The following is a 71,441-nucleotide window of genomic DNA, read 5'->3' as shown; positions in this document are numbered from 1 at the left end:
CGTGTGGTGACTTACTGGTCACCGGGGGAAAGATTGCCCACATGTGTGGGCAATCTTTCCCTGGGATTAGGAGGAGCTTGGTTTTGTTGAGGTTATCCCAGGGAAAGATTGCCCACATGTGTGGGCAATCTTTCACTGGGATTAGGAGGAGCTTGGTTTTGTTGAGGTTAAGCCTCAGGTGATGGGCAGTTGTCCAGGTGCTGACGTCCGCCAGACATTCCGATATGCGTGTTGCAATCAGGGCTTTATCAGATGAGGGGAAAGAGAGAAATAGCTGAGTGTCGTCAGCATAGCAGTGATAGGAAAAGCCGTGTGATGCAATTACCAAGCCCAGAGATCTGGTATAGAGGGAGAACAGAAGAGGCCCCAGTACAGAGCCTTGAGGGACACCAGTTTCAAGCGTGCAAGGTTTGGACAAGGAGCCATTCCATGTAACATGATAGGTGCGGTTCATCAGGTAGGATGTGAACCAGGAAAGAGCAGATTCAGTAATGCCAAGTTCGGCAAGAGTGGCAAGGAGGATCTGGTGGTTCACTGTGTCAAATGCTGTGGACAGGTCGAGGAGAATGAGAACCGTTGAGAGGGACGAGGCTCTGGCAGCACGGAGGGACTCAGTCACTGCGAGGAGAGCCGTCTCACTGGTGTTGATATAATATAATCAAATGATTAAATTGCTCTCGTGTGAGAGGTGGTTTTCGAGCTGCACTTACTGTCTCCCTCTGAATTCAACCATCATGGTTAAAATGTCCTCATATTGATCAATGACAGAAGACGTAGGCTACTAGACATAAATCATGCTGAGACCAGCGGGTGTCGGAGAATTTCTGCAGGCGTTTATTGTTGCGATTGTTTGCATTAAGCACTGTAGGCGCTTCGGTGAGGCTGTGAGGAAGTTCACTATTTATTGTACCCTGTCTAGACAGTAACGAACATCCCTGACCATAGTTATTTGCGTTTGTAGTCTACACTCAGACGTGAACTCTTTATTGCATGCGGGTGTCTTCATAAAAAATTAAAACATTCGGGAGTATGCGATAATACAAATTATTCTAAAGAGTTCTAGACTCCTCTAGACCGCCTTTCCCAGTGAACCAAGAAACCCCGCGCCGTGACGAACGGGGGATTTGACCCCCTCGGTTTTACACAGTTTTACGCCGGGCGTGCCAAGCTGCGACCGAAGTGTAAAAAGGCAGTGGAAAAAGACCTATAGCCAGGGTTCGAGTAAGTTGGGAGCCAGTGGGAGCTGAGCTCCCATAGAGAGAGGTCTGGCTTCCATGAAAACAGCAAACTCAAATATCTGTGGGGGTCTCAGCAGCATAATATTGTAATTACAAATACAAAATATTGACGGAAAATAAGCCCAGACAGGGCAAACCGGACACTGACGTGAAACGGAGGTGCTTCGACCTGAAGGGGCTTATTTTCGATAATGAGCGGCTAATTGCCAAACGAAAAAATAACTTCACAAGGTGTCTTTTTACAATTTATTTGTTACCATTCGTAGTGTTGATCAGCAGTGAAATAGTTAGCCAAAGACGTTGAGGTCGCTTAGGAACCGAAGACGCTGGCGTGGTTGTGAAGGGCCCATGCAAGTGAACGGAGCATTCCACGGCATTGAGAAGAGCCGTGTCATAATAGCCCATATTTCCGTCCTATACCCCCCCCCCCCCCCCCCCCCCCCCCCACCCTGTCAAAATTCTGCGCAAGGCCGGAACGGTCTCCCCCCCCCCCCATTTTTAATGTCTACAAATATTCTATACTAGAGAGCCAATCAATGAAACCATGCGGATCAGATAAAGTCGGCTCTTTGCTGCGAAAAATATGTTTCAGAAATCAGCAAATGCCATTTTGGATTTTTGTAATATCGAATTATTTCAGGGGGGGAAACGCCATGAAAAAATGTATGCACAGTGCGTTCAGGATTAGGACTGATATATATGTCGGCCTAGGCCTAATCAATTGTGTTTTAATATCTTTACCATTCATATTATTGTAGTCTATTCTTTTCGTAGGCTACTCTGCTGTTGGCCTTGATGGGGAGATATTTTAACCCTTTTTAACCCCATTTTCCTCCAACATTCCTGCGTCTCCCCCTGCGTCATAGCCCGTTTCAGCACCGTGTCAGTGGACAGGTACAAGAACGTCGTGAGTGGAGCGAATGTGCGCTCATGTTTCGGAAGATCCATCGTGAGAATGATCGTACGAGCGAAGATCCATCGTTATCGGGAAACGAGGCCCTGGTCTCCTTCTATGATGTGGAAGCCAGGGTTCATATCTACTCTGCTACTGGCTGCCTGCACCTTAATGAGCCTCTCTATCCATTCCTCAGCCCGGGTCCCCACAAATATGAAAGTGGAAACTCTGCCCCCCTGATCATCTCACCTTTCAATCAAATAGACTAGGACCTTTGTTTGATAATAAAATAATCAAACAATCAAAACAACTAATGTTGCATCATGAATTAGAATCTCTACTATGTGAGATCTGAGAGAACTCCATTAATGTTGTACTGCTGTCATTTAACAAGGAGAAATTCAGTAGTGAAGCCTGACTATTGTCCAGACTGTCTAGTGCTCTCAGCTTTGCTGCTCGTGTGTGTAATGTGCGCGTGCACGTCGGGGAGAATTCCTAGCGCCAATAAACAGCTCTTTGCTCTCTGTCTGTTTCTGTCGAAAATCGGATCGGGGTTGGAGAAAAAGTATTGGGGGAAGCCCCGGAAACCCGAATAGCTCTACACAGATTATCCCAGTTACAGTTTTACTTGCAAATAACCACTAAATCACCACAATGTCTGTCGTTCGGCACAGGCTCTCTTTTAACTCCAGAAAGAAGACAACACACATCAACGCAGTTGAAGAGGCTGACGCGGAGAATGAATGCAGTGCACTCACGTACCGTGGGGGGGAGCCAGGAGGGGAGAGGACGTCATGTTGAGGAAACGAAACCTAAAGCACCCCGACGTGGAAGCAGTTCTCTCTTTCAGGAGAATAATAACACGCATTAAATAGTCTGACAGACAGAAACAACAACAAGGTGAGTAAAGCAGCACAACTATGAAACAAGTTAAAACCGCTTTTGCCGTTATGGAATAACAAAAATAATGGGATTGTTCAATACATAAACCTTGTCGTCTTTGTTTAGGAATGGCCTCTGCTATCGCTTCCTGGTCTGGAGAGAACTTTTCATGTCCCATCTGTCTGGAGGTGTTCAGCAGTCCAGTCACCACACCATGTGGACACAACTTCTGCAGAACCTGTCTAACAAAGTTCTGGGATGAACAAGTCCAGTTCAAATGTCCTGTTTGCAATGAGCTTTTCGACGCAAGACCTGATCCACGGGTCAATACCCTCTTATAAGAGTTGGCCGCTCAGTTTAGAACTAATGTAAAAGTAAAAGAGCAGCCTTGTGTTGAACAAGCAGAAGTTCCCTGTGACGTCTGTACCGGGACCCAGCTGAAGGCGCTGAAGTCCTGCCTAGTGTGTCTTATCTCTTATTGCCAAACCCACCTGGAGCAACATCAGAGAGTCGCAGGCCTGAAGAAACATCGGCTGGTCGAGCCAATGGACCGTCTGGAAGACAGGATGTGTAAGAAACACGACCGACTTCTGGAGCTCTTCTGCAAGACTGAACAGGTGTGTGTGTGTCAGTTCTGCACAGAGACAGACCACAAGTTCCACCCTGTTGTACCTCTAAAGGAAGAATATGAAGTGAAGATGGCCCAGCTGGGGAAGATAGAGGCTGAAGTTCCGCAGATGATCCAGAAGAGACAACAAAAGATAACGGAGATCAAAGACACAGTAGAATTGAGCAAGAAAGATGCAAACAGAGACATTGCAGATGGTTTGCAGATCATCACTGCTCTGATGCGCTGCATTGAAAAGTGGCAGGATGATTTCAACGAAACGGTTAAAGAAAAACTGAAATCCAAAGAGAAACAAGCTGAAGATCTCATCAAAGAGCTGGAGCAGGAAATAGAAGATCTGACCAATAGAACCTTAAAGGTGAAGCCACTCTCACACACTAAAGACCACCTCCACTTCCTCCAGGCCTTCAGATCTCTGAAGAATCCTCCACCCACCAGGGACTGGACAACGGTGGAGGCCCGTCCTCCGTCACACCTAGGGACCTTGAGGAGATCCCTGGATCAGCTGGTGGAGACACTGAACATGGAGTTGAAGAAGCCGTGTGATGCTGCTGAACTGAAGAGGGTCCAGCAGTATGAAGTAGATGTGACTCTGGATCCTGATACAGCTCATTACAATCTCATCCTGTCTGAGGATGGGAAACAAGTACATGAGGGAGGTGTAGGGAAGATACTCTCAGAGAACCCCAAGAGATTTACAATGTATATGTATGTTCTCACAAGGCAGAGCTTCTCCTCAGGGAGATTTTACTTTGAGGTCCAGGTTAAAGACAAGACATCATGGTGGTTAGGAGTGGCCAGAGAGTCCATCAACAGAAAAGGTCAGAAAATATCGACCCCTGAGAATGCTTTATGGACTCTTCACTCATATAAGGATGGGTTTATATTCCAGGATGACCCTGTTGTCCGTCTCCCTCTGAGAGCTAAGCTCCAGAAGGTGGGGGTGTTTGTTGATTATGATGAGGGTCTGGTCTCCTTCTATGATGTGGAAGCCAGGGTTCATATCTACTCTGTTACTGGCTGCACCTTTACTGACCCTCTGTATCCAATCCTCTGCCCAGGTCTTAAGGATTATAACGGTAACAACTCTGCCCCCCTGATCATTTCACCTGTCAATCAAACAGACTAGGACCTTTGTTTGAGAATAAAATAATCAAAATTCCAAAACAGCCAAGGTTGTTTCTTGAATTAGATTCTCTACTATGTGAGATCTGAGAGAACTGTATTCATATCATACTTTTCACCGTTTTAACAAGGATCAATACATTAAGCCACTAACACTGTGTAGCCTACTATAACAAATATATAACCCATTATATCATAAGACTACACTATATGTGTCATGTCACGCAAAGTTTGTTAATTCTGTTGAGCCAAGTTAATATCACTCATGTATTGTCGTTCACTTTCTGTTTTATTTTGTAGTTCCCTTTTCCCTCTCGTTTCAGGCACTTGACTTTCTCAACTGTGCTTGCCTCCCCGGTCTCTGATTCGTCTCACCTGTGTTCCCCTCCCTCATGTATAAATAGCCCTTGTTTTCCATTGTCTAATGTCAGTTCGTCTTGCGTCCCCAGCGTATTGTCAAGCCTCAGGATTTGTTAGTTTTTGACACTTGTAGATACTACTGTATTTAACTGTGTTTTGTATACTCCTAAGCGAGCACCTTTTGGTTATAGTTTTGTATCCTCCATGAGAGCGTTTTTTGTTACCTTTTTCTAGTAAAGCGTTTTTGGTTTAAACATACTGCCGTCCTGAGTCCTTGTCCCTGAGTCAAGTCGTGACAATAATGTTCCATGTTTTTCTATCAGAATGCTTTTTATATTTTTAATGAGAAAAAAAATGTCTAGGTAGATGATGTGAACATTTTTATAACATTATCAATAGGTTTTTTTTAACCAAATAGTTACATTCCTTTGTTATTTTCAATCATCAACTTTTGAGATTTTAATAAAAATTTAGAACGGGGACATCTTCTGTTGAATAGGTACATTCTCAGTGCAATATGTATTCAGTAAAATAGGTAAATTTTCAGTACAATATGTATTCAGTAGAATAGGTACATTCTCAGTACAATATGTATTCAGTAAAATAGGTACATTCTCAGTACAATATGTATTCAGTAGAATAGGTACATTCTCAGTAAGAAATGAAAATGCAGACTTCACATTTAAGAAAGACTACTGGGGGCAGTTCATTTCCACACCAACATAACTTTTTTTTCACATGTGAATTGGGATTCAAGTGGCCTAAAATATTCCCGTTGGCCAAGTCTGACCTAAGTGATTCTCACTGTTGGCGACAACCTGATTGAAATCAATACGACAAGAACGCATGGATCGAAAGAGTGTGTTGCAAGTGAAGGTGCATAGAATAATATACGGAGTCGGGCTGTGTCTCATAGTAACATGTATTAACGTGCTGGCACATAACTGACTCGTGTTGACTACCCGAGTCCATACACCCACGAGCCCACCAGAGGGAGCTGTCGGCTTGCATAACACTACCCTACAACAGAGCGTTTGTTGTAGTCCAACTTCGGAAAACTGTAGTTCCACGCTAGAGACGCTAGCGGTCGAATTCATTTTAAACAGTGCTGTCTTTTCCTATGTTCGAAAGGAAGCACCTTTTCATCTCTCCTTGACCCGATGACGTTTTCCACAAAGGTTAATGAAAGGAGGCATAAAGGTTAGGAGATTTGACTATTCGTTGAGGCCCTGGGGCTTTGTGAGGCTGCACACCTGTTGTGCATTGAGTAATTAATGGCTCAATGGAATCGTGTGTGTGTGTGTGTGTGTGTGTGTGTGTGTGTGTGTGTGTGTGTGTGTGTGTGTGTGTGTGTGTGTGTGTGTGTGTGTGTGTGTGTGTGTGTGTGTGTGTGTGTGAAAAAGCCGGAAGCGGGAGAGGTACTCCCATTCACTCCCTCGACTGGTTAATTTACTTTTAATTTGATTAGTCTTTACAACATAAATAGAGATATATAACTTTCGATTTTTCGACATGAATGTTTTGAATTGTCGTAAATATATATAAATGTCAAGCTTAAGGGGCGATGATAATGGCGTTCTGAACCTCCTGGGAGGTAGAGCAGCCTCTACTGATCCATAGTAATGGGGCTGTTAACCTCATTAGGTGTCCATTCAGTCGAGTGATTACGTTTTACCCGCACACCACTATCTTTCAATTCTCTCTCTCTCTCTCTCTCTCTCTCTCTCTCTCTCTCTCTCTCTCTCTCTCTCTCTCTCTCTCTCTCTCTCTCTCTCTCTCTCTCTCTCTCTCTCTCTCTCTCTCTCTCTCTCTAATAACATGAAGGTGTTAAATGAGTTCAATGTGTATATGGCGTTGGTTTGGTGTGTCGAGGATAACCGCAGCAGACAGAGTGGAAGACGTATTCCGCTGCCGCTCTCCAAGGTGCTGATCTCTGGCTGGGTGATGACGTCACACGCTTTGGCCAAGCCACCAACCACGTGGTTTAGGGAATCACCCCCTGCGATTTGGGAATCACTCCATTTTAAAAAGAAGTTCAAATGTGAAACACTTTGCACGAAGAAATACTTGCACCGATGAGATGGGATCAGAAACAAAATTAAAAAAAACAGAATTGTTGACAGATTTTTGTGTCAGAAAAAATCTAAATCGCATTAAAAACAAGACTCGTTGTATGTGGCAATTTTGTCTGGTTCCTGAACCTTCTCTCACCTACAACAAAAGAAGATCATGTTAGCCAAACTATAACTCACAACATGACCATTAGCAGGTGTTTGTATCCAGAGCGTCCAGTGAGATGAAGGCCCAGGTCTGGGCTGCTCAGGGAGGACATTGGGGATCCTTTGGACGAGTCTAAATAAACCAACCAACCGGGTCCCCTGAGCCCCTCAACAGTCCTGGTTCATTGTGGGGCTGCAGGGCTGCCGGCTCCCCTGTGAACGCCCCTTCAGTTCAGCTTCAATAAGCCCAGGACAGGTGTGTCTCATCAGAGCCTAATCAGCAAATCAGAGGTGATGCCTGCAACAGCGGGCGTTTGACCTGGAGAGGGAGTCAAATATAAATGATGCCAACTGATCTTGAATTTATGAATTCAGTTCCTTCCTGAACTACGGGCCGTTCCACTGTGTGGATGGAAGACACAGGCCCAAAGCTGTTGATATAGAAACCCACATTGATGAATGTCTGCTTCACTGTAGTGGAGAGAGGGGGGGGAGGGGGATAGAGAGAGGGGAGGAGAGAGTGAAGATGGGAGAGAGGGGAGGAAGAGAAAAAGGGAGATAGAGAGAGGAGAGGGAAGGAGGCATAGGGAAGGAGCCGGAGGGAGAGGGAGGGGAGAAGAGAGAGAGAATTTGGTTTCATGCCCAGTTGTAGGTGTGGGGACCCCTGTTTGTGTGTGAATGTGTGTTTCCTGTATTTCTGTGTGAATAATAGGAAAACAAAATACTGTATATACTGATATCATACAGCCATCGTCAGTGTTTGTAATAAAGCTGTTTTTTTTCTGTAACGGGGTAATCTAACTAATTACTGTTTTGGTCGTTACAATGCCGTTACCGTTACTGTACGTTAAATGCGGTGCGTTACTATGGCTGTGTCTCAATTCAGGGGCCGCATCCTTTGAAGGATGCGTCCCCTGAATTGAGACCAGCGTTGGGGGTAACGCGTTACAAAGTAACACGTTACAGTAGCCATATAGCTTTTTTGGGTAACGGAGTAAAGTAACGCATTACATTTAAAATATCAGTAGCTAGCTACACTACTTTACTAGACTATAGCAACGCGCTTTCGTGCGTTACCCAAGCCGTGTTTGCCTGCGTGTAAAGTTCTGATCTGTTGTGGTGCGTGTATGCGCGCTGCCTGTGTGTCTGCAGCGCCTGCTTGCTAGTGCTAGGTCGGTCGCGAACGAGCCACGGCTCTTTGAAGTGAACGATGGGAGTCGTCTTTTTTTTATCTATAAAGTTTGCTGGGCAGAATGATATGAAGATCTCCGCTCTACGTGTGCTCCGTGCATGCTATGCGTGTGTGCAGTGACTGACGGTCAGGTTCATGCTTGCAACCAATAAAGTGTGGATAGACAAGGATCATACCATTAACAATCTCCTATTATACTACTTTTCTGGTCTTAATTTCTTATTAATGACTCCTATAGAGCTACCTGACACGAATCACAGCACAAGAAAATATGTAGATTTTCGTGAAACTCTTCCTCTCATCTGGCACTTTCAGCATTCTCTGTCAACACGACCTTCTCCACCCCCTCGCCCCCCTCCTGCCAACCCCACTCCGTTGTGATTGGTTACCTTCCGGAAGAGCATGTTGCAGCATTACCATACATGGAAAATCCGGATTGTTCTACGTAGGTAAATCCCGGAAATTTGAACAAGTGAATCGCGACCGGCGTCCCTAGTGTTTAGCGCTCTGCACAGCCAACCCAGACGGTCAGCAGGGAACACGTCTTAATGCATGTACGTCATTATTTGACACTTTAGTATGGTTAAACATGACTATAAATCATTATAACAACGTTTATAGGTCATAAAAGTCGAAAAAGCATAATAGGTGCTCTTTAAGCAAGCAGCGAGGGGTGGGGATGCGCGCTGCGCTCATATTCAATGAAAACAGTCGGCTACAGCCATTAATTTATATTAGAAAATGTAATTTTTACTTTTGAATACCAATAGAATTTATTGATTGATAATTTAAGAGATATATAGGACTACATAGGTAACACTTAATAATAAGGTGCCATCGAAAATAGCAAACTAGTCATTCCCTAATTCTTTGTTAATATTTGTTAATTGTTACTAAAATATATATTTGGCAAGTTAATAGTTATTTTTCACTGACCACAGAGTGTCGCTGGTTGGGGTTAGGATTGTGTGTTAGGGTTAGGGCCGTGTGTTATGGTTAGGGTTAGGGCCGTGTGTTAGGGTTAGGGCTGTGTGTTAGGGTTAGGGTCGTGTGTTAGGGTTGGGTTAGGGTTATGCAAACTAATATTTATTTAATGATGAAAAAACTATTAAATTGTGCCAAATAGATATTTTAGTAACAATTAACAAATATTAACAAAGGGCTAGGTAATGACAAGTTTAAAATTTATTATGGCACCTAATTATAAATTGTTACCAATAACTTCACACGGTGTGTCTTTTTACAATTTATTTGTTACCAGCAGTGGCGTCTGGTGATCAAAAATGTTGATGGGGCACAGTAATAGACAAGGGGCCTGGGGTTTCCCCCCCCATAATCTCTTTTTAATTTAATAGATTTGATTTCCTGTATTCTGGTGCATTTTGGGGATGGCCACTTTCTATTTACCTAGTATTCATGTTGTTGTTGTTATTGTTGTTATTCTGATATTGAAACAAATCATGATCACTGTCCTATAGCGTCCATTTTTTGTGAGTCTCAATGTCTACCTCAAATGCAGTTAGAAATCTGGGACAGTTGCTTCATTTTGTTTATATGCAACAGGCCGAAGACAAAATACATATGTTACTTACTTTCTCCTTTTAAATATAACATTGCTTGGGGAGTCCAATTCCTCCACTGAAAAGGGTGGAAAGTGCTTACAAGTTACAACTCTCTGCTAGTTAGCGATCTATCTCTTCTCATGTAGTTGTGTTGCGCGAATGCTGCTGAGGGAGGTAGGCTATTTGATTGATTCGCTGAATTGTCCAATCATGTGGTGATAACAAAAAAGAAAAGCGATACCATTGGCCTGGGGCGCACTGGTGCGACCCGAGGGCAAAATTTTTTGCGCCAATGAAAAGCTGTCTCTGCTTGATAGACAGCAAAAAGTTAGCGAGCTTACATTGACTTCAACGTGGCCGGCGCCCCTGACTAGGAGGAGGGCTTTATTTCGAATGACCAATAACTAGCCAAGCCCAAATCATTGACGTACAGACGCATTTAAATGGTTGCTGGTAGTGACAAGTATGTCACAGTCACACAAATGCTATGTATTTTTTGTTGATTTATTTCATATTGATAATAGTTGATTAATAGTTGGCAGATATATTCAAGTGAATATTTCACGGCCCACCGCCACTGGTTAGCAGCATTCGCAGTGTTGATCAGCAGAGAAATAGTCCACCAAAGACGTTGACGTCGCTTTGCAACTGAGGACCAATAAAACAACAAATAAGTTTTGAAAAGCATTGGAAGTTTATTTACAACACTGCCTACATGGTTTTTAGTCAACATATAAGATAGATTGGGCGGCAAATTGCATTGCGTATCCGACATCCCAACGGAGAGCTGCTGAGGGGTCTCCCTAAGTAGGGAGCGCCGGGTCGATTGAAATACTTTTCAGTTAATCGTCTTTTCAAAGATGACGTTACGCATACAAATAATTTCAACATGTGATCAACAACTCACATGTGCGTTATCTTAGTTACAAGTGTAATTTAATACATATGTTGGATGATCAAGCTATTTTTTTAACTTTGAACGTAAGTTGACATCTGTTTCAAACGCCCCGCCTAGTCGGGACGTTTGAAACACACATGCGGGACGAATGAAACAGCATATTTTAAAAATATACTATTGACCTTACTCTTGTTTTTATGCAACATACCGGACAACATAGTAGTGTACTCGTCATTGCTAAAATTTCACATAATTCTGCATAATATAAATAGTGAAAATATATTTTTGGCCCGTGCGTAATTGTGCGTAATTGTCAAGATGCACATTTAGATTAAAACTCACCTTTCTTCTTTTGGACGACTACATTTGCATTAAATTTACTTATTTCCCAGTCCTAATTCATGTTTAGGGATACACAGTTGAACATCCTTTTATGTATTTTAAACAAAAACGACCACGTCAACCGGATAACATGACTCCTGTTGCGTTTGAAACAAGTGGTTCAATCGTCCCGACAGCGACTACTGACACTTAAACCTTTTTTACCTCTAAAATTCAAAACTCTGACATTGCACACTTCAGCACAGGTTTAAGTACTAATTTATCTGTTGTATAGTCATATTATTATGGCATGAAACAAAAAACACAACTATTTATTGCAAAACAACTACCGCAGGAAGGATTTTACTTAGCACTCTCGAAAACCGGTTCGGGGGATAACATTTGAACGGTGGGACGTCATTACACGCGGGGTTGGTCAGTCTTGCTTGCTGAACGTAGTGACGAAATTTGACGTGAAAGCCTTGCATGGTTTTTGAGGAAATCGCTGTGTTTCAATCGTCCCGTGTTTCAATCGCCCCGGCTCTCCCTACGGAGTCAGATTACAGAGTCGGAGTAGTAGACTTTGGCTAAACGGTCCGGGTGGAACTCCGACTTCAAGTTTACTTTAACATGTTATAACTGTGTTAACACCCGAAATTAAATCAAATTTTGACAACCAAGCCTTACTTCAATAAACTACCATCATATGTGTATCGTAATGCAATGATTAAAATCGGATTAAGATTATTAAGATATGAATATTAAGTGTGCGCGTGTTTGTGTGTGCCTATGTGTGTGTGTGTGTGTGTGTGTGTGTGTGTGTGTGTGTGTGTGTGTGTGTGTGTGTGTGTGTGTGTGTGTGTGTGTGTGTGTGTGTGTGTGTGTGTGTGTGTGTGTGTGTGTGTGTGTGTGTGTGTGTGTGTGTGCCTGTGTGAGACCAAACTTTTACCAACAGGGTGTGCAATAGTGCCTGAAACAGTGCAAGCTCTACTATAGCAAAGCCAGAGGTCTATATTTCCAATTCACTCCGTTTTGACTGGTTTATATCACAGACTGTGAAACTGTATGAAATTGTATATTTTCGTATGTTTGAAAGTTCTTAATTGCCGTTGTCACTGAATCTGAAGTCGGCCTGCGTTTTTGGAACAACTTGTAAACTATAATACATGGGGCCCTGACCAATTTGGCGCCCTAGACAAGATCTTTGCTGGCGCCCCCTACCCCTTTGGATCGCACGATAAATTCGACTACCAATGTTCATAAACTCAGAGAAGCTACAAAGCTTTGTCTTTGAGACTCTTTGATTTTAGATAGAAAGTTAAACACAAGAAACGTATTACAAACCAAGTAACAAGCAATGAATCATAAATACAATATGGTCTGCACAAAATACTGCAGACGTTAGAACTTTTAATAATTAAACACTTTGCCGTAAAAAAAAAGTCTTACAAAACAAGTGACAATGAATCACTCATACAATAAGGTATGCACAAAATACTGCAAAGAAATGCATGATGTTTACTAAAGGCATTCATAAGCAAAATAATAGAAAGAGTTCAGATTCAAATTATTGTAAATACAATTAAATGTAGTATGGTTTATCTAGTTTGGTTCTAACCAGAGATTAAACAAGCACTCAACTGAAGCTGTGCAGAGGTAGACGGGACAGCAGAACCTGATGCTGTGTCACTGGGGGTGGTACTGAAATATTTTAAAAGTGCATCTGAAGAGAGAAGAGAAGTATATGTGACGACTGCATGTTACATTTTAATTAAAAAACAGATGCTTGGTGTGCTATACATGGGACTAATATAGACTAATAATGAAAATGTGATGAGATTCATTCAACTTTATTGTCATTGCAATGCAATTCAGTCTAACCACAGTGCGAAAACCAGTAAAGTGCAGTGAAATGAATATATATGTATAGATAGCCTATGAATGATATGTGAAAGCTAAGGTATGCAATATTAACAGTAATACACTTTAACTGCACTTTAATACTGATGTAAACTTTAACAAACATAAACTGTGACACTTAAAACCAAATGCTTACAACCACCCTATTACAAAGGGGATGGACAACTAAAAGCATTTTAACTGACACACAAGCAGGAAAGACACCTTTAAATAACACCTGAACAGGCCTAACGTTAAGTTTCCAAACGTCCCTGATGAATTTAAGGTGGAGTAACATTAACACACGTCGACTCGGCTATTTATTGATCATTAAACAATGTTGCTATCGTCCGAAGTAAGCTAGCAAGCTAACACTCTGCTCCAACAACGGTAACTACGATACATTAAACTATTAATTTCATGCACTTCATCGCATTGACATTACTGTACCTCTATCTTTTTCACGTTTTTCCTCCTCTTCTTTCCTTCTTTTCCTTCCTTGGGCGCCGGATGGCTTCAGTCTTTTGGACATAATTCCGATGCAGTGTCATTAATCTTTTTCTTCGTCTCGGGGTCAAGGTCCGGTCAGATTCAGGCGGCTGGCCTCTTGACCCCGCCCCCCTCCCAGAGGGCAGGTACAGAGCAACGAGCCAGGCAGGCACCCAGAAAAAAGGCTTCTCCATTATTTAATAGTCTTTGCTATGACTTTATGTTGCTCTGGGCTTAGATAATATTTCGAAATAATAGTAGTAATGGCACTGGTAAAAAAAAAAAGTAATATATATTGTGGCGACTCCTACCCCCGGGGAGTCGGGGTAATAGGGTAATCATAATGTTTTGGGAAAAGGGGTTTTATTGTCTTTAGATAACTTGTTCTATTATTAGGTTAAGTGGGGTTAACAGGTTTGGGTTCTTTATTGTTTGTGTGTTTATTGTGTGTAGTGTTGTCGGCAACCGTTACCCGGAGTCGTATGTCCGTCGGTCAGGTGTGCCGTGTTCTCTGTTATGTGTGTGTGTTAATATATATATATATATATATATATATATATATATATATATATATATATATATATATATATATATATATATATATATATATATATATATATATATATATATATATATGTTTTACCTGTGTGTGAAGGGAGAATAGTCAGTAACAAACTAACTAAATTAAACTAAACTATAACTGTAACTGGGATCATCGGCGTTGATCTACCCGGGTTGTTTGGAAATGGCAGGTTGATACGCTGCATATAAACAACCATATCGCCATCGAGCCGGTATATATATATATATATATATATACCCGGTATATATATATATATATATATATATATATATACCCGGTATATATATATATATATATATATATATATATATATATATATATATATATATATATATATATATATACCCGGTATATATATATATACCCGGTATATATATATATATATATATATATATATATATATATATATATATATATATATACCCGGTATATATATATATATATATATATATATATATATATATACCCGGTATATATATATATATATATATATATATATATATATATATATATATATATATATATATATATATATATATATATATATATATATATACCGGCTCGATGGCGATATGGTTGTTTATATGCAGCGTATCAACCTGCCATTTCCAAACAACCCGGGTAGATCAACGCCGATGATCCCAGTTACAGTTATAGTTTAGTTTAATTTAGTTAGTTTGTTACTGACTATTCTCCCTTCACACACAGGTAAAACAGCTTTTCCAATATGTGCTCCCTTTGTGTGGAACAAACTTCACATTGTTCTGAACTTGCACTCATTACTCTCTTTCTTTATTATCTGAAAACATCTCCAACAGAACAATGTCTTTAACATGCACATAAATTACTTTTAACGCTGATGTTTTATTTGTTCTGTGTTTAAGTTAGCCGTTGTGTGTTAGCTTTTTGTTTTATGTTCGGCCTCTTTTCTGAAAAATTCTATAACAATCATCTTGACCAGGACTCATTGGAAGAAGAGATTTTGTATCTCAATTGGACCTTCCTGGTAAAATGAAGGATACAAATAAATAAAACAGTCGCAAATCCCCAGTAAATCACCACGATGTCTTTCGTTTTGCACCGGTTCTCTTTGAACCCCAGAAAGATGAGAACACACATCAACGCATTTGAAGAGGCCACACAGTGCGCATTAATCCAGTGCACTCGTGTGCCGTGGTGTTAGGGGAGGAGCCAGGTGTTAGGGGAGGAGAGGAGAGGACGTCGTGTATTGCGGAAACAAAACTTAAGGTTCCGACAAACAAAAGCCACCAGACGTGGAAGCAGTTCTCTCTTTCAGAAGAAAATAAATCGAATTTTGGAAAAAAAAATAGTCTGAAAGACAGAAACAACGACAAGGTGGGTAATGCAGCACAACTTTGCGGGAATAATTCGGTTATGGAATTATAATTATAATGGAATTGCTTTACCTTGTCTTCTGTGTTTAGGATGGCCTCTGTTAAACCTTCCTGGTCTGAAGAGAACTTTTCATGTCCCATCTGTCTGGATGAGTTCAGTAGCCCAGTCACCACACCATGTGGACACAACTTCTGCAGAACCTGCATTACTAAGTTCTGGGATGAAAACGTCCAGTGCAAATGTCCTGTTTGCAACGAGCTTTTCCATGCAAGACCTGATCTACGTGTCAATATACTCTTATTAGAGCTGGCAGCTCAGATTAAAAAGTCTGTACGAGTAAAGGAGCAGCCTTTTGTTGAATCAGCAGAAGTTCCCTGTGACGTCTGTACTGGGACCAAGCTGAAGGCCGTGAAGTTCTGCCTAGTGTGTTTAACCTCTTACTGCCAAACCCACCTGGAGCCACATCAGAGAGTCGCAGTCCTGAAGAGACATCAGCTGGTCGAGCCTATGGACCGCCTGGAAGAAAGGATGTGTAATAAACATCACCGACTTCTGAAACTCTTCTGCAAGACTGAACAGGAGTGTGTGTGTCAGTCCTGCACAGAGACAGACCACAAGTTCCATGCTGTTGTACCTCTAAAGGAGGCGTATGACGTGAAGACGGCCCAGCTGGGGAAGATAGAGGCTGAAGTTCAGCAGATGGTCCTGAGCAGAATACGAATGATTCAGGGGATTAAAGACACAGTAGAATTTAGCAAAAAAGACGCAGATAGAGAGATAGCCGATGGTGTGCAGGTCTTCACCGCTCTGAAGCGCCACATTGGAAAGTGCCAGGATGATTTCCATCGAGCGGTTAAAGAGAAACTCAATTCCACAGAGAAACAAGCTGAAGACTTCATCAAAGAGCTGGAACAGGAAATAAAAGACTTGACTAATAGAAGCTCAGAGGTGAAGCAGCTCTCACACACTAAAGACCACCTCCACTTCCTCCAGGCCTTCAGATCCCTGAAGAATACTCCACCCACCAGGGACTGGAAGACGGTGGAGGTCCGTCCTCCTTCATACGTAGGGACCTTGAAGAGATGCCTGGATCAGCTGGAGGAGACACTTAACATGGAGATGAAGAAGGTGCCTGACCTGAAACCAGGCATAAAGAAGTGTAAGTGTTTTTTTTTGGTTTGCCAACACACAACTATGGAAAGTCCGTACACAGCAGTAGGTGATTTCATTTAAATCCTACTGTGAGTCGACTTCCTTCATCTTAGGTATATTGATATTGTTATCGATCGCAATCACAATTAATCCTACTTATTTTATTTATATTAAACATTTCATTATTTTAATATTTAAATTCTTATAATATGAAACAAGGAAACAAAAAACATGGTGCTATTATTATTATTAATAGCTGTGATGTGTTTTTTTAATTGAAAAATAACCCACATATTTTAATTGTTATTACTAGGCCTATTATAAATGTTTGTAAATAATTATTCGATTTGTCATTGTTTTAGTTTATAAATGATATAATTATGATTATTCATTGCTAACATTATTGTATAATGTTCCTATCATAGTAATTATGTGTATTTTATACTCAAAACATGACATAAAATGTATCTGGTTTATCGTCAAGTTTGCAGTAAATACATGACACATGGCCTGGTGATGTTGTTCAAGGATAACTCCTGAGTGAGTGTGGAGATGGTTGGTTTAACCTGTGTCCACTGATAACCCAAAGGGAAAAGGTTCACGTGCAGCCTCACCAAGCCCCAGAGTCCAATCTGACTCTGCCAGGTGAGGCTGCTTAAACCAGCCATCATCCACACACTCCCACAATGTATTATTAGGAGTCCTACGAAAAACGTAGGAGCCCTATTGTATTCTTTAGAATTATTATTTATTTTTCTCGCCCGAAAAATTCGGCCATATCTCAAAAACGACATGGTTAAATAATAAATAAATCAAAATAAACTTGTACTGGTAAAATGGGTTACGGATGGCTGCTATTTCCACAAGGAAAGTGCAATATTCATGAAACTTTTTATACATGCAGGCATTTCTGTGTGGCTCAGCAGCCTAATTATGTCCTTTTCTCCCGTCAGATGCTTGTGAACTCACGCTGGACCCGAACACAGCCCACAGACATCTCTCTCTGTCTGAGGATGACAGAGAGGCGACACAGCTTGGACGCAATCAAGGGTATCCTTTTCACCCAGGAAGATTTGACTACCGTAGACAGGTGTTGTGTAGAGAGGGTCTGAGTGGCCGCTGTTACTGGGAGGTAGACTGGGAAGAAAGGGTGGATATAGGAGTGACATACAGGGGAATCACAAGGAGAGGAAGGGGGGATGACAGCTTGCTTGGAGAGAACAACATGTCTTGGTGTCTTCAATGTAATGATAATAATGGTGATGATTTTTACTCTGCCTACTTCAATGGTAGTGAAACCAAAATACCTTTCGCCTCTCACTATAACAGAGTAGGAGTGTATCTGGACCGGCCTGCTGGCATTCTGTCCTTCTACGAAGTGTCCCCAGATGTAGGAGGGACCTCAGACACACTGACACACATCCACACCTTCATGCCTACATTCACTCAGGACCTCTACCCTGGGTTTATGTTATATGATTATGGTTCCACAGTGTCTCTGTGTCAGCTATAGTCTCTTCCCTCCTTGCTGCATGGTGGGATTTTGGTCTCTATAGAGTGAGTGACTTTCAAACGGTAGTATCCTTTGTGTCTGTGTCCTTGTCAGTGTGTAAATACAGCGGGTCTAGGGAGTGTTTTGTGATCTTTGCAGCAAGCCAGCAATTGCTGGGCAACATTTTTGTTTGGTCACAATGACAGAGATAACCAAACTCAGAGGTAGTGGGCCATGGTAGAGAACAGTCTGTCAAAAACATGGAATTGAAAATTAAAGACTATTTTTAAAACAAACAATTGTTTGTTAAGTCAGTAAAGGCCTAATGGGGGTTAAAGAGAAGGGGTCTTCTCTGACCAAGAGATCTACAGGTTGAAGAAAATCAGAGAACTGAATGATGATGGCGGTGAAAAGATAATCTGCATCCTAGTGAATTTTTATGGACGGGAATAACAAAATAAGAAGCAGACAGAAAATCTGTTTGAAAACTAATTTGTGTTCCTAAAACATGTGTATCTAAACATAGATATATCCATTGACATACAATAGCTTTATATTTCTATGCGTGATGAACCAATACCTTATAAAATATTGGCCATCATACATTATTAGATTCCACTATATTCTAAAATGTGTGTTTTCTCAGTTGCTATACAATTGCAAATGGTTGCAGTTAGAGCATGTTTGGAGTAGACCGTGTGGTAGAAATTAATGATTATATTCTATGGTAAACTATGATTATTATTAGGCCTGTATATCTTAATGGTAGAAATCACACGGTGCCTGGGAGTCTGGGGTCAGAGCGTATGTTGGAAGGACCCATGATAGGGGCAGGAAGCTGCGGGGTTAATGTGTGCTGACCTCAGACTGGTGTCCTAAATTATTATTTTTGAAACCTTGAACAAAGAAACTGTTGTGTGTGTGTGGATAAAGAAGAAGCTGATCCGTTGACCACGAGTGACTCTGCAGACCCACACGGCTGTTATCGTCGTTGTTCTTCTTCACGATAAAGTCTTCTGTCAATACTTGCTCTGGACCCCTCGATTACTTTTACTCTCTCTCTTAAACTAGTCGAAGTGTTTTATATCTCGGTTAAAATCTACCACAACAGTTGTTTATCATAATAATCTTGACATTACTATAAATTAATATTTCACAATCATATACACTTTTCTGATTTCAATAAAATTTAATAAAAATTAATCTGTGTACCTATTTCTGCTATTGTACTATTTCGGTTTGTTTTGCACATATTTGAAGACCTTTAACTCTTATATATATATATATATATATATATATATATATATATATATATATATATATATAAGAGTTATAATATATATATATAATATTTATTTATATTTTTTGCTTTTTTGTTTGGGTGTGTGTGTGTGTGTGTGTGTGTGTGTGTGTGTGTGTGTGTGTGTGTGTGTGTGTGTGTGTGTGTGTGTGTGTGTGTGTGTGTGTGTGTGTGTGTGTGTGTGTGTGTGTGTGGGATGGAAATTAACACCCGCCACACGCCATTTGCGGGTGGATTTGTATGGTGGCGGGTGAATTGTGTCACTTCATCCGCCACTGTGGCGGGTAATACTTTCCAGTCAGGTCCGATCAAATTTGCATATCTAATACATTCGTTATACGGCGCTGCACAGTTCCACAACCATTACTGTCAACATCCGGGCCCCTTCTTCCTCTACGCCTCTTTTGCTGAACTGCGACCGTCAATATCCGGGATAATATCGGTAACAGGGCTCTCAAGTCTCACGCATTCGGCGTGAGACACACGCAATTCAACCCATGCACACGCTCACACGCCACACGGTAGGGTAACCAGACGTCCTCTTTTGCCCGGACATGCCCTCTTTTTGACACACTTTTAAAAAATGTGTGTCGGAATTTCAAAATCGTCCGGGATTTTATTAAAGCCTCATATATGTTCACATTGAATTTGAGTTGCGTTTCTCTGGGTCGTTCACAAACTAGTTAGGCTACGCCCTCCCCTACTCAGTTCTGTTCGCTTCGCATTGGTGGAAGTGAGTAGGGGGAGTGGTTAAGTAGAGCCTTCAGATTGGACGGTTTGACCTACTCAGTTACCGTCGTGTTTTGTATTTATTATTTTACCATTATTGTTTTATAGGGACAAACATTAACACATTTCTCCTACAGGGGATTGATAAAGTTCTATCTATTGAACAGAAAGAAACACTTGGTCATACTTTACACACTTTACCACAGCATTGGCCTACTGAATGCCACAGATATATTTTCAGCATTGGACTGAATGCCACACATATTTTCTTCTGAATATTAGTGTTAAGGGCATATAATGCTTACTATCATACGTTAGTTACCATGTCTGTGTGGACACATTTGTATGCAGTCACATGTAAATACAAAAAAACAAATGTTCCTATTGACTTATGATGGTGTAGCCATGCATGTTGTTTTATTAATATGTAAATTCGTTTTTTAATGAAAATACTTTGTATAGATGAATTATCCCCAAACTTGTCATCGTAACACCAACTGATGTGTATGATAAACACTTTTCTTATCTATTGTTACTATTATATTGTTTAAAATGTACGCATATATTAAAAAAATATATAGCGTATAAAAAGTGGCTGGTAAAAAAGATGAGTGGCTGGTAGATTTTTAAATCTACCTGCCACAGTGGCTGGTGGGCAAAAAAGTTAATTTCCATCTCTGAGTGTGTGTGTGTGTGTGTGTGTGTGTGTGTGTGTGTGTGTGTGTGTGTGTGTGTGTGTGTGTGTGTGTGTGTGTGTGTGTGTGTGTGTGTGTGTGTGTGTGTGTGTGTGTCCGCATACAGCTGTGTCTGTGTGTGTCTGTGTATATCTATGTTTGCCTGTGTGTCTTTGTGTCCCCTAAGGGGGAGATAGGGTGATAATGTGTGTTCTTTAAAGGGGACATATTATGAAAACAACACTTTTCCTGGGATTTTGGGGGTTGTTTTGGGTCTCTGGTGCTTCCACACTCACACAAAGTGGAGTGGGATATGCATTTCTGAGAGTACCCCGCCTACAGTTACCAAACGAGCGAGTCAGTTTCAACGCCCCCTCCTACGTAGGAAGGGGGCACATTTGAATATCACCTCCCACTTCCCCACCCCCCTCCAATCAGAGCATAGCTAACATTTTGTGGACCAGCGGACGAGCAGCCCCGGCGGGGGGAGCTCGGCAGCTCTGCTCCGGGAGTACAATCCCTTTCTCCGCCGGAACTGCAGGACTGCCGGAGGAGGAGAAAGGGATTGCACTCCCGTGGCTGAGCTGCCGGACTGCCGCCGAGCTCCCCCCGCCAGACTGCCGGCAGCTCCGGCGGGGGGAGCTCAGCGGCAGTCCGGCAGCTCAGTCCCCCAATTCTTCTCAACCATGGCCGAGATAACCCCCACTACGAGTCTTTACTTGTTGTGGTAGTACCAGAGAACGTCAGACGCAGTACCAGAGACGTCAGACGCAGTCTTTATGATTCATAATATCATCCGAGGCGCTGATAGCTTTTGGCCGTGATTAGATATATCTATATATTATATAAAATTATGATTATATAATTTAGAAATAGAGCTTCAGGAGTCCGCACACTCGTTGGTCGATGGGCAGCAGTTCATTTGCATTAAAGCTACAGACACCAGAAACAGCGCATTCTGAAGGGACTGAAACAGAGGGGAATAGCGGTAGGAGAGAATCTTTTTTCCCAAAAGCTATTTCTAGCAAACAACTTGAAAAACATGTTTTCTGGAACTCATATACTATGTTTACTTGTTGGGAAAACACCATTATCTGTCTCCTTTAACCAAAGCTAGCTCCCTGAATGTGGAACTGAACAGTTTCTTTACTTAGTTCATGTTTCAGCTTTGTTTCTGTATGTTTTGTTTCTCTCACGGGGAACACTGAACGGTGGTCATCGTTCCTCCGCATACAGTGATTCTATTGGTAATCTTATCCTCCACCTTTCTGTTAGGCATTATCCTGACTTTACCAGTTTTATTAAGTTGAATAAAGGCAAAAACCTGTTGACCAACAAGGAATGTTGACTGTGTATCCCGACGAATGTCCTCTCATGCTTGTGTGGAAGGGAAGGTAACAGTCCATCACTAGGACCCAGGCAAGAGGCGGAGTCTATAAAAAGGGGCGGGAGGCTCACCTGGGCCTCTCTGCCCTGAGACTCACCTGAGGGAGCAGCTGAGGCCCTGGTTGGCTGTTTGATTTGACTCTTCGTGTTAGGTGAGGGACTCACACTCGGAGTGATTACAGCCAAGAAGCAAGTCTAGCAAGATTTTAAACAACGTCAATATAAGAACCATCCACTGTTTTCCCCTTATTAGATGTTTGTGTGTCTTTAACTGATAACGAGTATGGGCCACTTTCAGTTATCTTTCTTGTGGGGCTGTCTGCTGTGTTAAAGGGGAGACAGATGGGCAGAATATCCCTCTTGCTGGTGTGATTGATTGTGTGGTTTGTTAGCTTACTGTGAGTAGGTACATTTCAGTGCTGAAGAACAGCGTTGATTTGCTTTGAATTGGTTCCTGTGTAATGGTGGTTTCATTTTGTCTACATATTTTAATGCATAACTACACTAACCTCCCCTGGTAATGCAGTCTAGACCTGTGCTGTTTATTTTCTTTGTCCATTCATCATTGATTTGATTTATGTCCTTACTGTACAATTGACTTCATCCCTCCTTTATTGCGGCCTCCATTCAGGCCTTCTACTGAAACTCCCTTGCTGCCGCCTAGTTGAATAGAGTCTTTTATGTCATGCATTGTCAATAGAGCCTCTATACGTCATAGTAGCCTCTGGCTCCAGTCTAATCTGGGTCTTGTCTATTGAACATCACTGGGTGGGTCACACTTGAGACGATGTTCATTATAGTGCTGCTGGTGTTTTTCACAAGTCTAGATAGATAGATAGGCAAGGCAAGGCAAGGCAACTTTATTTATATAGCACTTTTCATACACAAGGCAGACTCAAAGTGCTTCACATATAAACATTGTTATACAATAAAATAAAATAATAGATAAGTAAAAGAAAACATATGCAAAGAAATGAGTAAAATAGAAAGTGCAATGTATTTAAGATCAGAACAACAGTCTCTCTGGTATCCGCGTCGGGACTTCAACCCGACCTAAAGGAACTTGGTACTTTCTCTGGGACTCCAACCCGGATTCTAGTAACCCTTATCCTTTCTCTCTGGTATCAGATCATGTATCTTTCTGGTAAAAATAGAAAATTTAATTGAAAGTTAAAAAGGCTTTTTAGTAAGTAAAATTGAAAGTGCAATGTATTTAAGAAAGTGAGAAAATTAAATTGAAAGTTATTTAAGATCAGATCAACAGTCTCTCTGGAACCCAAGTCGGGACTACAACCCGACCTAAAGGACAATATTCTAGGACTCTAACCCAGCTTCTAGGACTCTAGCCCAGCAACCTTTCTCTCTGGTATCAGATCATGTATTTTTCTGGTAAAAATAGAAAATAAAAGGGAAAGTTAAAAAGGCATTTTAGTAAAATAAAGGTAAAGTATTTAAGATTTAGCAGAAAGCTAAAGCAAACATAAAAGTCTTCAATCTTGTTTTGAAGGTGCTCAGAGGTGGGGCAAGTCTTAAATCCTCAGGGAGTTTATTCCAGCTATTTGTTGCATAGTAACTAATAGACAGACAGACAGACAGACAGACAGACAGACAGACAGACAGACAGACAGACAGACAGACAGACAGACAGACAGACAGACAGACAGACAGACAGACAGACAGACAGATAGGACTTTATTGTCCACGAAGAGTTCTGAACCAGAGACAAAGTTCACGGGAGGTGGAGGATGGGGAGAGGGGTGGCAGGGCATCTGTCTGCATAACAACCAGGGGAGTGGAGAGATATCAGCCTTCCAAGGCCGAAGTGTGGGAGCCGAATAAAGATAACGATTGCTTTGGGTCAGGCCGACTCTGCAATTTTTAGCCAACCTTAAAGTCTCTCTGATACTCTCTGCAGTAATCCAAACTCCAGAATCCAGAATCCAAAAAGCCGAATTTCGGTGGCCTGTTTAAGCCCGATCCAACTTCACCAGAACGGTATCCAACTTGCGATTATGTTCGCACATCGCATAAGTCTGACATGCTTTGACTGTGTGTGTGTGTGTGTATGTGTATGTGTATGTGTATGTGTATGTGTGTGTGTGTGTGTGTGTGTGTGTGTGTGTGTGTGTGTGTGTGTGTGTGTGTGTGTGTGTGTGTGTGTGCGCCCAGTGGTGTAGTCTATTTTATTGTAGTGGGTACTATGATGATTCCCTCCAAGCCTCGTACAAACCCGTCCCACCGGTACGTGTACGTGTGTGGCGCTTATGGGGTGTCGCACCACACTCACCAACGCAGGGGTCTACAACCCGCTGATTTAAGAGTATAACGATTATCAACAATCATGGAAGGCTGAATAGGTTTATCAGTTTTAATAACAGTATGAACAAATAGAGCACAAAAATGACAAGTTGTCCTTTGTATATCTAGCAGCAATAGCACACACACACACACACACACACACACACACACACACACACACACACACACACACACACACACACACACACACACACACACACACACACACAAACACACACCAAACCCAGGGGGTCATCCAGACTGTTTCGCTGTCTGCTGCTCTCAGCTCTGCTGCACGTGTGTGCTCTATGCGCGTGCAAATCGGGGAGAGTTCCTATAGCAGCGTAGCGCCAATGAGCAGCTCGGGGTTGGATAAAAAGTATTCGGGGAAGCCCCGGAAACCAGGTGTTGTGCCGAAAAGTGATCAGCTGCCAGAAAGTGATTTCAGCCGCGGGAGCGCGCACAGCCTGTTAAAGCCAGGCTATTATATCGCCTCGAAACGTGTGTGCGGCAGCAAAGTCAGATCAGTCATACTAGTCAATAGCACTACAGGACTATTGTCCGCTGTATTAACACAGATATGTATTTTAAGGTGACAAGACATTGACGTTGTACGGGGATCGACGTCTGATCAGTCATAGGCTACTAGTCAATAGCACTACAGGACTATTGTCCGTGAGACAATTATCCTTCTTTATGTTTTTAAAACACTGTAATCGAAATTATTTCTGTGTGTCTATTTTATACAATAAAACATGCATTTTCTTACTATGCATTGTTTTCCCAGATTATAGATTTTTGAAGAAGAATTTTTTTGTGTAAGAAACACGACCGACTTCTGGAGCTCTTCTGCAAGACTGAATAGGTGTGTGTGTGTCAGTTCTGCACAGAGACAGACCACAGGTTCCATCCTGTTGTACCTCTAAAGGAAGAATATGAAGTGAAGATGGCCCAGCTGGGGAAGATAGAGGCTGAAGTTCCGTTGATGATCCAGGAGAGACAACAAAAGATAACGGAGATCAAAGACAAAGTAGAATTGAGCAAGAAAGATGCAAACAGAGACATTGCAGATGGTTTGCAGATCCTCACTGCTCTGAAGCGCCAAATTGAAAAGTGGCAGGATGACTTCAACCAAACGGTTAAAGAAAAACTGAAATCCAAAGAGAAACAAGCTGAAGACCTCATCAAAGAGCTGGAGCAGGAAATAGAAGATCTGACCAATAGAAGCATAGAGGTGAAGCCACTCTCACACACTAAAGACCACCTCCACTTCCTCCAGGCCTTCAGATCCCTGAAGAATCCTCCACACATCAGGGACTGGACGACGGTGGAGGTCCGTCCTCCGTCATACGTAGGGACCTTGAGGAGATCTGTGGATCAGCTGGAGGAGACACTGAACATGGAGATGAAGAAGCTGCGTGATGATGCTGAACTGAAGAGGGTCCAGCAGTATGAAGTAGATGTGACTCTGGATCCTGATACAGCTCATCCCAATCTCATCCTGTCTGAGGATTGGAAACAAGTACATGATGGAGGTGTAGGGAAGATAGGCCTACTCCCAGACAACCCTAAGAGATTTACAAAGTATATGTATGTTCTCACAAGGCAGAGCTTTTCCTCAGGGAGATTTTACTTTGAGGTCCAGGTTAAAGACAAAACTTCATGGTGGTTAGGAGTGGCCAGAGAGTCCATCAACAGAAAAGGTCAGAAAAAATTGACCCCTGAGAATGCTTTATGGACTCTTCACTCATATAAGGATGGGTTTATATTCCAGGATGACCCTAATGTCTGTCACCCTCTGAGAGCTGAGCTCCAGAAGGTGGGGGTGTTTGTTGATTATGATGAGGGTCTGGTCTCCTTCTATGATGTGGAAGCAAGGGTTCATATCTACTCTGTTACTGGCTGCACCTTTACTGACTGTCTGTATCCAATCTTCTGCCCAGGTCTTTAGGATTATAATGGTAACAACTCTGCCCCCCTGATCATCTGACCTGTCAATCTAACAGACTAGGACTTTTGTTTGATAATAAAATAATCAAACAACCAAAACAACTAATGGTGTTTCCTGAATTAGAATCTCTACTATGTGAGATCTGAGAGATCTGCATTAATTTTGTACTGCTGTCATTTAACAAGGAGAAATTGAGTAGGAAGTGAACCCTGATTATTCAAATTATAACCCATTGTCAATTAGATAACATTATAGCCTTCATTTTCTGTTTTCTCCAGTTTTTTAAAGATTTACTGCTATACAATTATTAATGGGCACAGTTATGTAAAGAATTTTTTGAGGATTAAGGGTATATCATCATCTAACATTACTAGTAGTTCATACTTCGGAATCATGAATGACAACATAATCAAATCTAAAAATACTTTTCTGATGTTAATAAAAATTGAAATGATCTGATGAGTAAATGACTTTTAATGTCCACCATACAACAACCCAACATGTGTTCCACCTTACACAAAGCTCCTAGTGACTACATGTAAAGATTCCCCCCATATTTGTGAGTACCGTGACTTTGTCTTGTCATCTCTCCTCTCCATCCTCTCATCTTAGTTTCTCCTCTCTCCTTCCTCTCTTCCACATCGTCTCTCCTTTCTCTGCTCTCTTTGCTAACTCATCCAGGGTTGTGTTAATTATTGTCTTGCATACACATTGCATGTTTGGAAATACCCGTTAGATTTTTCGCTGCCATAGTCTACGACCTGTGCCCTGGCACATACCAGCAGCAGTCCCATAATCAGTGTTATGAGTGACACCCAGTGGCGGGAGCAGGTATCACCACAGAGGGGCGGGACGTTCTTTGTGTCTCCTAATCCTTGCTCCCTGTATTAATATTAAATAGTGTAGTTGAACAAATAAGCTGTATTCCTCACGTTCATTACACTGGGCAGTGGCGGACTCAGGGGGGGGGGGCAGGGGCGACCGCCCCCCCTCGTGGCTCAATGGTTGAAAAAGCGCGCTAAAGTGCCCTTCAAGAGTGTCGAAAATGAGACGAAATGCCTTATTGGTTGCCCTTTTCACGTGCAAAACATGATTAGGTGCCCTCTAGGGTGCTGCTTCATACAATAAATTATGATGATGTGCCCTCTAGAACAAGAAAATTCAATGACGTGCCTTAATGAGTGCCCTTATAGTCCCCTTCTGCCCGTCTGGTGCCCTTTTAGTGCCCCCTTTAGTACCCTGATAGTGCCCTTCTGCCCGTCTGGTGCCCTTCTAGTGCCCTGATAGTCCCCTTCTGCCCGTCTGGTCCTTCTAGTGCCCTGATAGTCCCCTTCTGCCCGTCTGGTCCTTCTAGTGCCCTTCTAGTGCCCTTCTAGTGCCCTTCTAGTACCCTGATAGTGCCCTTCTGCCCGTCTGGTCCTTCTAGTGCCCTTCCAGTGCCCTTCCAGTGCCCTTCTAGTGCCCTGATAGTGCCCTGATAGTGCCCTTCTGCTCGTCTGGTCCTTATAGTACCCTTCTAGTGCTCTTCTGCCCATCTGGTGCCCTTCTGCCCGTCTGGTGCCCCCATGGTTGAAAAAGTGTGCTAAAGTGCCCTCTATGGTGGTGAAAATGGGAGAAAGTGCCTTATTAGCTGCCCTTTACACGTGAACAAAAATTAATGAGTGCCCTAGGTTGCCCCTGATGATGATGATCTGCCCTCTGGGGCAAGAATATGGCAAACCGAAAAAAACATGTTGTGGTTAGCTATTGAGGTGCAGACATTCCTCTCTTTGGTAGCTGATGAACGGGGAATGCGAGGCGTTGCTTTCATGTGGCGTCGCCATGACAAACAGCTACATCGAGTGGTACTTAAATCTCCACTGGATAACGAAGCAAAAAGCGGATTAAGAGTATGTCAGTACCCATAGTGGAAAAGCGCAATTAGATGCCAAGTTAGAAAAACCTAATATTTTCAGTTTGCATAATCCGTTTAAAATGTATATACATTTTTTGAGCGTTCAAGATCATTCAAGTGTAGGTCATTTCATGCAAGAGAGACGATAATGGTCAGCTATCACCTCAACATGAAAGAAAACTTCCTTCAATGTTTCCGTAGCTGGCTGTCAGCGGTCAAAGACTGTATGGTAGCGCCACATTGAATTGTATCCAGTCTAATTTTTACTTAAATGTTAGTAAAGATGAAAGCAATAAGGCATCCTCCTTTCTTTGGCTAAAATGTGAAAGTGCACAATGATGTGAACAACTCATTTTGGTGTTTATAAAGTCGCTAGAATAAGGGGAAACAGTGTCTTTGAAGCAAAAAAAATTCTGCGGGAGGACCCTCAGATCCCCCGTTTAAATTATGATCCCAACTATTCTGTTAAGTGCTACATGGAGATGTAACACGTCAGGGTTTTTTCTGGAAAAAAAAGTAGCAGGGAGCAGACTCCTGCGCAAAGCCGAGGGAGCACCGCGACCGAGGCGGGGGATGGTGTGGAAGGGGGGTCTCCCCCTTCCACGGTGCGAAGCCTTTGAAAAAATAATGATTAAATGGTACATTCTGAGGCTATCTTAGAGAGAAATTCTAGCTCTTGTGGTCATCCTGAAAAACTAAAATACTATCAACTTTTGGTAGACTTGTACAACTTTACCCTGTAAATAAACACGACAAATTTCAAAAATATTGGCTAAACTTTTATTAAGTAGGACAAATCACAACAGCAGCCGTCTGTTCCTGAGACTGCCCAAATGGCTCACTGCCTTGTCAAAATCAAATTGATCAATTGCAGGCCCCTCAATACTGATCCTGAGGAGGTGGTTCAGGGTAGCGTTAGTCATGGTAGACCTCCTGTGCCATGCCTCTATGGAACAAGTTTTGGGGCTCTAGAGTCAATAATGGCGACGCTATAGAAATGTTACTATTGTTGTCGTTTTCAGTTTTGCACTTTGCAGACGGTCCCTAAGCTCGCGGCTGAAAGCCGACTGCTCGTAGAAGCCAATGCAATTCAGTTTTGCACTTTGCAGACGGTCCCTAAGCTCGCGTCCGAAAGCCGACTGCTCGTAGAAGCCAATGCAATTCACCGTTCGCTAAAGACGGCTCGTTTGGATGAAAACTATGTTGTAGCTGGTTCTCTGGGTTACTACACTTTTATTGGGCTAATTCGGCCATGCAGCTGCCATTTAGTTCCCTGCTACGGGTTCCCTGGTAACAGGGAACCCTGTTCGACTGTTCGACTGTTCTCGCAAAACTCTTGATCAACACTCAGCATTTGTTTATTTCTGTCGTTCATTGAAACCGCTTTGTGCAGAGAGAACTGGAATGGTCTTGTATACTTGCTTAGCATCTTAGCGCCTAGACCAAAAACCCATTCAAATACATAGTAGCTAGCTAGCTAGCTGCTAATAACTTTAACGTTAGCATGTCGACTCGGTCTGGGAAACTCCAATTCGGATCGGAATATTTTTGGAGTAATTATAAGTTATTTGAGGATCAGACACATTGTCAGGTGGTGGTGTTGGGATATTTTCGCGGAGAAAAGATCGTTTTGAGAAATGGTGTATGTTGTACAGCAGCATGTAAGTACAGATCCAAGTCTGACAGGTTCAGTCGGCATTTCGGTAGGATGGCGCACGCCGGGAGTATCGGGGCGCAGCGCCCCTGTTCCCTTGTTTAGAAAAAACCCTGCAAGTGCCCCGAATGGGACCTTCAAGGCAGCACTTGCTAAGGTTAGGGGATAGGACCTTCCAGGCAGCGCTGCCTTTAAGGCTCCGTTGGGGGAACAAAACACCATCAAGTTAGAAAAGCCACTGTGTCCGCTGGTGGGGCCCCATGTTGTCCAGAATGTGCCCTTTTTATTTTTCGGCCCTGCCCTTCAAACAGTCTGAGTCCGCCACTGACACTGGAAACGATTCTACTTCTTGAAATGGCGGATTTAGTCCCCATCATCATTTAATAAATATATCCAAAACAGTTCTAAAATGTATTACTTCAGTTGTTTCTATTTTAACATATTTTAGACCAGCAATATTTGATATTGTTATCACTGGGCTGATGTGTAATGTCTACTTCTACCTTCAGGGGGACCACTAGTCCTTCACATGTTGGACATTCACTCCGTTGACTGATTCCTAACACAAACTGTAGCCTATAACCTATTTACAAATTATATTTTAAACCATATGTTGCAGTACATCTAATTAGACTGTTTATTTAATATTGTGAGTGTCATTTCAGCGCATGATTAAAGGACCATGGCATGCTACTTCATGGATGCTTTTATATAGGTGTTAGTGGGCCCCTAATACAGTACTTGAAGATGTTCAAGAAATTCAGCCTTGGTGCAGAATTACAGCCACTACGAGTGGGCTCCGGCGGGAGACATTCTATGGATAGAGATAGATGGTGCCTCGTGGTGGTGGTGCCTCGGCAGTGGGCAGCGGGGCTCAGGCGGGAGACAATCGCGGGCAACAATCCCTTTCTCCTCCATGTTATGGTTCATGTACTTCAGGGAGTCAAAGCCAAAGTTCCATTCCCCCAATTCCGTCTCAACAATGGCTGAGATAACCCCCACTACGAGTCTTGTTCTGGAAATCTTATGTGTCATGTTATTTTAAAGTTTGGTGACGCTGGTCGACCATTGGAACTTTAAAGGGACACAACTATTTGCATTAAGCTTTGTATCTTAAGAAACCGAGTCATATATTTCAGCTTAAATGACGCAAAACTACGATATTAAAGCAGCAAGCTCTAAAAACCTACAAGCACGAGTTCCTCGCCAAGGGGGTGGGACGACCACTGACGATAAAGACCTATTACAGACAGACAGACAGAAAGATCAGTGCCAGTGGGTGGGACTTAGGGGTGCATGGATAAATGGTATAGAGAGTTCACCGGTGTGAATTTGCGCTATCGGATGGATTTTGACGTTACCTTGTGACCGGTGTGACCGGTAGATCAAACGAGCGCAAAAGAAGCAATGATGTAGTACCAGAGACGCAGTCGTTTATTCATTATATCATCCGGTGCAAGCAGCTTTGGCCGTGTTCTATAAGATATTCTAGAATACTCCGGGAGCTCCGGCGGGAGACCTGGAGCTCTACATCTGGATGATAAAATTGAATATGTATATAGTATCACGGCCTAAAGCTGTGTGCGCCTCTGGATGATATTAAGAATAAAGTACTGCATCAGGTTCTCCGACGTCTCTAGTCCTTCCAAATCAATCTGAAGTTGCGGTTCAATCTGGACTTCACAGAGTCAAAGCCAAAATTTCTCCCCCCAATTCCTTCTCCACAATGGCCGAGAATCAATACACAGGTCTTATTATGCAAACCCGCACCCGGCCGTGTCCTTAAATTACATTCTGCACCCGACCAGACCCGCTATTAATTGATACTGATGACCGGCCTGCAGCCGAAGGAAAATTAGACACATTCGATGTAACGCCGGTGATTTACACTATCTGGTGTTTGGCATGGTTCTTTAGATTGCTGTGCAAGAAAAGCACATCATCACATCAACATCTGCTCGAATCTGCTCCTGCAAGTCTGAGCTGTGGGTTTTTTTGCAAAACGTCTAGGTGGTACATGTGTAGCAAAAGTGATTTGTATCCGTATGAGGCAGAGCAGCCGTGGGCGGGACATGATTGCAGCAGTAACCAATGGATGTCGCAGGCAGGGGGTGCCTTTTTGAAACTACACCTGTACCATCCAAGCAGACCCTTTAAATACATTGAAGGACACTAGCGGCATGTTAATGCAATAATTTGGGGGGAATTCAGTTGAACTAAGTAATTTAATTTGACATAATGTAAGATACCCAGGATGCCCTCTTGTCTACTTTCAAGAATCCAGAAAGTAAGAGTTTGCTTGGATGGTCCCAGTGTAGTTTCAGTGTAGTAATGCACCCCCTGCCGGTGCATTACTCCGTCCGTCCGTCCGTCCGTCCGTCCGTCCGTCCGTCCGTCGGTTCTCGTCCGTCCGTCCGTCCGTCCGTCCGTCCGTCCGTCCGTCCGTCCGTCCGTCCGTCCGTCCGTCCGTCCGTCCGTCCGTCCGTCCGTCCGTCCGTCCGTCCGTCCGTCCGTCCGTGTGTGTGTGTGTGTGTGTGTGTGTTTGTGTGTGTGTCTATCTCTCTCTCTCACCCCTTGACACTATATACTCTTCAGTTAAGCATGACACATGAGGTTTCACTCATATTTGAGAGAGAGAGAGAGAGAGAGAGAGGAGAGAGAGGGAGAGAGAGAGAGAGAGAGAGAGAGAGAGAGAGAGAGAGAGAGAGAGAGAGAGACTGTCTGACTTTAGCTTTATGCTGAGTTGTTGTTATGGTGATACCTGTTTGTGTTTGTGCGTTTTGTGTGAGCCAAATTAATGGCTGCAGTGAAAGAGTTACAAAGAGCAGGTCCAGTTATTGTTGTTATGAATTCCATATGGCTGTCCAGACAACACAGGTAGAAGGGTCTTTAATTGTCTAGTTCAGTAATAACTCTGTAGCTTGATTCAGCTGAAATGACCCCATAAGGTGAGTGTACTGGGTCACCTGCTTGGCTACGGAGCCTGGAGGGAAAGCAGACAGTACCCATCCAGTTGGCTTGAAAGAATAGAAGGAAATCCATGGAGTGAAATTATGTAAGACTGCAATGGATTAATGGAACATCATTTGGCTCAATCACATCTTGATAACCCAAAATAACAACTAAACTATGATACCAATTGTCCATCACTTCAGATTTTCACATTCTTTGTCCCTGGCACGTAAAAGCTACCCATAATGCACCACCAGTGATGATGTGACATTGCTAACTCTAATTGTATTGCGGTCTCTTCGCTGGCATTGACTGTGTTGTCTCTGAATAGTGAAGTCTCATATGGGCTTATACACGATGACTGTCAAGCATTGATTTAAAAGTACAACTTATTACCACTGTATCAGTTGTTCTTTCGCAAATAATTGAACCAACGTTAGCCTATCATTTACCCTAAAACAAGATTTTGTTTTACTTTGCACAAGTTTATTATTGTTCTTATTATTATTTTACTGCATGGCATAGCCTACTACAGTGTTGATTCATGAAAAAAAATGTTTCCAGAAACAACATCATCATCATCTTAAAATCTAAATTAGGCAAATCATTTGCATGTTTGTGCTGTGTATAGCCTACTCGTGTGTAAGCTTATGTTGCAGTTCCGACATGCCATGGTACGTCAAAATAGCAACACCAACTGCGCTATCTGCTAGTGCACTTAGACCAGGTATTTTTCGGGCCGGTTGCGGGTTTTCGAGTGCGAGCGAGACTTCTCCGGTGCTGGATATGTTATTCAGTAGCGGAGGAGTCAACTGAAACCGTCCACAGTGGATATTGTGCTTTTTTCCATCTTTTCCAGCTTTTTATCCAAATAACAAAGAAGTGTACAACACTTGCGTGTTTATTCACACACACACACACACACACACACACACACACACACACACACACACACACACACACACACACACACACACACACACACACACACACACACACACACACACGGTCGCAGGCAGCTCATTGTCTCTATCGCAATGACGAGGCGCACACAGCTTTTGGCCCTGTTTTGTAAATATTCTAGAACACTCCGGGTGCTCCGGCGGGAGTCCTGGAGCTCTATATCCAAATAATATACTATGCATAGATATCTATATCATATAATAAACATTATCATGGCCAAAAGCTGTGTCCGCCTCCAGACGATATTATGCATCTCAAACGACTGCGTCGGGTTCGTCGACGTCTCTGGTTCTTCCACTTCCACATCAATCTGAAGTAGACAGAACCGCGACATGGAGGACAAAGGGATTGTTGCCTGTGATTGTCTCCCGCCGGAGCCCCGCTTCCCACTGCCTGCTGCCGAGGCACCACGGCCCCCCCCCCAGGAAGTCAAAGCCAGAGTTCCTTTCCCCCAATTCCTTCTCAACCATGGCTGAGATAACCCCCACTACAGTCTCATTGTGTAAATACCAGAGACGTCAGAGAACCAACGTGTTATGTGCCATAACACCAATAGCAGAACGGTTATCCAAATAACAAAGAAGTGTACAACACTTGCATTACAGTGTGTGTAATCACACACACACACACACATGAGGCGCTCGCACGGTCTTAGCTCAGTGTCTCATTGCCGGGCCAAATTCTCTGGGCGGACAAGGCAGAGAAAGGGGATGTAGCTTGGCCCCTTATGATGACACATGGGGCCACATTCCAAATCAGCACGCCTGAGCTTGGCTTACCCATTCCCCGTGTAGAGCAATGATAGCAGCTACTGCAAATGCTACACAATTCAGTACTATGAATAAGTGCAATGTAGATTAAGTGCATACAATAAGTGAGTACATTAAGTGCCAGGACGTACAACATACAATGGTGGCCGGAAGGGGCTGGGTAGCTATGCAGAGTCGAGGTAAACTCTGAACAGGTGAGTTTTTAGTCTTTTGCGGACAGCAGGTGAGCGATTCTGCGATCCTGACATCGACAGGGAGCTCGTTCCACCACTGAGGTCCCAAAACAGAGAAAAGTTGTGACTTTGTTGATCGACCTTTGTTTTAGCCATTTGGGGACCATAGGCAGGCTAGGGGAACTCATATTAAGGTTAGAAAACAACATGAAGTGAGATTTTCATGCCATTGGACCTTTAATGCAAATAGGTGAAGAATCCCTTTAAGTGCATAACATTTAAAAAACAAATGTAAAGATGCACTCACGTCACCCTCAATTAAACACAAGCTATTGCACGCGTTAATAGTTACTGGCTGCTCTGGGTTATCAGGTTACGTCAATCAAAAGTTCTGACTCCACCCCAGAGACGGTGAAAACCTGATGTGCAATCAAGAATGCATGTTTTGCATTATGTTAGTGGGTTAGGGTTAGGGTTAGGTCCAGCGCCAACAGCGTGTTTGGTTGTCATTTACAACTTGACCGCTGTAGTAACCCTACTGTCCAAAATGTCATTCTTATTATCTCCTTTTTCTCCCCATTAATTGGTTTGAAAAGGAATAAAAATGTTTCTGCTTGATTAAGTCGTTGGTGGAAGGGTTTTAGACGGGTTTCTTTAGACTCTGGAACATTTTGCATAATTTTGAACCAAACTAATGGCTGCAGAGTTGCTCCAGTTATTGTAGTCATGAGTTTCATCAGGCTGTCCAGACAACACAGGTAAGGTCTTTGATTGTCTAGTTCTGCTGAGCTGAGCCGTCACCATAAGGTGAGTGTTCGTTGATTGGTCACCTGCTTGGCTACGGAGCCTGGAGGGAAAGCAGACAGTACCCATCCAGTTGGCTTGAAAGAATAGAAGGAAATCCATGGACTGAAATGATGTAAGAGTGCAATGGATTAATGTAACATCAATTGGCTCAATCACACCTTGATAACCCAAAATAACAACTAGAACTAAACTACGATACCAGTTGTACATCATTTCAGATTTTCACACTGTTTGTCCCTGTCACGTAAGAGCTACCCATAATGCACCACCAGTGATGATGTCTCCCCTCATCTCATCATCTAATTTTCGTCCGCTTATCCGGGGTCGGGTCGCGGGGGGAGCAGCTCAAGCAGGGGTCCCAAGACTTCCCTTTCCCGGGCCACATTGACCAGATCTGACGGGGGGATCCCGAGGCGTTCCCAGGCCAGTGTTGAGATATAATCTCTCCACCTAGTCCTGGGTCTTCCCCGAGGTCTCCTCCCCACTGGACGTGCCTGAAACACCTCCCAAGGAAGGCGCCCAGTGGGCATCCTTACCAGATGCCCGAACCACCTCAGCTGACTCCTTTCTAAGTAAAGGAGCAGCGGCTCTAATCCGAGTTCCTCACGGATGGCTGAGCTTCTCACCCTATCCCTAAGGGAGACGCCAGGGACAGTGATGATGTGACATTGCTAAGTGCCACTGCACATTTTAGGTTTGTTTTGCGGTCTCTTCGCTGGCATTGACTGTGTTGTCTCTGAATAGTGAACTTGTTGGTCTGGTTCGTCTGCCCTACCCTAAGTCACACGATGCAGCTGTTTTATGAGGTTGAAGTCTGGGAGGTGAGCCTTATGTAACTACTAGTGTTAAATCAATATTAAATCACAAACTATACTTTGTCTGCACATATAACCTGGGCATATAGGGAGAGGGTTGTTTTTATAAACACTGGAGAAAAATTCCAGCCTCTGGGAAAGCTAAATCAAGACAACCGTTTTTGTATAACTATTAATCAAAGTTAAAGTAGCTAATCACCATTAAATCAGCACAATGTCTCTGGTTTTGCACCGGCTCTTGGTCTGTGTTTTTTCTTTAAAAAATGTAGCATATTTGAACACACTTCAATGCATTTGAAGAAGCCTGCACAGTAAATTATTGTGCACAAACGTTGATACATCAGTACACTCTGTGTCCGTGGGGACGGAGCCAGGTGTTAGGGGTGGAGTCAGGTGTTAGGGGAGGAGAGGACAGGACGTCTTGTTCGGAAACAAAACTTAAGGATCATAGAAACCAAAGTCACCCGACGTGGAAACAGTTTCTCTTTCAGGAGAAAATAAAACTCATTTTGGTACCAATAGACTGACAGACAGAAACCACAACCAGGTAAGTAAAACAGCACAACTTTCAGAGAAAATTTCCGATATGGAATTAGAAATATAATGGAATTGCTATACTTAAACATTGTCTTCTGTTTCTAGGAATGGCCTCTGTTAAACCTTCCTGGTCTGAAGAGAACTTTTCATGTTCCATCTGTCTGGATGAGTTCAGTAGCCCAGTTACCATACCATGTGGACACAACTTCTGCAGAAACTGTATTATTATGTTCTGGGATAAACAAATCCAGTACAAATGTCCTGTTTGCAATGAGCTTTTCCAAGCAAGACCTGATCTACGTGTCAATAACCTTTTATCAGAGATGGCTGCTCAGATTAAAACGTCTGTTCGAATAAAAGTGCAGCCTTGTGTTGAACCAGGAGAAGTTCCCTGTGACGTCTGTACTGAGACCCAGCTGAAGGCCGTGAAATCCTGCCTCGCGTGTTTTATGTCTTACTGCCAAAACCACCTGGAGCCACATCATAGAGTCGCAGTCCTGAAGAGACATCAGCTGGTCGAGCCTATGGACCGTCTGGAAGACAGGATGTGTAAGAAACACGACCGGCTTCTGGAGCTCTTCTGCCAGAGTGAACAGGTGTCTGTGTGTCAGTTCTGCACAGAGACAGACCACGGGTCCCATCCTGTTGTACCTCTAAAGGAGGAATATGAAGTGAAGATGGCCCAGCTGGGGAAGATAGAGTCTGATGTTCAGCAGATGATCCAGGAGAGAAATATAAAGATTAAGGAGATCAAAGACACAGTAGAAATGGGCAAGAAAGATGCACACAGAGAGATAGCCGATGGTGTGCAGGTCCTCACTGCTTTGATGCGCCGCATTGAAAAGTTACGGGATGATTTCAACCAAACGGTTAAAGAGAAACTAAAATCCACAGAGAAACAAGCTGAAGACCTCATCAAAGAGCTGGAGCAGGAAATAGAAGATCTGACCAATAGGAGCTTAGAGGTGAAGCAGCTCTCACACACTAAAGACCATCTCAACTTCCTCCAGGCCTTCAGATCCCTGAAGGATCCTCCACCCACCAGAGACTGGACGACGGTGGAGGTTCGTCCTCCGTCATACGTAGGGACCTTGAGGAGATGCCTGGATCAGCTGGAGGAGACACTTAACATGGAGATGAAGAAGGTGCCTGACCTGAAACCAGGCATAAAGAAGTGTAAGTGTGGAGATCCCTGCATCAGCTGGATGAGACACTGAACATGGAGATGAGGAAGCTGCGTGGTGCTGAACTGAAGAGGGTCCAGCAGTATGAAGTAGATGTGACTCTGGATCCTGATACAGCTCATCGCCAGCTCATCCTGTCTGAAGATGGGAAACAAGTACATGTTGGAGGTGTAGTGAAGGATCTCCCAGACAACCCTAAGAGATTTACAGTGAAAATATTTGTTCTCACGAGGCAGAGCTTCTCCTCAGGGGGATTTTACTTTGAGGTCCAGGTTAAAGACAAGACTGCATGGCATTTAGGGGTGGCCAGAGAGTCCATCAACAGAAAAGGTCTCATCATATCAACCCCTGAGAGAGGTTACTGGACTATTTTATTCAACAAGAATAAGTTGGTATTTAATGATAACCCAAATGTTCGTCTCCCTCTGAGAGCTGAGCTCCAGAAGGTGGGGGTGTTTGTTGATTATGATGAGGGTCTGGTCTCCTTCTATGATGTGGAAGCCAGGGTTCATATCTACTCTGCTACCGGCAGCTCCTTTACTGAGCCTCTCTATCCAATCCTGTCTCCATGTTTACATGAAGGCGGTATAAACACTACCCCTCTGATCATATCACCTGTCAATCAAGCTGACTAGGAATTTTGTTTGATAATAAAATAATCAAACAACCAAAACCACTAATACAATACAATACAATACAATACAATACAACTTTATTTATCCCACTAGGGGCAATTTGTTTGAGCAGCTTGCATACAGACACAGTAACATACAAACAACAAATACACATACACAACTACGGAGCATTCAGTAGTCGAATTGCAGAGGGGATGAACGACTTGGAATGGCGGTTTGTTCTGCAAGCAGGTAAAGCTCATTCATTCTGAATTAGAATCTCTACCATGTTAGGTAGAGAGCGTTTGAAGGTACAGCCTAGGTGTGTTCCTCTTTATGTTGCAGGGCTGTGTGATCCTATTGTTGCAAGGCAAATTTGGTCTCGTCTGGTGGGGCAGACAATCAAGGGGATTCTTGAGCTGGATGAGGGGAAAACAGTAGATCGGCTACTTGGAAAGCTGGTGGTCGTCTAGTTGGGACTTATAATAGTTATATTCTTGTGGTACATTTGGAGATGTTGAGATGTAATTGGGAAATATCTTGTGTTAACGAGTAGGGGGCACTACCAAGAACTACAAATATGGCTGCGGTGCAACCTACATGCGTATCAGCCGACTACAGAAACTTCTTTGAGTTCTATCTGTCCGGCTGAAAACTGTGGTACCTTATAACATAAGGCTACCACTTAACCGCAATTTGTGTTCTCAATACACTCTGTTTCTGCGCTGTGTGTACATTTATATGTACACAGATAGCCCTCTGAGATCCTTGGGTGATAAGGGGAACTATAAATAGAAGTTATCGTTGTTAAAAATAGCAACAGAGAGAGAGAGATGTGTCGTGGGAGAGGCTGGGTTTGGATTTACGAGGAGGGTTTAGGCGGGAGGAAGAGACGAGGAGATCTACGAAGGGGGATCGAAGGGAGGGGACAGGGGGGGGTTGGAGTCACTACCAAGAACTACAAATATGGCAGCGGTGCAAACTACATGCGTATCAGCTGACTACAGAAACTTCTCAGAGTTCTATCTGTCCGGCTGAAAACTGTGGTACCTTATGGCATAAGGCTACCACTTAACCGCAATTTGTGTTCTTAATACACTCTGTTTCTGCGCTGTGTGTACATTTATATGTACACAGATAGCCCTATGAGATCCTTGGATGATAAGGGGAAGTACAAATAGAAGTTATCGTTGTTAAAAATAGCGACAGAGAGAGAGAGAGATAGAGAGAGGTGATGTGGGAAGGGTGGGGGTTCATTCTATTCTCTGGGGAAGGGGGGGGGGGGTCTTTATGAGGGGGGGTGGGAGACAGGGACTAAAGGATGGGGAAGGAATTTAAGGGGTGAGGGAGGGCCTACCTTTAGACAGGCAGGTAGACAGAGAGAAAGAGCGAGGAATTGGGAGTTTCAAGATTGTACAACGTTAATGACTTTTCAATATTCCATATTGAAACTGTGGAACAACCTTCCTGGTTGCCCAAAAGTAATATGTCTGTACAAACAAAGTGGATTTACAGATTTATCACATGTATACATAAATATTGTTCTCCCATAGATGTTGAATTCTATTAGTTACAGAATTATAGCCAAAATATTATGCGTCAGAAACTATTGCTTTACCGATGGTTTTCAACTTATTGCTATGGATTTATTGATTCGTAGAGGATGAGGATGAGGGCACTTAATGAGCGTGCGGAAACTGTAGTTATGAACTAGATATTGATATTTAAATCAAAATCAAACTAAATACCTCAAATATCGGAGTGAAATATACAATCTAATACTTCCAGCTATTGACTAGTGAAATGTGACAATTATACTTGCACCATTGGCTGAATAAGTAGCTGCCAAAACATTGTTATCATTTGAAACAGATGGATCTTTAAGGGAATATATTTATGGAGAGAGAACATATTTCCGGGGGTCCCTTTGTGCAGGCTACCATTGCCTTATCAAAACACCCAGGTCAAAAATGACACTTGTTGCCTTCAATAAGTGTGTGCTTGGAGAGAGATAGAGAGAACATATCTCTAGAGAGAGAGAGAGATAGAGAGAGGGAGAGGGAGAGGGAGGGAGAGAGATCTGCTTTTGTCCCAGGTCAGAGATCATGCAGTCTTAAAAAAAAACTTACCATTGCAGACCCTACCTACTTGCAGAAGAGAGAGAGAGAGTGAGTGAGTGAGTATCAAAGTGAGTGAGTGAGTGAGTGAGTATCAAAGTGAGTGAGTGAGTGAGTATCAAAGTGAGTGAGTGAGTGAGTGAGTATCAAAGTGAGTGAGTGAGTGAGTGAGTGAGTGAGTGAGTGAGTGAGTGAGTGAGTGAGTGAGTGAGTGAGTGAGTGAGTGAGTGAGTGAGTGAGTGAGTGAGTGAGTAAGTGAGTGAGTGAGTGAGTGAGTGAGTGAGTGAGTGAGTGAGGAAGAGGAAGAGGAAGCGGGAGCTAGGGAGAGGGGGAGAGAGAGCGAGAGAGATCTGCTATTGCCCAGGTCAGAGGTCATGCAGTCTTAACAAAAGACTGACCATTCAGACCCTACTGACTTGCAGGAGAGAGAGAGAGAGTGAGTGAGTGAGTTCAAAAGTGAGGGAGTGAGTGAGTGAGAGAGAGAGAGAGGGAGAGGGGGAGGGAGAGAGAGAGAGAGAGAGAGGGGGAGGGAGAGAGAGAGGGAGAGAGAGAGAGGGAGAGGGAGAGAGGGAGAGGGAGAGGGAGAGGGGGAGGGAGGGAGAGGGGGAGGGAGAGAGAGAGGGGGATATAGAGAGAGAGGGAGAGAGGATGTAACACTTTAGTTGAGCCCCCTGTTGCTCTCGAGCAATGGCGTTTGTTTCAAAAAAGTGCTCGGACTATAAAGACTGGGAGGTATGAACAAAGGAAACGCACGTTTCCAAGACGCGCCGTCCCTTTAAATCGTACACCACGTGGTACATCCAATAACGCTTGTAGAAACAAACTAGTTAGGTTTGACCCAGATAGCACTGGCCAAACGCACTGTATTGGATCTCTATAAGAAGTATGAGATTCCTGCAAGTTTGTCCCCACGGGGGGTTAGCGAGGCACTCAAAACAGATTAAATTAAAACTGCGTAAGTTTGCCTCTACGGCTGCGTTATATACTATACGAACTTGCAGTTTCGATTTTCAATGGACCGGGCCTGGAGGAATCAAACCCATTCAAACTCCACAGCAAACAAAGCCACGCCACCGGTTTTATGCAAGTAAGCTAGATTAACGTTAATATTTGACCTTTTTCACCCCACCGTAATGGCTCAAACGTTTCTGGTCGGTTATAAAAAATATCTTTTGTACTGGCTTAACATCCGTACATTCTTCACACAACACAAAAACCACAGGTATTATTTCTCCCACGCGGTACAAACATTAGATCTAGACGGGATCGGATACTGTCTATCTACGAACCCATATAAAATACACTCCTAGCCCTTTGCTTCGTGAGTTAGTTATTTAATTTCAATCTGTTAGCGTATCCTAGGCCGTTTATCTAACCGGCTGTATGAATTTCAAACCAGACCGAGACCACACGTCCCCGCAGCCTGACGGAGGCAGTACAAGCTATTCACCTAATGTTACTATTCTAACTATACAGAGTTCAGTCATTGACAACAGGTTCTGTTTACCTTTCTTGTGGGGCCTGTAAGTAGCTTGCACTACTTCCCGACGACCTCGCGGTCGCTAGTCTTGGTCCGGAACTTCCCAAGAACGCCGGGGTCACCAATTATTACGTAGTTCTTCAAGGAAAGTGATCGAATCCAAAGGAATAGCTTTAAAGAGACTTTATTTGTATAAACAGGGCTCCAGACTAACATTTTCCTTGGGTGCACTGGTGCGCCTAAATGTTTAATTTGGGTGCACCAGCACGTATTTATGGTGCATCCAAGTTTTGAGTTGTTGAGGGGGGGGGGGTGGACCGTGCCTGCCTTGCGCTAAGTTGTTGACGGGGGGGGGGGGGGGGGGGCAACCCGGGCAGCTGCACCGGTTGCACCGTCGATATTTACGCCATTGATTAATAATATCTTGACCATTAAATAAATGCCTTAAATAAATGCCGAATCTGTATCTCTCATGAAGAATATCGTCAGACAATGCCAAGGGATCGGTTCTGTCCCGAAAAACCCTCTGTCTCCGGAGAGACGCCTGTACGAGAAGTGCGCCGAGGTCCATGGGAACACCCACAAATGGTGACGCCATTATCGGAGGAGGGGCTAGGAAGCTGCGCACGCCGATATAAGTAGCCGATCTCCGGGTAGACTCGCTGAAAAGCTGCTCCCGACCAGGTTTGGTTGCGAGCGTAAGTCACCATGGTCATACAGCGACGCTTAAAGAGATTGACTTTCATGGTACAGCTAACCCAGGCTTTCAGCTCAACATACCTCGCTAACCCTCTAATCGAGCTTCGTAGTACAGGCCCCTGGATTGGGCTTCGCGGGTTTGTTTACCGGCGTTGCTATTGTTACCGGGCTTGCGTGTTCCAACGGTTTATTAGGTGTCTAATAAATCGCTGTCTAATCAATACTTCATTCACTGCCTCTTCCGTGGTTATTACAATATTATGAATAGACTGCTCTGTAAAAAAATAAATAATAATAATTATACCAGATAAATGTTCAGTCGCACCGGTGCACCTAAATAAAATATTTGGTCGCACTACCCCGAATTCTAGGCGCATGTGCGCCCAAATTAGGCGCACTCTGGAGCCCTGATAAAGTATTTCCGGTATGGTAAACTGATACTCTGAAGCAAAGAGAGATTGAAGATGTATCTTAGCACGTGCGAGCGTTCTCCTAGCTGATCAATAGACCTATAACCCTGTCCAATAGCTACCGGGAGAATTCTGAGGACAATGCTCGATCTGTAGGCTTTTATGGTCTGAACAGCGCGGTCCGGAAGTAGTGGGGGGAGCCGATGTGACGTAACCCTCGGCTTTCTCGCCTGGTCTGTGGTGCTGCCTTCTGTGGCTAAAGTATTTATTGCAGCCTTCAGTAAGGTCTTGCTCCCCTTGTGGCTATGTTATGTATGGTATATACGGCTTATATGTTTGGTCCTGCTTCATTGGGTCTATGTGTGGGTAGCTTAGATTCTTAAAATACGTAACACATTAATCTTTGTATCGTTAGAAACCAACTCATATTTTTGAATGTTAAAGAACATATTTCGCTATCTGTGTGCTCAATGTTTTGTCTAGACAATATCGCCTAACAGCCTACCGGGACTTTCTGGAATGGGTGCTGCAAGGCGAGAGATTGGGCCGAGGCTGTCGTGTCGTTTTACCTACTTGCGTCGTGCAGACCATCCGACTAAAATATCCAGCTCCAGACGGCCAGTAGTGCGGGCACAAAGAAGCTGACGACCCTCAGGAGGTACTATAAGTTTCATTGTTTACATACATTTGCTTATATTTCTTGAAATAAATGGTTCAAATTCACGCTGTTGTAGTGGTATTGTTGCTCCAAGTGTATATTCGAGAAATAATATTATTTGACGACCAACATTTCACGAGTGGAGCTACTAAGCTACTGTTGCCTTAAGATGAAAACGAATAACGGTCATACATCAATTTAATTAAGTATTATAAGTCTAAATTGCACTATAACTTAGCTGCATATCAGTTACCTCCTTCTTAGTTTATAATGTTGAACTCTGATGTAGACAAATCAGGAGTTACATCATAATTTTTGTTCACAAATGAAAGAATTGTGCCATGGGTAGACAAAATTTAAATAAACAGGGTAAAACTAATTAAATTATAATATATATATATATATATATATATAGGCCTACACACACACACACCAAAATAATTAGTAAACAGAAAAAGAAGAGACCCACCCGACACAAACCCAACCCCTGTACATGAACATACGACATAAGGAACGATCAATCATCGTAGGTTTGTTATCCTACCAAGAGTATTAAAGAAACACTTGACACTACACTCTGTCTTGTGTTTCAACTCATTGTAGTAATTTGGAGCTGATTGGACAATTCAGCCAATGAATCTAATAGGCTACCTCCCTCAGCAGCATTCGTGCATTGCGCAACATGACTACATGCAGAGAGAAGTGATAGATAGTTAGCAGAGAGTCGTAAAAGCACTTTCTACCCATTTCAGTTGAGGAATTGGATTCCTCATGCAATGTTATACTTAAAAGGAACAAGTAAATTACATATGAATTAAGTCATTCGGTATGTAGTATTTAAAAAAATAAATAATACAACGGTCCCAAAGTGCATTTGAAATAGACCTTGAGACTCGGGTAAAACACTATAGGACATTGATCATGATATGCCTCAATATCGGAGTAACAACCATGAGTCAAATAGCAACGGCTAGTGGAATGAAAGTGAAAGCAGTGTAAGCTTGTCCAGGCCCTGCAAGTCAGGATGTAGGCTATGAATCAGAATACATCTTTAGCTCGTTGGCATCCCAGAAACCTACTCTATATTTTCTTGGGGAGGACCCCCGTCCATTACTGCACCCCACCTACGAATTGGATCACCAGCCGCCGCTGCAAACAGGGAGTGAAGGGGGACCAATGCTAGGAATCTTCTGACTTTGTCCCGTTAGAATAATGCTGCCTTCTAGAGGGAGGACCGGCCTAAACTGAGCATCAATGAGATCTAGACATTTAACCAGGGACCTTTTAAAATGGATCATCTTCAACCATTATCGCCTATTATGAGACAATCCATCCAAGGTAGTTAGCATTAAGCACACGGAATGGAAAGGTCAAAAGGTCAGTGGAATGAACACAATCATGTATAATGTGCGGTTCAATCGCAGTCTACTTCACAAGTGAACTTTGCAGGCTTTTTGTAATAACAAAGATAACGGTAATGACAATGTTGTGGCAATGTCAAGCATAACTTTAATATACAAATTATATGAACCCTGTTTGAATAATGAATCAATATCAATGAATTTCTATCCATTCTCCATGGACCTAGAGATACCTTCCGCCCCCTCTAATTGAAAGGTGTTAAGATAGTTTGCATTTGCAACTGTGGGCACCAAGTTTGATACCGAGGCCAATCCAGACTTCTTTGTTGTGCAGATTCCTTTAACTGTCTTGCAGCCATGTCCACTTCACCCATATTGTGAATTGCAATTTAACTTGGTCTCTCCTCTGGCCAATCCTAAACTCCACGAAGGCCCCTCCCCCTGACCTTTGTATTTACCCACGATGTGATCGTTTCCTATAAGAATCAAGTACACCCATCGTCTCATTGACTGTATGCTTGGTAACTTTGCTGCCTGTATCTTCCCCTGATCAAGCTCTACATTAAATCAAGTATTTTGCTGTCAGAAGTGTCCTAGAAATAAGTTATTCAACACAGACATCAATTAATAAAAACAGAAAGCAAATCAAAAGTTGAAAGTGTTTAATCGTGATGAAAAGAAAAACTAAAAGCAGTAATTTAAACCAATACCAGACAGAGGTCTCAATCAAAGCGTCCCTTTACCCCGTGCCAAAGTGTGCTTGAGCATGTGCAAACGCAAACTGCTTGGGTCGCTGTAGCTGGCGTTGCACTGCAGACACACGTAGGGCTTCTCCCCAGAGTGAGTTCTCAGGTGGCTCTTCAGGTGGCCTTTCTGACTGAAGCACTTTGTGCATTGGTCACACACGTAGGGCTTCTCCCCAGAGTGAGTCCTCATGTGGTTCTTCAGGATGTAATACTGACTGAAGCGCTTCGTGCATTGGTCACACTTGTAGGGCTTCTCCCCGGAGTGACTCCTCATGTGTTTATTCAGGGTGCCTTTCTCACTGAAGCACTTCGTGCATTGGTCACACCTGTAGGGCTTCTCGCCGGTGTGAGTCGACATGTGGAACTTCAGGGTGCGGCGATGACTGAAGCGCATTGTGCATTGGTCACACTTGTAGGGCTTCTCCCCGGAGTGACTCCTCATGTGTTTATTCAGCTTGCCTTTCTCACTGAAGCACTTCGTGCATTGGTCACACTGGTGGGGCTTCTCCCCGGAGTGAGTCATCATGTGGATCTTCAGGTGGCCTTTCCGACTGAAGCACTTTGTGCATTGGTCACACTTGTAGGGCTTCTCCCCGGAGTGACTCCTCATGTGTTTATTCAGGGTGCCTTTCTCACTGAAGCACTTCGTGCATTGGTCACACTTGTAGGGCTTCTCCCCGGAGTGAGTCCTCATGTGGATCTTCAGGTTGCTTATCCGACTGAAGCACTTAGTGCATTGGTCACACTTGTAGGGCTTCTCCCCGTCGTGAGTCCTCATGTGGATCTTCAGGTGGCTTGTCCGACTGAAGCACTTTGTGCATTGGTCACACTTGTAGGGCTTCTCCCCGGAGTGAGTCCTCAGGTGGATCTTCAGGTGGCTTGTCCGACTGAAGCGCTTCGTGCATTGGTCACACTTGTAGGGCATCTCGCCGGAGTGAGTCATCATGTGGCTCTTCAGGTGGCTTGTCTGACTGAAGCGCTTCGTGCATTGGTCACACTTGTAGGGTTTCTCGCCGGAGTGAGTCCTCATGTGGACGTTCAGGTCTCTATGCCGAGCGAAGCGCTTTTTGCAATGGTCACAGCTGTAGGGTTTCTCGCCGGTGTGGGTCCTCATGTGCATCGTGAGGGTGTAGCTATGACTGTAGTGCTTTGCGCATTGGTAACACCTGTAGGGCTTCTCCCCGGAGTGCGTACTCATGTGGATTTTCAGGTTGCCTTTCTGACTGAAGCACTTCGTGCATTGGTTACACCCGTACGGCTTCTCGTCTGGTCGGGTCCTCATGTGTACGATCATATTGGCATTGTTGGGAGAAACCTTCCACCAACCATCCACCGCCAGTGGGCCTTCCCCTTGTCCGTAAACGCTCAGGATGCGCAGCTCCCCGTTGTGACTTGACATGTGGGAGGAGCCAGGGGTGTCCACATGCAGACTCTCCGAGGTGGCGCCGCGCTGCGTGCTGCAGTCTCTAATGTCATTGACGTCTTCTTCAGAAAGGAAACAAAGAGAGAAAGTGATGGTATTAATTAATTATTTGCACATAAGGAATACAGCATGTACTTTTACACACTGGTGTATTGGAAGAAGTATATTTTTTCTAACGTCTTTTTGTTTATTATGCATTTTCCTTGTTCCCCTTGGGGTCAAGGGTCAAAGGCATCAGCTGAGAAGGCACCACTACGTCTCCGCCTTTTAAGGATGTTGGGAGGTCCTAAAGACACAACCCTGGTCATCTGTGGTTTCCGATCACCTGCTTTACCAATACTGTAGTTATACTGGGAATCAGAGCGGATTCAGCATTCCTGACATCTGCCATGAAGAAGATGTAAATCATTCTACTATAAACTGTATAGTAGTCCTTGTGTTTTAGCAGGGTGCCGGTCATGATGCTTTTCAAAAGAGGACCAGCGCAGTTAGAATCGAGTACATTCTCAGTTGGTAGGTCAGTTTGCTTGCATGGATGCAATGTGTATTACTAACCTACAGCGGGCATGCCTCCACCAATATCCTCTTCAACCTTGATTGAAAAGGTGTCTAGGGTCTCCGGCTTTCCACATAAAGAAGGAAACACATTTTCATTTCCTTTCATTTGCACAGAATAGTTGTTAATCCCCAATTACGATAGACTGGGTTCCCCCAACCTGTTCTGACGGCGATTTGAATTCGCCCTTCATAAGGGTCTGGAGAAGAGCAATTCTTATCTTTCTGATTCCGATTCGTTTTTGGAGAAGCTGAGACTGTTATTTGAGACCAAAATTGTACCGGGGGCGAAACTTGTACCGCCTACGTAATCTGTGTTCGAAATTTCCAAACCTGCCTGGCAACGGACGAACGATGACGTAGGAAGGTTCAAGAATATTCACAAACATACGCGCTCATTCATTGAGCGTCGCAAGACGAAAACACATTAAGCAGATAACACTTATTTTACAAATGACATTTATAGCGTTGCCAACTTTATAATTGCATTGTATTTAATTGTTTAATGGCATTTAGCTATTAAACTGAGTGTATTAACACAAGCTAGCTAGACTATGATACACTATAAAACACTCAGTTTACTAGCTATATTCAATACAAAATAAATATAAAGTAAAAAAAAGTGTTGTCTGCATTATGTTTTTTCTTCTTTGGCAACATGAGCGCGAATGTTTTTTTAAACCTGCCAAGCAACGGACAATCGTGTCGAAACGATGACTTAATGTTTCGAACCAAATTACGTAGGTGGTACAATTTTCACCCCCGGTACAATTTTGGTGCGACAACGCCAATCACCAAGTTGGCTTCTCCCCCTGGCATCCTATTGGCTGGTTTAACACAATGACGACAGGGAAGCGACGGCAAGCAGCCATTTGCGTACAGAGTCAGTTGAACTAGGCCCGTTGATCAAGCCTCTTGTGCTGAAGAAAATGACAGCAACTTCCCTAGACCAACGAGTCTGGAAATAGCCAGGCTACACATACGACTCATTAAATCATAGATGTGTGAGCTTTCTAAGGGTGTGTGCTGGAGTTGTAACAGAGGAAGCCTCTCTTTTGGATGCTGAATAAGAAGATGATTTCCAACCTGCACACGCAGCTCCTCGTGGCAGACCAGCCGCGCGCCGCGCTCCAGGCTCTTGACCACGCTGTTGTCCGCAGACAGCGAGTTCAGGGCCTCCACTTCGGACGCGGTGAAGAGGGTGTCATGGCCGTCCACCGCCAGTGGGCCCTCCCCTTTTCCGTAGACGCTCAGGATCCGCAGCTCCCTGTTGTGACTGGACATGTGGGAGGAGCCAGGGGCGTCCACACCCAGACTCTCTGAGGTGCCGCTGCGCTGCGGGCTACGGTCTCTAAATTCTTTGCAGACACAGAGGGTTTAAAATGTGTACTCCAGACAAAGATTCTGAGTTTTGGAGAGGGATCTCCTCCAGCACCCTCCCCCCTAGACTCAAAGCTCAAGCGGGGGCCAGTTGGTGGACACTGAACGAACACCAGCGCAAAATGATCTGAGCAGCACAACACGACATGCGAGACAAGTGCAATTATTCTATTTTGAGAATAACAAGCGACAACGGTAAGCTGATCAGCTAACATTTATACATTTTGAATTCATTGATGTTTGAGAATAATAAACAGCTCATGTGGCATCTGTCCTGAAAACCTTCTGGGCTCTTGACTGATTCCATCTTTGAAACACAACTCCCAAGTTTGACTCAAGTTTAGCATGGCGCTGGTCAGGTCATGATGCTTTTCCAAAGTGCTTGTTAGCGCAGTTAGAGTCTTGCAAAAGCCTAGAATCTATGCAGAATCTACTACATCAAGTAAATGTACTCAAAGTGGAAAGTACATACCGTCGCTTGTAAAATGGGGCAGCAAAGTCTTTAAGGATAGTCGTGTGGCGACTATCCTGGTATGTGTTTCCAGGTAGTCTGTATGGCAGGCAACATCCATTGAGAGAAGCAGCTGAATGTAAATACTTGATGTGCTGGCCTGTGAAGAGACAACAAGGTCAAATTAGTACTCAATGTATTACTTTGTATGTATTCCAGGTGCAAGTTGTAAGAAGACATAAGTTAAACATGTTTAGTGAATTATATTAGCCTAATACTTAAAATTAGATCTATGAAATGATAAAATGAATTTATACAATTTATTTGTTTGCATATTTCGTTTATCTGAAAAGTTAATCTCATCATCTCAATAGAATTACATCAAGCTCTGCAGAAATCTGCTAATAACCCATTGATTTGAATCAGGTGTGATGGGGAAAATATGATTGGAGCCTGGAATGGCAGTCCAACCCGCAACTCACTACCTGTGGACTCAGACCAGATCGATGTATAACATTATGCTGCGTTCCGGGGACACATGGTAGACCGTAATTTACGAGCTGTAACGGAGGTCATTATTAACCTTTATTTACCCAGGAGAACAAATTAAAAACAAAATTCTTATTTTCAAGTGCAGCCTGAAAAGAGCTAGAAGCTCTTTGAGGGGTAGAGGGAGGGGAGTGCTCAAAGTGAAAATAAGGTTATGGTAGACTAAGAGGGTTGTGATAACGCTAGAACTACTGCGGTCACGTAGATGGAAAAAGACAGTTGTATCCGTTTGTAGTATGGTGAGCAGACATTGTTAAAGATTCGGGACATTCCCTTGGTATCCAAGCAGCAGAGATCAGTGTCTGTACCCCCTTTGCTGAACTTTGCCCATTCATGTGTGATCCCCCTGGTTTGCAGAGGTACACGCTCAGTCAGAACGTTTATCCAAATAACAAAGAAGTGTCCAACACTCGCATTACAGTGTGTGTATTCACACACATACCTGATGCCATCTACCTTTACATTAGAGAAAGTAACTGGGCTGGCAGCTGTATAGCTAATGCTAGGGTAACAAGGTAACCATATACAGTAAAGCAACACAATGTTATAGCGGTAGTTGACTTACTTGTCCGAGGTTTGTAGCTGAGCCGAGGAGTGTTGGTACTGATCCGGACTCCTTTCGCAGACAATCAGCAAGTCCAGCTTTGTATTGGACCAAGTTGAGGAAGTCGGCGAAATGTTTGGCGCGTTTCCAGAGAAAACAGGCTCGGATGAAGGAACTAAACATAGACTTTTGTGATCATTTGTACATCCCAACACTGAGCAACTGCCATGCTTGCGAGCTATGATGTTACTCCAGAAAAGAACTATGTGTGTGCTGAGGTCACGCGGTCGCAGCTCATTTTCTCATGGGCCGTCGGGACCAATTCTCTGGGCGGGCAGAGCAGAGAAAGGGGAGGTAACCTCTCCCCGTTCTATTATCCTTCTTTTTTTAATTGAACATGTTTAAATTTCACCCATTTTCATTAATCTTTGTATCGTTAGAAACCAACTCATATTTTTGAATGGTAAAGAACATATTTCGCTATCTGTGTGCTCAATGTTTTGTCTAGACAATATGGCCTAACAGCCTACCGGGACTTTCTGGAATGGGTGCTGCAAGGCGAGAGATTGGGCCGAGGCTGTCGTGTCGTTCTACATGGTTCTACCTACTTGCGTCGTGCAGACCATCCGACTAAAATATCCAGCTCCAGACGGCCAGTAGTGCGGGGACCAAGAAGCTGACGACCCTCCGGAGGAACTATAAGTTTCATTGTTTACATATATTTTTGTTTATATTTCTTGAAATAAATGGTTCAAATTCACGCTGCTGTAGTAGTAGTGTTGCTCCAAGTGTATATTCGAGAAATAATATTATTGGACGACCAACATTTCACGAGTGGAGCTACTAAGCTACTGTTGCCTTAGATGAAAACGAATAACGGTCATACATCAATTTTATTAAGTATTATAAGACTAAATTGCACTATAAGTTAGCTGCATATCAATTACCTCCTTCTTAATTTATAATGTTGAACTTTGATGTAGAGAAAGCAGGAGTTACATTATAATTTTTATTCACAAATGAAAGAATTGTGTCATGGGTAGACAACAAATTAAAATAAACAGGGTAAAACTAATTCAATTATAATATATATATATATATAGGCCTACATATATACACACACATCTATACACATATACATCTATACATACATACATACATACATACATACATACATACATACATACATACATACATACATACATACATACTTACATACATACTTACATACATACATACATACATACATACAGTAAAAAAGGCACTGCTGGAGGTGTCCCAGAAGAGCAGAGGAGAGAGGGATGGAGTTGGGTGCTATTGGAAGAGGTCTCAGAAGCGGCTTTGGAACAAAGTTGTGGCGGCCTCCTTTGGTGGTTTAGGTACAGGGGAGTGTTGGGTGGTAAAGCATGTTGTGGCAGGGTGACTGAGGAGGTTATGACCCCATAAAGATAGTTTACATTTGCATTCCTACTGGAGCCATTAAGTCTGATACTAAGGCCAGGCCAATCGACTGAATTCTTTGTTGTGTAGATTGTTGCGCCTTGCAGACATGTCCACCTCCCCCATAGTGTATTGCCGTTAACTTGGCTGTTAATATGCGAGAGAAAAGGGCCATCTATTCTCACCAGTATGTTTGAATTTGAATAGTGACATGAGGTTGAATTCATTGCCAATAATCTTTTCACGGCAGTCCTTTACACCTTCATCTTCTGACGACGCCGGTGAGAGTTGACTCAGGCTGATAGCTTTCGTCGGTTTCACCAACTTCATGGCTACTGGCACTGGTATCGAGGCCTGGTGACTGTAAAACAAGAGGTTTATTTTCAATGTTAAATTCAACAATTACAGTAGTTTTATAATTCAATTAGAGACAATATGCTGTACATACTTACAAACTGCTTGGCCAGAGGAAGGATGCTTGACTGGTGTTGACATCATTGGTGATGACTGGTGGATCATCTTCTGACGACGAGAACAAAGCTGCAGCAGACGTCGTTTGAGTCTGAAATTCGATACGTTCAATAAAGATTTTAATATCAAACTAACACACGTGAAACATTGTAAAACACTGATAACAGCAAACGTATATAGAAAAGTCTATACAACGTTAAATTGCCATCTTGGCTTATTCACTGCTGAAAGAATGAAAGAAGGCAGATTTACTTTGTAAACAGCCAATTTATACAACTCCTATGAGATGTGGTGCTTTACTGCAAACGACTGTGAGCAAGGTACGTTTTATGACTGTTTTCTGGGAATAATTAACCTAAGCAGAAACAAGAAAACAAGCCGTTTTTTCGTTTTGTCCAAAAAACGAAAATCAAAATTTCAGTTAGTTTATTCGTTTTTTGGTTCTTACTGAGCGAAACGAAACGAAGTTCTTCCGTTTGATATGTCGACAAAAAATATTACTGTAGGCTATCATAGACACTAGCAGACACAGAGGACCACACCACCCACAGTCAAGACTGACACGGCTTCAAATAACAATAATAGTATTCATAATCATTTGAAAATGAGAACTTATGAAGTTATGACTTCAGTGCAGTTGATGTTTAGCCACAGTTAATACATGCAGAGTAGACCTGAGGGCTTTACTACGACATCATTGTCCGGCTCTGAACTTTGAGCTCTGTACGCGTTCACATCAGAGGAGCTGCGATCGCGGGCTGCTGATTTCCTCACAGCCTGAGAGCTATGAGGAATACAAGTGATTACAACACATTTCTGACAGCTGAAAATTGCGCAGGGCTCTCCGTGAGACGCACGCAATTCAACCCATGCACACGCTCACACAACTTGCGCAGCTCATTAACAGTGGAAGGGTAGGAATCAAATGCGTCCGGGTGAAATTTCAAAATCGTCCGGGATTTTATTAAAGCCTCAATACATATTAACATTTAATTTGCGTTGCGTTCCTCTGGGTCTTTTCATATTATTATTTACTGACAGTGATTACAGAATGCGAGTGTGTGTTATATTGAAAGCGAGGCTGGGTGTGCCTATGAATATAGGCTACAGTGAGTTTTTTAAGGTGCTGTACAGGCAAATCATATTGACTACTCTACAGTGACAAAGAGTGTACAGTAACCTACTTCATTGAATACAGTATGTACACTGAATAGGTTTACAGAGGACTATATACAATATGCACAATGAAGGCCTGTCACCCATCCCACAAATCTGATCACCAGCCGACACGACAAACAAGGAGTGAAGGGGGACCACTGCTCGGAATCTTCTGACTCTGTCCCATTAGAATTATGCTGCACTCTAGGAGTACCGGCATGAACTGACTCAAGCATCACTGAGATCTAGACATCTAACCAGGGACCTTTTTAAGTGGATCCTCTTCAACCACGATTGCCTATTGTGATACAAGATATGAACTAGAAAATAACCCCAGGAAGTTTAGCAAACTGCTATGGCATAAGCTAATGGGGATCCTTTAATAAAATAAAATAAGCTACTGTAGCCTACACTATGTACAAATGGTTTTGCTCTTGGCAGTTGTGGCAGTCATTTTAACATGTCAGCAGGGAAGCTTCACTCATTCCAGGATGTATTATGCTTTGTCCTATAGCCTACTTGGAACGTGTTTTGAAATGGATCTATAGTAGCCTATAGAAATTTGCCAGCTGGAATACAAAACAAACTCCTTCAAATGCACATTCATGGAAGTCTTGTATTGTCATCCCCAAATAATGCTGCAATGTAATAATATACATTTTTAAATGCACAATAATGAGTCATTATTATGACTTGTTTTTATTGGCTCATAGAATGCAGGGTCTCTGACTCCCAGTATCTCTAAAAACAGACTGGGAAGCAGAGCCTTCAGTTACTGGGCTCCTTTACTGTGGAACCAGCTCTCTCGGGTCAGAGAGGCAGACACTCTTACTAAATTTAAGTAGAGCCCCCCCTCCCACACCTTTCACACCTTGTAGTTTAATTAAACTTCTCGCCGGTGTGAGTCCTCATGTGGATCTTCAGCATGCCTTTCGAACTGAAGCGCTTCGTGCATTGGTCACACCTGTAGGGCTTCTCCCCAGAATGCGTTCTCATGTGGATCTTCAGATTGTTGCTCTGACTGAAGCTCTTCGTGCATAGGTCACACCTGTAGGGCTTCTCCCCTGTGTGAGTCCTCATGTGGATCCTCAGGTGTTCACTTTGACTGAAGCTCTTCGTGCATTGGTCACACCTGTAGGGCTTCTCCCTGGAGTGCGTTCTCATGTGGAGCTTCAGATCGTTGCTCTGACTGAAGCTCTTCGTGCATTGGTCACACCTGTAGGGCTTCTCGCCGGAGTGCGTACTAATGTGGTTCTTCAGAGCGTCTTTCCGCATGAAGCGCTTCATGCATTGGTCACAGCTGTAGGGCTTCTCGCCGGTGTGAGTCTTCATGTGGCTCTTCAGGTAGTCACTTTGACTGAAGCGCTTCGTGCATTGGTCACACTTGTAGGGCTTCTCGCCGGTGTGAGTCCTCAGGTGGTTCTTCAGGTTGCAGCCATGACTGAAGCGCTTCGTGCATTGGTCACACCGGTAGGGCTTCTCTCCGGTGTGAGTCCTCATGTGGCTCCTCAGGTGTTGACTTTGACTGAAGCTCTTCGTGCATTGGTCACAGCTGTAGGGCTTCTCGCCGGAGTGAGTTCTCATGTGGGTCTTCAGCTTGCCTTTCTGACTGAAGAGCTTCGTGCATTGGTGGCACCCGTAGGGCTTCTCGTCGGTGTGAGTCCTCATGTGGATCTTCAGGGACGAGCTATGGCCGAAGCGCTTCGTGCATTGGTCACACCTGTAGGGCTTCTCCCCGGTGTGAGTCCTCATGTGGTTCTTCAGTACGTTTAGCTCACTGAAGCTCTTTGTGCATTGGTCACAGCTGTAGGGCTTCTCCCCGGTGTGAGTCCTCATGTGGGTCTTCAGGCTGCTTGTCCGACTGAAGCGCTTCGTGCATTGGTCACACTTGTAGGGCTTCTCGCCGGTGTGAGTCCTCAGGTGGTTCTTCAGGTTGCAGCCATGACTGAAGCGCTTCGTGCATTGGTCACACCGGTAGGGCTTCTCTCCGGTGTGAGTCCTCATGTGGCTCCTCAGGTGTTGACTTTGACTGAAGCTCTTCGTGCATTGGTCACAGCTGTAGGGCTTCTCGCCGGAGTGAGTTCTCATGTGGGTCTTCAGGTGGTCTTTCAGACTGAAGCACTTCGGGCATTGGTCACACCTGTAGGACTTCTCGCCGGAGTGAGTCCTCATGTGGGTCTTCAGGCTGCTTGTCCGACTGAAGCTCTTCCTGCATTGGTCACACCTGTGGGGTTTCTCGCCGATGTGGGTCCTCATGTGCATCTTGAGGGTGTAGCTATGACTGTAGTGCTTTGCGCATTGGTCACACCTGTAGGGCTTCTCCCCGGAGTGAGTCATCATGTGGCTCTTCAGGTTGCCTTTCTGACTGAAGCTCTTCGTGCATTGGTCACACCCGTACGGCTTCTCGTCTGGTCTGGTCCTCATGTGTACGATCATATTGGCATTGTTGGGAGAAACCTTCCACCAACCATCCACCGCCAGTGGGCCCTCCCCTTTTCCGTAAACGCTCAGGATGCGCAGCTCCCCTCTGTGACTGGCCATGTGGGAGGAGCCAGGGGCGTCCACACGCAGACTCTCCGAGGTGGCGTCGCGCTGCGTGCTGCAGTCTCTGATGTCATTTACGTCTTCTTCAGAGAGGAAACAAAGAGAGAAAGTAATGGTATTAATTAATTATTTGCACAAAGGGATACATCATGTACTTTTACACACTGGTGTATTGGAAGAAGTATATTTTGACATTCTTTCTTTCTAACGTCTTTTTGTTTATTATGCATTTTCCTTGTTCCCCTTGGGGGGGGTCAAGGGTCAAAGGCGTCAGCTGAGAAGGCACCGCTACGTCTCCGCCTTTTAAGGATGTGGGGAGGTCCTAAAGACACAACCCAGGTCATCTGTGGTTTCCGATCACCTGCTTTACCAATACTGTAGTTATACTGGGAATCAGAGCGGATTCAGCATTCCTGACATCTGCCATGAAGAAGATGTAAATCATTCTACTATAAACTGTATAGTAGTCCTTGTGTTTTAGCAGGGTGACGGTCATGATGCTTTTCAAAAGAGGACCAGCGCAGTTAGAATCAAGTACATTCTCTGTTGGTAGGTCAGTTGGCTTGCATGGATGCAATGTGTATTACTAACCTACAGAGGGCATGCCTCCACCAATATCCTCTTCAACCTTGATTGAAGTGGTGTCTGGGGTCTCCGGCTTTCCACATAAAGAAGGAAACACATTTTCATTTCCTTTCATTTGCACAGAATAGTTGTTAATCCCCCCTTACGATAGACTGGGTTCCCCCAACCTGTTCTGACGGCGATCTGAATTCGCCCTTCATAAGGGTCAGTAGAAGAGCAATTCTTATCTTTCTGCTTCCGATACGTTTTTGGAGAAGCTGAGACTGTTTTTTGAGACCAAAATTGTATTGTAACAATGACGTAGGAAGGTTCATGAATATTCACAAACATTCGCGCTCATTCATTGAGCGTCGCAAGACGAAATAACATTAAGCAGATAACACTTATTTTACAAATGACATTTATTAGCGTTGCTAACTTTATAATTGCATTTAATTGTTTAATGGCATTTAGCTAGTAAACTGAGTGTATTAACACAAGCTAGCTAAACTATGATACACTTTAAAAGGCACCCAGTACAACTTTCGAGGCTTAAAAATAAACATTCAATTTCTAGTCTTTTTTACACGTAGTAAGTTTCAATAACTCCATACCATTACATACCGACATTCAAGCAGCAAAGATGAGACGTCGTTGTGTGGTGAGAACTGATAGAAATTCGATAACAACAACAATGCCGCCATTTTCTTTATTTTTTGTAACCTACAATAAATAAAGCAGGCTTCCAGTCAATGGCAAAATGGCTTCTCCCCACCGGCGATTGTTGTTGTTTACGATTTTCTATCAGTTCTCACCACACAACGACGTCTCATCTTTGCTCCTTGAATGTCGATATGTAATGGTATGGAGTTATTCAAACTTACTACGTGTAAAAAAGACTAGAAATTGAATGTTTATTTTTCATTGAATGTTTACATAAAGTTGCACTGGGTGCCTTTAAAACACTCAGTTTACTAGCTAAATTCAATACAATACAAATATAAAGTAAAAAAAAGTTGTCTGTATTATGTTATTTCTTCTTTGGCAACATGAGCGCGAAGCAACGGACAATCGTGTCGAACGATGACGTAATGTTTCGAACGCGAATTACGTAGGTGGTACAATTTTCACCCCCGGTACAATTTTGGTGCGACAGCGCCAATCACCAAGTTGGCCTCTCCCCTTGGCGCCCTATTGGCTGGATTAACACAATGACGACAGGTAAGCGACGGCGAGCAGCCATTTGCGTACAGAGTCAGTTGAACAAGTTGATCAAGCCTCTTGTGCTGAAGAAAATGACAGCAGCTTCCCTAGACCAACGAGTCTGGAAATAGCCAGGCTACACGTACGACTCATTAAATCATAGAGGTGTGAGCTTTCAATGGGTTTGTTTTAGAGTTGTAACAGAGGAAGCCTCTCATTTGGATGCTGAATAAGAAGACGACTTCCAACCTGGACACTCAGCTCCTCACGGCAGACCAGCTGCTCGCCGCGCTCCAGGCTCTTGGCCGCGCTGTGGTCCGCAGACAGCGAGTTCAGGGCCTCCGCTTCTGACGGGGTGAAGAGGGTGTCATGGCCGTCCGTCGCCAGTGGGCCCTCCCCTTTACCGTAGACCCTCCGAATCTTCAGCTCCTCGCTGTGACTGGGCATGTGGGAGGAGCCAGGGGCGTCCTCACCCAGAATCTCTGAGGTGGCGTTGCGCTGATTGCTACGGTCTCTAAAGGCATCGCAGTCTTCTGCAGAGGGAGAAAAAAAAGGTAAAAAAGTAATTGTTTTGATACATTATTTGCATAAAGGGAGGCATTGTGTATTTTTACACGTGAAAGAAACTTTTTAAATGTATGCAACATTGACACAGAGGGTTTAAAATGTGAGCTGCTGACAAAGATTCACAGTTTTGGGGGGGGACGTCTCCTCCAGCACCCTCCTCCCGAGACTCAAAGCTCAAGTGGTTGGCCAGGTTAAGGACACTCAACGAACACCAGCGCAAAGTGATCTGATCACAACATGACATGAGAGACAAGTGCAATTATTCTATTTTCACAATAGCAAGTGACAACGTGTCCTTCCCTGTAAGCTGATCAGCTAACATTTATACATTTTGAGTTCATTGATCTTTGAGAATAATAAACCAGCTCATGTGGCATCTGTCTTGAAACCCTGATTCCATCTTTGAAATGTAACTCCCAAGTTTGACTCGTGTTTTAGCAGGGCTCTGGTCCTGATGCTTTTCCAAAGAGGACCAGGCTTTTTAGCGCAGGTAGAATCAAGTACATTCTCAGTTGATCAAGGTTGTTTTCTTGCATAGATGCAATGTGTATTACTAACCTCCAGCGGGCAAGCCTCCACCAATATCCTCTTCAACCTTGATTGAAATGGTGTCTGGGGTCTGCTGCTTTCCACATAAAGAAGGAAACACACACAAGACATATTCTGTCATTTTCACAGAATAGTTGTTAATTCCCACTACTGACGGATTAGGCGTTTTCACACTGCCAAGCTGGTTCGGTCACGGCTTGGTACGCCCTGCAATTTCAATGTCTTGCCTGCCTATTTTTTTTTTTGGATTCAAGACACTTGCATGCAAGAATGAGTTCACATCTGAATGTGGGCTAAAAAGCGATTAACTATTTACAAGTGCAAAAATGCCAAAATATTTCTTTATTCTGCTAACCACCAGTACCTCGCTGTGACTGGACATGTGGGAGGAGGAGCCAGGGGCGACAACACCCAGGCTCTCTGATGTGGCGCCACGCTGAGTGCTACAGTCTCCAAAGGCATCGCAGTCTTCTGCAGAGGGAGAAGTTATCGGGCTTGAAACCCTTCTGGGTTCTTGACTGATTCCATCTTTGAAATGCAACTCCCAAGTTTGACTCGTGTTTTAGCAGGTCATGATGCTTTTCCAAAGAGGACCAGGCTTTTTAGCGCAGTTAGAATCTAGCATCAGCCTAGAATTTATGCTGCCTAGAATCTACCAAATCAAAGAAAAAAAATACTCAATGAGTAATGTACACACCTTCACTTTTAAAATGGGGCTGCATAGACTTTAAGGACAGCTTTGTGCCTACAAATATGCGTTTCCAGGTTTTCTGTCTGGCAGGCAAAATCCCTTGAGAGAAGCTGCTGAATGTAAGCACTTGATGAGCTGGCCTGCGTAGAGAGAACAAAGAAAAATCAGTACTAAATTTTTTACCTTGTGTGTATTCCAGGTGCAAGTTGTAAGAAGATACGAGAAGCATGTTTAGTGAATTACATTAGCCTAATACTTAAAATGAGTTCTATGAAATTATATTACATCCTTGATTTGTTTACATATTTTATAGTTCATCTCAACAACCCAATACCATGACATCAAGCTCTGCCGAAATCGGCTAATAACCCTTTGATTTGAATCAGAATAATAGTGCGTTTCAGGTACACTTTTGCCCGTTAATAACCAGTTATATCTGGAAGTACAAGAGGGTAGAAGGGGGCGAAAACACGGGTTACATGGAACGCACCATATGTATTTAGGATTAGTTTAACAGGTCAATCTCCTCATCAGTAAAACGTTAGAACTACTGCGGTCCAGTGGCCGGTAAAATACAGTTGAATTCGTTTGTTGTAGTATGAGCAGACATTGTTAAACATTGCATTCCCTTGGTATCCAAGCAGTAGAGATAAGTGCCTGTAGCCCCTTTGTTGAATTGTGCCCATTCTCGTGTGATGCCCCATGCTTGCGGAGATGCACACTCGACTTACAGTGTGTGTATTTATAGGAATGAATGGGCGGCAATGTATTAGACAACTGTCCTTTCTCTATAATAGGTCCATGGTATTTATTTACACACATAACTGATGCTATCTACCTTAACATTAGCGACAGTTACTTGGCTGTTAGCTGTAGCGCTAATGCTAAAGCAGCATTATAATGCTAACAAGGTAAACATATACAGTAAAGCAACACAATGATATGGCGTTAGTTAACTTACTTTTTCGAGTGTTGTAGCTGAGCCGAGGAGAGTTGGTACTGATCCAGACTTGGTTTTCAGACGTTGAGCAAGTCCAGCTCTGTATTGGCCCAAGTTGAGGAAGCAGTCGTCAGTGAAATGTTTGGCGGACGCCCATATGTTCCTGACCTCATCTGACTCCCGCGCTGCGTTTGTATCCAGTAGGCGTGGCCTATGACGTATTGGCTCCGGCTTCCTCATCCGTCTAAAGATGCTCCCAGAGCATGGACATAATAAAGGATGGACCACGGACTGGCCGCCCATTCATTCCTATACAAACTGCTCAGTGGCGCAGGGTAACATACAGGAGCGATTTGCTTCCGTTATGGGGCCAAGACACGTGGCCTAGTCCGTGACGTACCGGATGCAGAAATATAGAACGCATGCGTGCCCACTCCCCCACTCCGGTCTAACAACAATATAAAATGATACCGTAATGCACCTGTTCTTTGTCTTTGGATCTTTTGAATAAATGGATCAATACATGATGAATCACAATGATCGCAAGCAGAGGACCGTGAGAGTTATTGAGCAGCAGATGAACCAGTCCAAAAATCGGACAAATGGCCCTCTCGGATGCCACACCCCTCTTCCCCAGCGAGATACCGGCTAATAAAACGCTTGAGGTGGCTTTTTGAAAATAAAAAACTTAAATCTTTTTAGGACATGGCATGAAGGTAATTACGAGCCTTTGATTGATATCCAGACATTTTTTGCGGAGACACATTCCTGTTCCCCACTTGTATTGGAGTGAACGGAGATATCTACTTCTGGGTCCCATGATTTGAGGGACCCGTCCACAGCCCACGTAAACAGCTGCAATACCAGGCTTGGCCGCTGAGCACTGGTGGATTGCGGAAGTATGCAATGTTCCTGGGGGCTTGTGCCAGAGCCATGAGAGAGATGAGTTGCGATCATAGATATATATAGAACATCTCTATCATATCTAGTGTTCTATATATATCTATGGTTGCGACACTCTGATCTCACCGGCAGGGTGGTCACGTGATTCATGTAAGCCTATAGTTCAAAAACAGGCCGCACTGCCGTGTTCTTCAATGGGACTGCCAGCAGCGATTGCAATATTGAACGGTAAATATAAATTAAAAAACACAAGTACTTATCTGACCATTGTTGCGTATTTGTAAACGTCAGTTTTACATTTGGAGTGGTAGGGTGACAACTGCAAGCTAGATACGTTTTTAAGCAGGTAAAGCTTCACGTTAGTGTAAGCATGGGTAGCACTAGGCTACTGACTTTAGTGGCTCAACCTTACTACATCTGTTCTGAAATCAAAGACGATTCAAGATGTTCATTTTAGCGCAACTGGACTATTACATTTTCTTGATTTTGCTTGTAATTCCGATTCACGTACCCGTGGTCAGAGAGCGATTGAGAAAGCAGAGTAGCAACAGTCAATTTAGCATTTAGTTTCCAGGGAACTTCTTCTGATGAGGCAGGAGCTGACCACACAACCATGCTACTTAAGACTAAGCCAAACACAAAGTATCACATATATTAAAGAATAACAAATGAAAATATTTTTTTATTAAACAATGGGTCTGACAACAAGAATGTATGTATGTATGTATGTATGTATGTATGTATGTATGTATGTATGTATGTATGTATGTGTGTGTGCGTGTCTCCAACTTGAAAATCAACAAAGTGAAGGAACAGGGATGAATATTGTATATAAGTGTTGACAAGAGAGGAATACGGTGAGGAAAGGAGACAATTAAAAAAGCAATACAAGTAAAATGGACCACTGGTTATAAAACCCTGCAGCAAATGCAGATTCCACTGCCTAACATCTGCACGCTGCAAAGGAGCAGGCGCCAGGTAAAGCTGGACCCAGTGTTTGAGATGCCAGATATATCAGGCTGAGGTTTGTGGAACCAAAAACAAGTGGGAACAAGGACTAAGAACAACAAAGCAAACATACAGTAAGTGAACAAGAACAGCAAAGTAGAGCCAGGGGGTATCAATAAATAAAACAATGTTAGTCATGTGTGCAACAAGAACAACAAATGTGTAAACAGGTGTGCGTGTATGTCTAACTTGTAAAACAAGAACAAAGTGAATGAACAGGGAGGAACATTATAAGTTATTAATAAACAAAGAAAATACTCCACAAACATCAGGCTGAGGTTAAGGATAGTAAAGTGCATCAGGTCGAAAGGAAGGACAACTATCGCAGCAGTCGCCGCCACCACCACCAACAGCAGTCGCCAGCACAAGCCGCCACCACTAGCAGCAGAAGGCGACACCACCATCCTTCACCACCACCAGCCAGCTCAAGCAGCCATCACCTCAAGCAGCAGCGACCTGCAGCAGCAGTGTTATCCGGCCCCAGCCAGCTCAAGCAGCCATCGCCTCAAGCAGCAGCGACCTGCAGCAGCAGCCATCAGCATCCACCATCAGCAGCATCCACCTTCAGCATCCACCATCAGCCGCATACACATAACCGCTATGTCAGTGACAATTAGGCCTAGGCATTTTTTATTCATACTGTAGCTGTGAAAATTGTTCAGAAAAATCACCTCCAGTCGCCCTGGAGTCACAGGGCGACAGTCTCCTGCAAGAATCAGGGAAACCTATTATAGGACATTCTGTCCAGAAATTAAACATTCAGAAGAATAGGAGACACTTTGCTTTGATAGTTATATACCTCTGATTGGAGATTGATTGTCGGCAGCTCCTCCAAACTAATGTTTGTACCTTCAACTAAAAATGACAATTAATTTACACTCAATCATTTCACAACAATTTGATTAGCAAGACAATTATTGATGTCCATTGCCAATACATGAATACATACTCATTACAAAGGCCTTGGAAGTCGAGGCAGTGGGGTCAGAGGACACCCCCCCCCTTCCACTCCTACCATCATCGGCCGACCTTCGTTATAGGTGAGAGCCAGCTCCTCCGAAGTGGTGAAGGGCGGTGGAGCGGTCCTCCTCCCAGTCGTATTAAATTTGGTTTATTTTTATTTGCTGCAGGTAATCAACATGTGACTAAAGGTTGGAGCCTAGGCCATTGCAAATCATAGGCTAGATTCACCGGAAATTATTCAAATGGATGCTTACAACTTACCACATTAAATATTATCTTAATATTTATTTTTGACTTGGCCCCATGTTAGTAGGAGCGTGCTGGCACCACATATATGGGGGTAAAAGGCATGATACATATTTTTGGACAATATGCAGAATCTTTTCACTTACGAATTAACACAGACGGCTATTTTTTGCCAGCACGCTACCCTAGCCATATTATGGGCAACCGTGTTCCCCTTGGCTGTGATTTGGACCTTGAATTCCTCGTAGGAATTCATAATAATACACCACGCACGCTCGATTCACTTTGCATAAGGGGGAGTCAAATGACGTGATAAACACCTTTTATGTGAACGCGCATTGAACCTAAAGCGGAAAACCTGGTTAGACTAATTGAATCTAAAGTGAGTGTCGTGGAACCATTAAACTCTGACTGCGAGTTGCGTCTCTGTCGAACCAGGTTTTCCCAAGAAAGCCTGGGTATGTTCAGCGAGGTTCGTGGTATACTCCCCTCACAAGTTTCCTTTGTATTTACCAACGATGTGAACGTTTCCTAATATTTTGCTGTTAGAAGAGTCAGAGAAATAAGTTCTTTATCACACAGACATAAATTACTAAAATTAAAACAAAGCAAAAAAAAGCAAATCAAAAGCAGGAAAGTGTTTAATCCTGATGAAAAGAAAAACTAAAAGCAGTAATTTCGACACATACCGGACAGAGGTCTCAATCAAAGCGCCCCGTTACCCTGTGTGAAAGCACCCCATTGCCCGTGTGCTTGAGCATGTGCACACTGAAATTGCTTGGGTCGCTGTAGCTGGCGTTGCAATGCACTAACAGGCAGGGCTTCTAACCGGAGTGAGTCCTCTTGTGGATCTTCAGGTTGCTTTTGTGACTGAAGCACATCGGGCATTGGTCACACTTGTAGGGCTTCTCGCCGGAGTGAGTCCTCATGTGGATATTTAGGACATCTCTCCGACTGCAGCGCTTACTGCATTGGTCACACCTGTAGGGCTTCTCCCCGGAGTGACTCCTCATGTGTTTATTCAGGGTGCCTTTCTCACTGAAGCACTTCGTGCATTGGTCACACTTGTAGGGCTTCTCCCCGGAGTGAGTCCTCATGTGGTTCTTCAGGATGTAATTCTGACTGAAGCGCATCATGCATTGATCACACTTGTAGGGCTTCTCGCCGGAGTGAATCATCATGTGGAATTTCAGGTGGCCTTTCTGTCTGAAGCGCATCTTGCATTGGTCACACCTGTAGGGCTTCTCCCCAGAGTGAGTCCTCATGTGTCTATTCAGGTGGCCTTTCAGACTGAAGCACTTCATGCATTGGTCACACCTGTAGGGCTTCTCCCCAGAGTGAGTTCTCATGTGGATCTTCAGGGCGTAGCTATCACTGAAGCGCTTTGTGCATTGGTCACACTTGTAGGGCTTCTCGTCGTTATGGGTCCTCATCATATTGGCCTTGTTGGGAATAACCTTTCCACACAAGACACCGGGCCGGCCCTTGCGGCCGCCCTGATGCCCAGTCAGCTCCTCAAGGCGGACGAGCCTCACGCTGCAGTTCAGGCTCTTGGCCACGCTGTGGTCAGCGGACAGCGAGCTCAAGGCCTCCGGTTCTGACGCGGCAAAAAGGGTGTTATGGACGTCCACCGCCAGTGGGCCCTCCCCTTGTCCGTAAATGCTCAGGATGCGCAGCTCCCCGCTGTGACTTGACATGTGGGAGGAGCCAGGGGCGTCCACACGCAGACTCTCCGAGGTGGCGCCGCGCTGCGTGCTGCAGTCTCTGATGTCATTGACGTCTTCTTCCAGAGAGGAAAACAGAGAAAGAGAGAAAGTAATGTTTTTAATTAATCATTTTCACAAAAAGGTATACAGTATGTCAGTGTTTCCCATACATAGACCATTGTGTGGCGCGGCGCCACAGAATCAACATTTAGCGCCACGAATTGATTGTCTTTTTTTTTTATTATTATTTTTTTTTTTTATTGTATTAAAAAAAATATATATATATTTTTTTTTTTTTGCGCTTTGGAAATCGAAAAATCGTTCCGTCCATTCATCTCTGCATAGCACTCGTTCTCCCTGTCATTCACACACACACACACGTAGCGAGAGCCACGATACGCTAACACATGAACCCACCGATGTTACCCGTCGCTTAGCAACCGGACACGCTGGGGTTGATAAGTTACCGGACTACTTTAACTACTACGGAGTGATAATATCAAAGACGTGAATCAGGCAATAAATTCAATTTTCTTGACAGCGGTAATGTTCGGTGTGCATTAAAGTACAGACGGAGTGGACCAATTGCGAACTACTGCAGCTGCTCCAAGTTCAACCCCAAACTAATCGGAAGTATTTATAGCGGACTACACCACCTATTCTATTCCGCATAGAATTGTATTCCGAACCGATTGAGGCGTATATATATATGATACTTTTCTATTCCGATTGAGCTGTTCTTCCACATCTATGCGAATCAGATGTGTCCGCATGTAAACGCGGAGTTACATGAACACTCACCGACGGCCGCGTCGCCGTGCTGCGCCTGTGCCACCGTGCGCGCTGCCACCCCCCCCCCCCCCCCCCCTCCCCCCCCGCGCACCACACATTGGTCCTTGGTCTGTGGGAAACACTGTATGTACTTTGTACACACTTGTGTATTGGAAGAATTATATTTGGACATTCTTTCTAACTTCTATTTGTTGATAATGCATTTTCCTTGTTGCCCTTTGGATGGTCAAGGGTTGAAGGCTCCTGCTGAGAAGGCAGAATTGCGTACATTCTCAGTTTAAAGGTTGTTTTCTTGCATGGATGCAATGTGTATTACTAACCTACGGCGGGCATGCCTCCACCAATATCCTCTTCAATCTTGATTGAAATGGTTTCTGGTGTCTGCTGCTTTCCACATAAAGAAGGAAACACACAAAATACACACAAGACAAGCCCTTCTGGGCTCTTGACTGATTCCATCTTTGAAATACAACTCCCAAGTTTGACTCATGTTTATCATGATGCTGGTCATGATGCTTTTCCAAAGAGGACCAGGCTTTTCAGCGCAGTTAGAATCGAGTACATTCTCAGTTGATCATGGTTGTTTGCTTGCATGGATGCAATGTGTATTACTAACCTACAGCGGGCATGCCTCCACCAATATCCTCTTCAACCTTGATTGAAATGGTGTCTGGGGTCTGCTGCTTTCCACATAGAGAAGGAAACACACACACAAGACATTATTTCATTTGCACAGAATAGTTGTCAATCCCCACAAAGGACACATTATGCATTTTTACTCTGCCAAGCCGGTTCGTTCGCCGCTTTGCACGCCCTGCAAATTCATTGTCATCCCTGTGTACAACAGAGGGGGTAAAATCCACCTTCGTCACGGAGCCAACTTTCTTGGTTCACTGGAGATGGCGGGGCTATGCACGGAGACAGTACACGTCTTATCGATAAATTGCATACTCCGAATGTCTTTTTTCTTTAGATTCACTCATTCTAGCATGCAAGAATAAGTTGACATCTGAGTGTAGACTAAAACGCGATTCACTATTTACAAGCGCAAAATCAACAACATATTCTTTATTTGGCTGACCACTTTGCTGACCAAGCAGCGTAAGGAAAGTTCTTCTGGTATTTTCTCGTAGATCGCACTCTTTCCCCGTCTTCGTTAAATGCGACTGCATCACCTTCCATCCCATGACGGTCAGCAGCTTGCAGATATCAGTATCCCTCCAGTTATAACTACTCATGTTGAAATCACTGCGTTGTCTCTGTTGCATAGACAATGCAGCAGTAACACCTCTACCAAAGTCCCTTCCCTGGAACCTCAAAGCTGTCTGATCACATTTACATCTAAATGAAAGGCGCCAATATGTGTAGGGTCTGAGAGGGTAAATTGGGGTGCGAAATCAAGCCGGTAAATGACCACGGTCAGTGTAAACGCGCGGACCATGCAAGGAAAAAGGTGGGCATAAGACGGGCATATTTTGCAGCGTTTACTGAATCATAAATGGGTGTGCTTTCTAGGGGTGTGTGCTGGAGTTGTAACAGAGGAAGCCTCTAATTTGGATGCTGAATAAGAAGATGACTTCCAACCTGCACACTCAGCTCCTCGTGGCAGACCAGCCGCTCGCCGCGCTCCAGGCTCTTGGTCGCGCTGTGGCCCGCAGACAGCGAGTTCAGGGCCTCCACTTCTGACGCGGTGAAGAGGGTGTCATGGCCGTCCACCGCCAGTGGGCCCTCCCCTTTACCGTAGACGCTCAGGATCTTCAGCTCCCCGCTGTGACTGGACATGTCGGAGGAGCCAGGGCCGTCCACACCCAGACTCGCCGAGGTGGCGCCGCGCTGCGTGCTACGGTCTCCAAAGTCATCGCAGTCTTCTGCAGAGGGAGAAAAACAATGACAGAAAGTAATAGTGTTCATACACTGTTTGCATAAAAGAAGAAAGTGTAATGGTACATTTGAAACTCTTTAAAGGTATGTTTATGTAACATTGAGAGAGGGTTTAAAATGTGTACTGCAGACAAAGATTCAGAGTTTTGGAGAGAGATGTCTCCTCCAGCATCCTCCCCCCTAGACTCAAAGCTCAAGCGGAGGCCAGGTGGAGGACACTGAACGAACACCAGCGCAAAATGATCTGAGCACAACATGACATGAGAGACAAGCGCAATTATTCTATTTTGACAATAACAAGCGACAACGTGTCCTTCCCTGTAAGCTGATCAGCTAACATTTATACATTTTTAATTCATTGATGATTGATGATTGATTGAGAATGATTAACAGCTCATGTGATATCTGTCCTGAAACCCTTCTGGGCTCTTGGCTGATTCCATCTTTGAAATACAACTCCCAAGTTTGACTTGTGTTTAACAGGGCGCTGGTCATGATGCTTTTCCTAAGATGACCAGGCTTTTTAGGTAGGATCTAGAATCAGCCTGGTCTTTGCTGCCTAGAATCTACTACATCAAAAGTAAATGTACTTATGGTGGAAAGTACAAACCTGAGTTTGTAAAGTGGGACGGCAAAGTCTTTAAGGATAGCTGTGTGCCTACAGTATGTGTTTCCAGGTGGTCTGTATGGCAGGCAACATCCCTTGTGAGAAGCAGCTGAATGTAAGCACTTGATGTGCTGATCTGTGTAGAGACAACAAGGTCAAATTAGTAGTCAATGTATTACTTTGTATATATTCAAGGTGCAAGTTGGAAGAAGACATAAGATAAGCATGTTTAGTGAATACCATTAGCCTAACTTAAAATGAGATCTATGAAATGATAAAATTATGTCACATCATTTATTTGTTTGCGTATTATCTTAAAAGTTCATCACATCATCTCACTACAATTACATCAAGCTCTGCAGAAATCTGCTAATAACCCATTGATTTGAATCAGGTGCGAAGGGGAAAATATGAGTGGGCCCTGGAATGGCAGTCAAACCCGCAACTCACTACCTGTGAACTCGTACCAGATCGATGTATAACATTATGCTGCGTTCCAGGGACACTTTTCAGACCGTAAGTTACGAGCTGTAGCGGAGGTCATCGATCTGGTAGAGGGTTGTGAAACCACGGTTTACGGGTTGCCTGGATAGCACCATATGTATTTAGGAGGAGTTAACGGGCCATAATTATCTCCTCATCAGTAAAACGCAAGAACTACTGTGGTCACGTAAGCAAGGCAATTCTATTTGTATAGCGCATTTCTTACATCAAGCAGTTCAATGTGCTTTACAGAATACAAAAAACAACAGTATCATTTATAGTGACGAAGTACATGCAAACAATATAATGAAAGTACTTCTATGAAATGACACATAATAAAAAATAATAAAAGGGAGAAAAAGATAAAAAAAAGAATAAAAAGACCTTCAGATATAAGTAGTATGAATAAGTATAGATCGATTAGAATAAAAATAAAAAAGAGAAGGAAAACATAATAGTATGCATCACTGAATAGCTTAGCCTTTAGTTTGGATTTAAAAATACAAGTTGTGCCGTAAATTCTTGATTATTTTTTAATTTCTTCTGGCAGTTTGGTCCAAAGTTTAGCTGCATAAACACTAAAGGCTGACTCACCACATTTTGTTTTGGCCGTAGTTTGAACCAAAAGATTTTTGTTTTGAGACCTCAGTGATCTGGCTTGGTTGTGCTGTGTGAACATGTCATGTATGTAGTATGGTCCAATGCCATTTAGTGCTTTAAAAACAATTCTATAAATAGGCCTAACTGGAAGCCAGTGTAAGGACCTTAGGATAGGGGGTAATGTGCTCACTTCTTTTAGACCTAGTTAGCAGCATTTTATAGTTGCTATATATAGTTTTTTGGGGAATCCCAGTTAAAAGGGCATTACCGTAGTAGTCTATCCTGCTTGAAATTAAAGCGTGAATACATTTTTCTAGGTCACTCTCCGACATAAGGTTCCTCAATATTGCAACGAAGAAAGAAGTGTACAACACTCGCATTACAGTGTGTGTATTCACACACATACCTGATGCAATCTACCTTTACATTAGACAGTGACACAGTAGCTGGGCTGTTAGCTGTAGAGCTAATGCTATGTCTAATGCTTATCGTCGTAATCGAGTTATCGCCCAGCCCTAGGTGCACGCTCAGTCAGAACGTTTATCCAAATAACAAAGAAGTTTACAACACTCGCATTACAGTGTGTGTACATAAAACACATACCTGATGCCATCTAACTTTACATTAGAGACAGTAACTGGGCCGGTAGCTGTAGAGCTAATGCTAGGGTAACAAGGTAACCATATACAGTAAAGCAACACAATGATATAGCGGTAGTTCACTTACTTGTTCGAGGTTTGTAGCTGAGCCGAGGAGAGTT

The 71,441-nt window shown here is 43.5% G+C and overlaps 5 protein-coding genes and 2 long non-coding RNA genes across 7 annotated transcripts in view; 4 read left to right on the top strand and 3 right to left on the bottom strand.

Annotated features, from left to right (window-relative positions):
- Positions 1–5,386, top strand: part of LOC115542325 (E3 ubiquitin-protein ligase TRIM39-like) — a 10,846-nt gene extending 5,460 nt beyond the window's left edge. Inside the window, exon 2 of the mRNA XM_030354572.1 lies at positions 4,536–5,386. Coding sequence (XP_030210432.1) covers positions 4,536–4,772 — 237 coding nt within the window. The 3' untranslated portion in view covers positions 4,773–5,386. The remainder of the gene's footprint in view (positions 1–4,535) is intronic.
- A 10,136-nt stretch (positions 5,387–15,522) lies between these two features.
- On the top strand, positions 15,523–19,502 carry LOC115542301 (tripartite motif-containing protein 16). Its single transcript, XM_030354550.1, has 3 exons — positions 15,523–15,647; positions 15,737–16,806; positions 17,753–19,502. The coding sequence occupies exons 2-3, from the start codon at positions 15,738–15,740 to the stop codon at positions 18,310–18,312; spliced, it is 1,629 nt and encodes a 542-aa protein (XP_030210410.1). The 5' UTR covers positions 15,523–15,647; position 15,737; the 3' UTR covers positions 18,313–19,502.
- A 17,799-nt stretch (positions 19,503–37,301) lies between these two features.
- On the top strand, positions 37,302–39,013 carry LOC115542303 (E3 ubiquitin-protein ligase TRIM39-like). The gene is made up of 2 exons (XM_030354552.1): positions 37,302–38,339; positions 38,405–39,013. Exons 1-2 carry the CDS (start codon positions 37,302–37,304, stop codon positions 39,011–39,013), a joined length of 1,647 nt encoding a protein of 548 aa, XP_030210412.1.
- A 7,351-nt stretch (positions 39,014–46,364) lies between these two features.
- Positions 46,365–57,055, bottom strand: LOC115541735 (zinc finger protein 271-like). Its single transcript, XM_030353583.1, has 4 exons — positions 55,324–57,055; positions 53,064–53,166; positions 48,442–48,508; positions 46,365–47,948 (listed from the first exon to the last, which is right to left on the bottom strand). Exons 1-4 carry the CDS (start codon positions 56,973–56,975, stop codon positions 46,444–46,446), a joined length of 3,327 nt encoding a protein of 1,108 aa, XP_030209443.1. The 5' UTR covers positions 56,976–57,055; the 3' UTR covers positions 46,365–46,443.
- LOC115542428 (uncharacterized) lies at positions 49,697–51,682 on the bottom strand. The gene is made up of 3 exons (XR_003976540.1): positions 51,387–51,682; positions 50,294–50,432; positions 49,697–49,799 (listed from the first exon to the last, which is right to left on the bottom strand). It is a non-coding gene; the product is annotated as an uncharacterized LOC115542428 (long non-coding RNA).
- Positions 57,056–59,244: 2,189 nt separating the features above from the next.
- Positions 59,245–60,340, top strand: LOC115542432 (uncharacterized). The gene is made up of 2 exons (XR_003976544.1): positions 59,245–59,299; positions 60,223–60,340. It is a non-coding gene; the product is annotated as an uncharacterized LOC115542432 (long non-coding RNA).
- Positions 60,341–65,235: 4,895 nt separating this feature from the next.
- LOC115541734 (zinc finger protein 239-like) lies at positions 65,236–68,348 on the bottom strand. Its single transcript, XM_030353582.1, has 2 exons — positions 68,204–68,348; positions 65,236–66,395 (listed from the first exon to the last, which is right to left on the bottom strand). Exons 1-2 carry the CDS (start codon positions 68,346–68,348, stop codon positions 65,437–65,439), a joined length of 1,104 nt encoding a protein of 367 aa, XP_030209442.1. The 3' UTR covers positions 65,236–65,436.
- Between the last annotated feature and the right edge of the window lie 3,093 nt (positions 68,349–71,441).

Source organism: Gadus morhua, chromosome 4, assembly GCF_902167405.1.
Source record: "Gadus morhua chromosome 4, gadMor3.0, whole genome shotgun sequence".
Taxonomy (NCBI): Eukaryota; Metazoa; Chordata; class Actinopteri; order Gadiformes; family Gadidae; genus Gadus; species Gadus morhua.
Note: the sequence above shows the minus strand (reverse complement) of the source record. Positions and strands in the feature narration are given on the sequence as shown.

Coding starts and splice junctions, on each gene's coding strand:
- LOC115541734 (XM_030353582.1), bottom strand. CDS start 68,348: ATGAGTAGTTATAACTGGAGGGATACTGATATCTGCAAGCTGCTGACC. Junction 66,396..68,203: donor AACTTTCCTTACGCTGCTTG/GTCAGCAAAGTG, acceptor CCTCTCTGGAAG/AAGACGTCAATGACATCAGA.
- LOC115542303 (XM_030354552.1), top strand. CDS start 37,302: ATGGCCTCTGTTAAACCTTCCTGGTCTGAAGAGAACTTTTCATGTTCC. Junction 38,340..38,404: donor TTAACATGGAGATGAAGAAG/GTGCCTGACCTG, acceptor CAGCTGGATGAG/ACACTGAACATGGAGATGAG.
- LOC115542301 (XM_030354550.1), top strand. CDS start 15,738: ATGGCCTCTGTTAAACCTTCCTGGTCTGAAGAGAACTTTTCATGTCCC. Junction 16,807..17,752: donor GAAACCAGGCATAAAGAAGT/GTAAGTGTTTTT, acceptor TTCTCCCGTCAG/ATGCTTGTGAACTCACGCTG.
- LOC115541735 (XM_030353583.1), bottom strand. CDS start 56,975: ATGGCCAGTCACAGAGGGGAGCTGCGCATCCTGAGCGTTTACGGAAAA. Junction 48,509..53,063: donor CGTCGTCAGAAGATGAAGGT/GTAAAGGACTGC, acceptor TTATGTGGAAAG/CCGGAGACCCTAGACACCTT. Junction 47,949..48,441: donor TGGAGGCATGCCCGCTGTAG/GTTAGTAATACA, acceptor TCCTTTCTGAAG/AAGACGTCAATGACATTAGA.